This window comes from Sceloporus occidentalis, unplaced genomic scaffold (assembly GCF_023333645.1).
Source record: "Sceloporus occidentalis isolate IW3139 unplaced genomic scaffold, rSceOcc1.0.p SCAF_143, whole genome shotgun sequence".
NCBI classification, from domain to species: Eukaryota; Metazoa; Chordata; class Lepidosauria; order Squamata; family Phrynosomatidae; genus Sceloporus; species Sceloporus occidentalis.
Window position 1 is genome coordinate 2,065,441 of NW_028317123.1, and position 72,089 is coordinate 2,137,529.

General features: G+C 40.2%; 3 protein-coding genes across 4 annotated transcripts; 1 reads left to right on the forward strand and 2 right to left on the reverse strand.

The window, feature by feature from the left end:
* Positions 1-25,602: 25,602 nt before the first annotated feature.
* LOC149280964 (zinc finger protein 217-like) lies at positions 25,603-29,254 on the forward strand. The gene is made up of 4 exons (XM_089499924.1): positions 25,603-27,019; positions 27,293-27,421; positions 27,682-29,049; positions 29,190-29,254. The coding sequence occupies exons 1-4, from the start codon at positions 25,603-25,605 to the stop codon at positions 29,252-29,254; spliced, it is 2,979 nt and encodes a 992-aa protein (XP_089356050.1).
* A 4,696-nt stretch (positions 29,255-33,950) lies between these two features.
* LOC149280965 (alpha-tocopherol transfer protein-like) lies at positions 33,951-39,679 on the reverse strand. The gene is made up of 4 exons (XM_089499960.1): positions 39,244-39,679; positions 38,521-38,714; positions 34,862-34,972; positions 33,951-34,226 (listed from the first exon to the last, which is right to left on the reverse strand). The coding sequence occupies exons 1-4, from the start codon at positions 39,677-39,679 to the stop codon at positions 33,951-33,953; spliced, it is 1,017 nt and encodes a 338-aa protein (XP_089356086.1).
* A 6,973-nt stretch (positions 39,680-46,652) lies between these two features.
* Positions 46,653-60,775, reverse strand: LOC149280966 (hepatocyte nuclear factor 4-alpha). 2 transcript variants are annotated; one of them, XM_089499880.1, is made up of 10 exons: positions 60,661-60,775; positions 54,558-54,732; positions 52,780-52,874; positions 50,972-51,078; positions 49,633-49,788; positions 48,443-48,530; positions 48,178-48,330; positions 47,718-47,954; positions 47,104-47,229; positions 46,653-46,795 (listed from the first exon to the last, which is right to left on the reverse strand). In XM_089499880.1, exons 1-10 carry the CDS (start codon positions 60,773-60,775, stop codon positions 46,653-46,655), a joined length of 1,395 nt encoding a protein of 464 aa, XP_089356006.1. The 2 variants fall into 2 exon arrangements, with proteins under 2 accessions (XP_089356006.1, XP_089356005.1); XM_089499879.1 differs by having other exon boundaries at positions 46,653-46,798; positions 47,080-47,229.
* Between the last annotated feature and the right edge of the window lie 11,314 nt (positions 60,776-72,089).

A 72,089-nucleotide genomic window follows, 5' to 3' on the forward strand; every position in this document is an offset into this window, starting at 1 on the left:
TCAGACACATCGGATTGTAAACAGACAGCAAACATTTAGAAAGAAACCAAAATAATAAATAATCTGATCTTTAATGATATCCGGGGATATAATGTACAGGCGATTTCCCGAGCCCGTTACTGTGCCCTTCTAAAAACGATGTTAAATCCAACAATATACAGCTCATGTCATCTGCAGAAATATGTTAAACTATCTTATTATTCATAATTCATACACTGGATATTTGGACCTAACCATACAACAAAAGAGGATTTCCCACCATTTGCTCATTACTAGTATCAGATTCAATTATTCAAATTTATTGTAATTGGTTTTTTTTTTACCCCAGTGATAGTTTTTGCCCCATTCTATAATGTTTTCTGGCAGCTGTATATTAGCCATTTGTATTAGCTTTGTTATCTGTGCCCCAATACACTAGACAAACCTCTGACTCCCTATCATACTGCCTGCGGAAACAACAGAATAGCTCAGTCTCAACCACCCAGCTGGACACTCTGACTAACTAAAGTCTATGGAGGAACGGACTTCATTAGCATTGCCATAAAGCGTCAGCTCAGTGTGGTGTTTGAGTCAGGAAAGTCAATCAAAATATCACATGACCGACAGCAATAACCGCCTCCAGGTCTGCAGATAAAGGGAGTTTATTGGGACAAAAGGAGATAAAAAAAACAATTTCTCAATGCTGACCGACCTTACTGTATACAGCGCTGGGGGTTATTCCTGTATAAAATGCTGAAGGTTATTATTGTATACAGCGCTGGGAGTTATTACTGTATACAGCACAAGGGTTTATGCTCAAGGAAAAAAACTATTTTTTCGCTGGGACTTTCCCTTTAAAAGTTTAGGGAACAGCCTGTTTACACGCCAGCCCAAGCAGGGGTTGTTAGACCGTAACAGAGGTGTTTAAAGCTGATGTCGACATATCTCAAATATTCCTGAATGACGGCATTTCATTATAATGCAGATCATTAGCAAAAAGGTTCAATAAGCACTGAGTGTAAGTTAATAACCCCTTGATATATTTAGAAATGACTAGGAACATGGTACAATGTGACAGTCCTTTATTAACCATTTGTTAGCTATTAGCTGATAATGTGTTTTACTCAATGGAACCACCTTTCTCTCCTTGGAAGATGGGGCAAGAATGGAAGATGGAGGGCCCGATCGGTAACCCCATCTACAAGAAATCATAGTATCAGCAGCCATATGCCTATCAGCCGCATGTTTAAATTCCCTGGCAGCATTAACCTTTGCTGCTTCTGCTGAGAGGCTGTTCCCCTTATCTACCACCCTCTCAGAAGAAAAATTCTTACAATATATAACCTGACCCTCTAGTTTTAGATTATGACCTCTCGCTCCTATCTTTTTTCCTTTTTTAGCTGACAAAATTAGACCATTTCCTGTATTTAGAGTGTTTTGGGCTGGAAATAGCAGAGACATAATATAAAGAAAATAATACATAGCTGTCTTGGTCAGTTATGAACAAAAAAAATAAAACCTTTTAACGTGACAAAAGGTTAAAGCCCACAGGGATCTATTCGGAGCGGAGCAGGGAGAAGGCATGTGATGAGCCCCGGGCAACAGAGGACAAAATAAAATGCTTAATCAAACTTCTTTTCTCTCATTGTTATGTTCTAAAAAAAATAAAACACATCGGCAAAAAACATTTACGCCTAGCTAGTATGTTTTTTAACAAGGGTTAAATTCTTGCTGGTAAAAACATCAAATGTAATCTTTTTTTTTTTTTTTTGAGTTAATTAGCATATCAATAGAAAAGAGTTGGCTGCTTTGAAAGAAGGGGAAATAGTTTTGTTTTTTCTTTAAATTACAGCTTTGAAGGGTTCTGCCGGCATTCAAATAGTTAATGAAGCCGTATCACGGTGAAGATCTGAAGATACGAAGAGATCAGCTAAATGTATTGGCCGGTTTGGGACGCGCAGCGATCAAAAAGGATAAAAAAAAACAAAAAACTGAAAAAAAGTTCTAATATATAAAAGCTAAAGGCGTAAGTGTTGTTGTTGTTGTTGCGGGTTTCGGGAGATTAGAATCCACACCTTCATCGTATGAACAGGTTAGTTCTAGGAAATCAAAACCCCAAGTTATGCGCTTATGAAACAGAAAGTAACGCTACGCCGGTTTTTAAATTCCATTCCCTGTTCTCTTCGAACCTCAGAGGTCCATGCCCATGCTCCCAAGTGCTGACCCACTCGCCCACTTTTTCGGGGCAGCGGCGATGGCGGGCTGGTTAGGGAGATCCCCGATCACAAATTTGATCATGGTCTGTGCTTTTGCAACATAGAGCCCGATCCCAAATCCTACATGATATATTAAAACAGCAAGCTGTACTATGATGTCATATGCTGGTGTTCAATACATCTCAGAGATGGCTGGGCATGTAAGATAGGCTGGCGGTCCTGCCCCCACCCTAACTCTAACGAAGCCCCCAGCCCACCTCTAACGTGTCTCTGAATGTAGACCATACTGATAATAAAGCCCTATGACATCTCATTCACTGCTCTGAGTAATACTGAAAAATGACATCATCGTTCCCTGCTACAGATCCCCAATATATGTTGGATTTTTTTTTTTTTTTAAATATATAACATCAATATATGTTTTAGAAACATTAAGTAAAGGCCAAGCCATTTAATGCCATTTTAGCTTTTTTGTTAAAATTCCAAATTTGTTAAAATACAAATTTTAAAACGAAACATTGTATGCCTTCGTGATTTACAAAATTGGACATTTTTCATTTCGCCCCTGTGTAATTCATAATTCCAGTTACTTCTTTTACCCAGCGTGCCCGTTTTGTTATTGAAAATGTTTTAGATACATTGAAGAATTCTCACATTCTGTTGCAAAAAAAAACCCTCCAAAAACTGCAGGATATGTTCATTTTCTTTTTTTTTAACCACAGACGATGTCTTTAAGTTGTTGAGAAGCCGCCTTCTGAAAAATAGAGTTTCAAGCAGGAAGCTGACGGTTTTTGCCCGTTTTACTGTTTCCTATTGCACTGTATCAGGATGCCAAAATCAAAAATGTGCAATAAAATCCTAGAAGAAGACTTAAAGCAACATGAATATTAAGGAGAAAATGGATAGATAAGGTCTATCACCACATGCCGTAGGCTCAAATGGTGTAGTCATAGATCCCAAAAGCCCCCCATTGTTCTGGGACAACCCTACATGCAGTTGTGTATTCCGGCCTAGGGTTATAGATCCAGGAGGAAGGGAAACAGGGTGCCTATGGGCTTCTTGGGCAACCAGGCTGGCTCTAGTACTAGTGTTCAGCGGGCCGGTTGAAGGCTAGATAAATGATCTCCCCAGTTGGCCCACTAACACTATGGAGGACCGTGTCGAGTCAGCAAAGCCTTCAAAGCACACTTCAGGCTGGCGCTGTGCGTCCTTAAAAGGCAGGCAGCTGGGATATGACATCATATCCTGGCACTGGGCAGTAACGAAGGCAGTGTGGAGGGGGCACAACAGCTGGGATATGACATCATATCCCGGCACGGGGCAGTAGCAAAGGCAGCGTGAAGGGGGCAAATGGTGGGGTGTTCATGAGGGAACCATGTTCATAAAGAGCCCCCCGTCTGCATGCATAGTAAGTGCTCCCATTGATTTAATTCCTTGCAGTGATTGGCTGCTTCAAGCAGCCAATCAGTGCAGGGAATCGTCAGACCATGGAGGAGGTGGGGAGCTGTAGCTTCTCCCTAAGAGAAGTATTTATTTTTCTTTCTTTATCTTGTTTCTGAATGCACAATCCAAGCGGCTTGAAGATGACTTAGGACAAGTCGGAGTCTCGTGATCGTAAGGATAACTCTATATGACCTACATGGCCAAATGTGAAAAAAAAAATTTTGGGGTAAAAAAACTAAAAAAGACAGTTTGGGCAGAAACAAAACAAGAAATTAAAATTCTAATTTTAATTAAAAAAAAACAAAACATCCACCCATAACCATTTATACCCAAACCGAGAAGCTAAATGTATCAACTGAGGTGCCAAAGGTAAAGGGTTAAATATGCCAAAATTATGCATTCCTTGTAAAAGAAGTACTTCGCCGCAGCCCCCTGTTTGCCAATCAGGTAGCGGGGCAGAAATAACCAGCAGGCGATAGACAGAGAACTTGACGACTTCTCGATTTATAAGCCCTTTTGGTTTCCCTTTCCTGTGCTCTTTTTTTTTTTGTTCTTTTTTTTCTGCATGAAAAATTTTCCAAAAAGTCAGACTTGAGATAAGTTACTTTTTTTTTCACATAAAAAAAATAAAATAAATAAAAATTAGAATTTTTAAAGACTTTTTTTTGTTTGATATTGAGATGTGCAACTTTGGTGGTTCCCGAGTCACAGAAAAAATGTAATTTACCAGCGGAAACGGAGCGCAAGAGCCCATCTGCGGTTAAAACTCAAGCGGTACTTTGTCATCTGCCTTATAGCTTGATGCCTATAGTGTGCATGCTTACAGTCCTTCAATGTATTAACCACTTCAGCCGGCAGGTTATTCCACTTATCCACCAACCCACCAGTGAATTACCATTCATTCAATATCTCATATAAAACTAAGCCACATAGGATGTTAATACAGGGGGAGGTAGATAGGTGGAACAGTCTCCCAGCAGCAGTGGTAGAGGAAATTTAAACACACATGGGCTCTAGCTCCTAAATATAATATCTTTTATTTTCCAAATAGTTGGCTTGCTTGGGGTACTTTAATTTATACCCGAGGGTAAAAACAGTGATCATGTGATATTAGGAAGCGCAGAAATCCTGATACACAATGTTCTAATCCAGGATATTAGTAGCTGGATGCTTTACTAGCATTCTCTTTGATACTTAAAGACAACAATACACAATTACCTTTTTTTTAAGTAAGTAATCCATCGATACTCTTTAAAAAGGAGTAATTATGTTTTTTGGATGATTTAGAACTGTTTCACTGTCCCTCCCCCCCCCCCATCTCCACCATTTAGTGAAGAATGAATAGAGTCACAGACAAGATGGAGTTTCCTTTAATCTTTGGAGTCACGTGCAGAACAGCATGGAGTCCTCACTCACATGAATTCACTATAGTAAGTGGTCTAATGGGAGAGCCAATAATACCTTCCAAAGAGACAAAGATATGGACATTAAATACTTCCTTGCTTTCTAAATTATTGCATTAAAACATATATATATATATATGTTATATATAATACATATATATATATATACATCCATACTGTATACATACTATATTTATATATATACATAGTAACGTTACAATGTTGCAGGACATAGAAACATAGAATTTGCCAGCAGATAAAACCCATTCGGCCCCCGTATGGGTCGCCCATTTTTCCTGCTGTAAAGACCTTAATCAGTCTTAGATTCAGGAGCCGTCTGTCTATCCCATGCGTGTTTAAATCCCTTTCACTGTATTAGCCTCTACCGCTTCTGCTGAGAGACTGCTCCATTTATCTACCACCCTCTCAGTGGTAGAGTGTAATAAATTAAACACAAATGCATGTAATGGACCATAACTAAAGTTTTAATTACAGGATTTCTTCAAATGCAGAACACATATTTTAAAGGAGAAAAATACCTTTTCTGTCTAGTTATATAAATACATCAAATACATCTGTGTACACGGACCTGTCTCTTGTTCTGTAAAACGAATGTGTTCTTTCTGGATTTTTATCTCGTGAAAATATCAACCGATTTAATAAAAATTGAATTATGTTTCTAAATGCCCAAATTCTATTAGGTATCACACACAGGAGAGATGCAGAAGTCCCATGGCTCCATTGTGTCCCTAATTTTTCCCTAAAAAACAACTGAGAGATAACAATGATCACCCTTTATTGTTTCTTTTGAAATGGTAAAGTCCCCGGCCTCCTAAAGAATTGTTTCTTGGCCAAGAACCATTGTTCTATACTGGTTTTCTTCTCTGCAAACTGGGCACCAGTAAGCAAATTGTCAGGTAGCTTTCTGTCAAATCAATTAAGTTGTGTTATTAAGGAGTTAATCAGGTCAGACAAAGAGGGATCTGTTGCCGTTACTGAAAAATAAGATATTTGTGTTTGTTCTTTTACTAAGGGATTATTTTGAGCTTTTTTGAAACATTGTGTCTTCCCTATAAGCAAATGTCTCTTTCTGTTACAAAGTAACGCTCCCTGCAGTTAACTATTCAAAGGGCTCATTAGAATGTACGAAAGACAGATAAACACTTTAAAGAACGGGACGGTCGGGCTTTCATTCTCTATTGTGAAGATTCAACATTTTATTTTATAATTTCCTATTTTGGACACCCCTATGTCTCACAGATCCATAAATCATTACGTTAAAAACCAGATCACTTTGGTTAATTACAAAATACGTGAATAGATCACATAAAATAATTTGAATACTATTACTACCACTACTCCTAATAATAATAATAATAATAATAAAAACAGAAGATCGGCCCCATTCGGCCCTCGTCGAGTCGCCCGTTTCAAACCTTAATCAGTCGTTGGTCTCGTCTTAGATTCAGGAGCCATATGTCTTTCCCATGCATGTTTAAATTCTCTTACTGTATTAGCCTCTACCACTTCTGCTGGGAGGTGAGCCTGCTTATCTACAGCCCTCTCAGTAAAATAAAATGTATTTACATTCCCCTGAGCCTCTCACCTTCTAGTTTTAGATTCTGCCCTTTTGTAGCAAATTTTCTCCTCCTTTGAAATAAACTCCAACTCTTGCACTTTGTTATATCCCTTTATGGATTTAAATGCCTCCCTCCCAACCCTTCTCTCTCTCTCTCTCTCTTCTCTCCTCCAAGCCTGAAATATTTCGAGATCCCTCAGTCTTTCCTGATAATTTTTATTCTGCAAACCGTTCTCCATTTTAGTCGCCCTCCTCTGAACTCCATAATGTCAATATCCTTCTAAACATGGGGTCACCGGAATTGTACACAATACTCTAGGTGAGGTCTGAATAATAATAATAATAATAATAATAATAATAACAATGAGAATAATAATAATAATAATAATAATAACAATGAGAATAATAATAATAATAATAATAATAACAATGAGAATAATAATAATAATAACAATGAGAATAATAATAATAATAATAACAATGATAATAATAATAATAATAATAATAATAATAGTCTTAATTTGGCACATTCATATACTACATCGAAAAGTCAGGAATTTGGGAGTGTGTCCTGCCCTCTTTTTGGTGAAAAACTAAATAAACTATTAATTTCGTGGAAAATTTCAGGAAATGGACAACCTCAAAGCTCTTATCCACCACTACATGGACTACAAATAAAATATTTTTCTAAGGAAGCGATATTTTTTTTCTTGTAGAACTCATTCTTTACATAATTCCTTCATGTTTATCTGCGTATTATTTAATCTTTTTTTTCCTATTGCCTGTTGGTATGATTTTTGTCGTCAGTTTTATAATATATTGCAAATTAGATATTTAAATTCCAATAAACCTTGGGGTCCTGTGGTATAAGAGTCAATACAAGTTAATTAAAGAAACTTGGTTTAAACTCGTAATTTACATCAACACTTGGCTCACTTCCCCTTGCCCAAACATGTGAAGAACAGTAATCAAGATCCTGTTCTAACACCCCTCCCCCACTCTATTCTGCACTTAGACAATGAGTAGGACGACATGGGATAACAGAAAAAAAAAAGCTGGGTTAATGAGATGGAAAAAAAAATATACACATTATATGTAAATACAAATAAATACATTATTGACTCGATTATATAATTTATTAAGACTTATAAATTTTTTTTTTTTTAATTAAATTATCAAAAAAGTGAATTTTACAAATTAGAATATGTTTTGGAAGCAAAACAAAGCTTAATAAATTAAATAAATAATTATTTCTATAAAAATGTTACATACAACAACAGTGTGATGATTGCATTCTTACTAAAATGATAGATAAATGATTTATAAATATAATATCATGCATTTTTGGAGTGAAAAAAAAATCTCATGTTTTAGGTCTAATCAGGTTATTTTGTAACAAAAACTCCGAGATGTGCGTCAGGTGAGAATGTGTTTCTCCAAACAAAAAAATGTCAAACTGTCTTTGAAAAACACCTCCTATTAAAAATATTTACTAAGAAAATACTCTTTTTACTCGTCATAACCAACGTGTGCAGGTAGGACAATTTTGTGTAACACTTCTAGAATCTAGAATGGTTCCTGGCAGGAATGTTTAGCTTTTGAGAGCTTGGCGCGTGAGCTTACAATCTAAGGGGATAGTATGAGTCATTGAAAGAAAAGAAGGCTTATTTTTATCACTATTAGAAACTAGTGCATCACATAACAATTTGGACTTGGAGCTTACAATCTAGAAATAAAATGTACATGCATTGAACTATTGTGATATATTAAAGAACTGCTGGTGACTTTAGTACGAAACAAGGACTCTCAAATAGGGTTTAAATAGACATTTAATTATTTCATTTTAATGATTTCTACTTATATTATGAGCATTAAGAAGACCACTGCAGACTCTACATGCAGGGTACCCCCAAGATCCGGAAGGGGGGGGGCAAAAGGTGTCTGGGTACACAAAATGAACTCTTGGAGGATGGATACCTTAACATTTTGTGTTATGCCTCGTACCCATACAACTTTTGTAACAAATTATAAGAAAAACATTAGATTTTCAGTTTTAAGGTTGAACTCCCAGAAGCTGCTTTTACATTTTTTTTTATAATTAAATTTGGGTTTTTTTCATGGTATTTATAATATTATAATATCCCGTTATGCTCCCAAGCCCTAAAATAATTAGAATAATCTCCTTTTAGATAAAGAGCTAACACCTGGTTTCTTCACTTGAGTTACAATCTCTACCGAACCGCCTCATTAAATGCTGCTAACGTTAACCTAAATATATGTTCTATAACATTAAGAATTCTTTATTTTCAGCCTCTTAGGATTTAGTGATCGGGTAAATACTTGACAAACACTAAAAATGCCATATTTTTTAAAATGGTATTGATTCAGCAAAGTGTTAAATACATTTTGAATATTCCGTTGGGTAATGCGCCAGTATTGGCTGGAACGAAGACGGTTTTAATGTGAAAGGTTTAGATATTTGCATAATTGTGCAAAAAGCAGTCCTCAAGAACTAAAAGGAAGACGTTTAAAAACAGATGTTATTTGGGAACAATGGGAACCAGGAATCCTGATTCACTTTTCCCCGGGCGCTCTGGGGCTCGATTCACTTTGGCAGTTTGCTGCTGCCTTTTGAAAGGGTCTGGATGGTGGCCAGGAAGAGTGTGCGAGGCATTGAGAGCGTTACAGGTGGAGGATTAGGACAAAGAATAGCCAGTTGGTTTATAAAGATCAGCGTTGAGTTGTATCATAAGCCATTCAAAGCAGAGCTTGATGGTGATTTCATCGTAGAAGACAACATATCGGGCCAGGAGACCTCAGGGATTCAACCGAAAATGCACAATTATTATCTTTTATATTTATAGCGCCGACAACTTCCGCTTCTTATAGTCTATACGTTCAAAGGGTCTGACAGAACTAGAATTGATAGGCGAACCAATTCATTAGGTAAAGAGGGCTTGACACGTGACCTTACAATCTAGAGGAATGCTCCTAGTAATCTCATGAAAAATAAAATAAAATGCTAATACAGTCTAAAATTGCAACTGGGTCAAAAGCAGATATACATTGGGCGAAAAAATAACTATTTTGGTGCTGCATGATTAGGCAACAGCAAGCAATGGAATGGTTGCCTGTTGGATGTAATGCGGATGCACCAAATTGTCTCTTTATAACTAAGCCCTAAAGTTGGAGAAAATTACAAAAATAATTGTGCTTCCGGGCAGAGATTCCACGTCTAGTCATTTCATATGCATCGGGATATTTATGCTATTTGCTACAATGCGTGTAATATTTCGGGACAGCTTCATTCATAGACTCAAACCTGAATCATTCGTTGATCTCGTCTTAGATTCAGGATGCCATATGTCTATCCCATGCATGCTTAAATTCCTTCACTGCTACTTGCTTACCATCATCTCAGCCAAAGTTCCCGTAGGAGTTACTGCAAAAGGTCTCAAGTTTCACCCAGTTCCACTAACCCCCAGTGTAGGTTGAACAAGACTATGGACGATGATATACTAAACTATGACAGGGAGCAGGTGGGACATTAGGTTGCCGGGGTATATGTGCGCATGTTTACGCATCTTAGGCATTCCTTGGACGGGACTCACAGGCTAACGCGATGGAAAAACAAAATGTTGGCTTGATTGACATTTTCAACTTTGCGTCTTTGGTCTAGGAAGCCATTTTGAATCAATAATTTGTCTTGGGGTATGCACACCACTCATGCGATGCTCGACGGTAGCCCTGGTCCTGTACACAAGTGGATTTTAATACATCCGCAGAATAAGTCATACTGAACACAATATTACATGTTCTATTAGGATTGTTTGCTTTACAGCCTGCTGGTTTTTGGCGTTTAAAAATAAGTTATTCCGGCGAGCGAGATAAGATTTCCAAATTTAATTACACTGAGATATGAGGCATTCAACATGCAACGACCTATGACTGTACATAAATCGGCAGGGATGATTTTCTCAAATAAAAGGTACCAGGGTACCCAATTTTGTGCCATCGTCGGTCCTGGCATCTCACTCACTGATGTCCTATTCGTAGGATTTGAGGAGCACATGTAACGCTCCAGCTGTGTTAGAGGGAGAGACACTGATGTCCTCCAGTTGTAACCCTTGCCAGGCCGTCTATAAAAGCAACCAGATTGCCAGAAATCAACTAAGCTTACTTGAAACAAAACAACATATTTGGAGGGTTTCAATGTAAACAGTGCCACCCACTACAGTTCAAAAGTTTGGGGTCACTTAGACGTTTCTTTGTCTTTTAAATAAATGCAAATTTTGTCCACTGAGATAACATGAAACGGATCAGAAATCCAGCACAGCCGCTGTAAATGACTATTGTAGATGGAAATGGCATCTCTTCATAGGCGTACAGAGGCCCTTTATCACTCCCATCACTTCTTTATCACTCCCATCACTCGCTGATCCAAGTTTAAGTTTAAAAGGCTAATTGATTGTTATAAACCCTTTTTTGGAATTATGTTACAGCCAGAAATGTCCTTGTTTCCCATGAAAACAGCTCAGTGACCCCAAACTTTTGGAACGCTTAGGGTTCTTTTACTTCCAAAAAAGATTACTAAAATAAACCAAAAAAAACGTGTCTTGTATTCTGCTTTATCACTGCGTCATGATAAGGTGTCTAAGTTCTTTATGTTAATCAGCTCCAGCATTGGGACAAAAAGCCACAGAGTGAACACACCACCCGACCCCGACAGAAATCTGCATTGCAATTGATTCAGACTCAGTGGGTTTAGTTATTTTCTTGAACCTCCGACCTCATTGTACAATACAGGCCATCTCACCTACCCAATACGGGGGCAGGAACTCCAAACACACACACACATAGGAAGTCATCTACTATAGTACTATTACGGACTGAAAGAACGCCTGCACTTATATACTATTTTATTGTAAAAATCACAATTGTGAACAAATGGCACGTACAGATAAATATATGGGTTTAAAGTTGTGGTTTATGACTGGAAGAGGGATTTGCTAATATAGAATTAGATCAGCCCCATCTAGTCACACATTTTTCCTGCTGTAAAGACTGAAACCTTAATCAGTCGTTGGTCTCGTCTTAGATTCAGGAGCCCTACATCTATCCCATGCATTCCCTTACTGCATTACCCTCTTCCACTTCGGTTGTGAGGCTGTTCCACTTATCTACCACCCTCTCAGTAAAGTAAACCTTCCTTACATTGCATCTAATCCTCTGACCTTCTAGTTTTAGATTATGACCTCTAGTTCTAACATTTCTCCTCCTTTGAATTAAACGTCCCTCCTTTAATTATTTAAATGCTACTATCCCATCCTCTCTTCTCTCCCCCAAGCCGGACATATTGAGATCTCTCAATTTTTACCCTGCAAACTATATACAACAATCTATGAAGAATAAGATTTCTTCCAAAACGTAACCCCCTCCTAACAAAACTCTCAAAGGAGAAACAATCATCAATTACAAAACTGAGGATCCCAGGAACAAAGTTTAAATCTATTGATATGAGACACAATATGGGTTAACATTTAATAAATTGGTTAAAAACGTTAAAAACAATGTTTAGTAGACAAGCCCCAGAGCAGGAAGAACGGTGCGTCTGTAAGAGTTGAGGAAGAGAGTTGCAAATTTAACAGTGAAGCGAATTCTTGCTGCAGGGGGATGGGGGGGTAGTAATCTCACATGCATATTTACTGATCAAAGAGAATCTACAGCGCTAGATACCCCCTTGGTTATTTTACCACAAAGAACACCATTGTCTGTTGCGATGTTCTTACCCTGATTAAGTTTTTGGTAACAAGATTATTGTTTTGGAGAATACCGCAGAATATAACGATGTGCTGTATTTCTTGCTTTAAAAGAAATTAAATTGTCAGTCTGTTGTATATATATTTATATATAAATATATATATATATATATATATATATATCAATAAATAAATATATATATATCAATAAATAAATATATATATAAGACACAGAACTGATGATAAATGTAGGTTTGGTAACATTATATTTATGCTTTGTCAAGATAATATACATAAAGTCCACAGCTAATCTTAAACCTATTAGACAAGGATATGTTATTATTAAATGATATACTATATTAATTTACCTAATATATTGTAATTTATTGTAACCGTGCGAAATCAGGGCCCTCTCCTCCTTCTCTACCAATATGTGTTAAAGTTTGAAACGCTCTGTTAAATATTTTTTTCAGTGCCCTCCGTTGTAACAGTGCTGCTGGCGCTATATATAAAACATTTAATCATTGAACAAGGGGTTCATGTCTCCTTTATTGGTAAATACACGGCATTCATCCTTAGCCTAACCAAAAAAACACAAGTCTTGCGTAATACTTTTTGGATAGTTAATAACAACTTGTGCAGCTGGTGTTGCAGAACAGGATTTGTTTGGTGAGAGGGATGAAGGTGGGTGGGAAGGATTTGCTATTAAGACAATGACAGCCTTCCTAACTAAAGAAGAAATACCCATTGTACAGCGCTGCAGAATATGACGGCGCTATATAAAACAATAATAATAATAAATATAATGCAAGATTAAGTTAAAGACAGCTTGTTAAACAGACTTATGGCATGTGTGAATACCTCTAAATGTTTGCTTAATACATACAATTTATTATTATTATTATATTTATTTGTTTATTTATTTATTAACTGCTAACATATTATGCAGAGCAGTACCATTTAAAAATGGGGTGGTTAACCAACATATAACATAGATACGCTTACACGTGCATACAACAGGAGCTTACAATGTAGCCCCATGGCACTTTCAAAGAAAGTTTTCGACAAGAATGGTGGGCTTCTGGTTGCCCAGCTTCTATAGGGAGTTATATGGGTAACCGAGACAAAGAACCAACGGAATAATTCTCTATTATTGAATGTTTCTTTGAATCCAGACACTAGAGGTGTATATTTCGGCACGTGGTATATTTAAATATATAGATATACAGTATTCTCTGGTGCTATGAGTGGGCAAGCTGGGAATGTTAAGCGTTCCAGTTGTACGGCGAAGAATTCTGTATTGTGATGTTACTACATCTCTTTGTGTTCAGGTCACGGTGGGGGAGGGTTGCATGTGGGGTTGTTGTACTAGTGTATTCACACGATGACACAATTTTCATGACATGGAGAACTAGTTTAAGAGGAAGGACATCCTATGATGTGAGACAATGATTAAGAGTGGATACAATTCGCTACAATCTCACTACTTTGGGACTATCCCAAATTCAAATAATCGGCAACTGACGGAGAATAGTGATCTATTAGGTCATAATGTATCTTCACTAAGTCTTAGAGCCTACCTTGAAGGGGATTGATATTTCAACACCTTTATGTCTGTGATATGATATCATAGGCTTCTAAACAAATCACAAAATAATTATTTTTTTAATGAGTATTTTTTTTATATTTATTATATTTATTTTTTATATAACTTTTCAGGAAGAAGTACAAAAATAAAAAAATAGTGTTAAAAAATATATATTTTATTTTTTTTGGAGAAATGTACAAAAAAATAGATAAGAAATTATTGAAAGAGATATCTCCAAGATTTATATTTGCATACATCTGTAGCAGAATAGGTTTTCAGAAACTGTAACAACGGCTAACATTCTATTAACGTTTCTAGATGACTAGACTCTGGATGTTTATTTAGTGTAGGTGTTAGAGGTACATAAGCTCTGTGCCTTGATTCAAATTCTTTCGGCATATTGTTGCAGGACATATTGAACAAACAGAAACCGCAGATGGTGTGTCTGAATCCTGGCGAGATTTCAAGCCACCGCCTCGTTTGCCGTGGTCTGCTTTCCCAACCAAACTTCCAGTTGTCTGCTGATTGTCAAAATAGTTGTATTCTTCTCATGTTCTTGTAACCAAACAAAACTTTTGGTGGGCTGATCTGAGTTGAGATGTGCTGCTTTAGTGTCCGGGCAGCTACAGTCAATCTGCCCTTCTTAGAATAAAATCTAAAATCTAAATCCGTGATCGCTGATCTGGAAAGAAAAATAAAGTGAATCCAGCAAATTATGGATTCATTCGCAAAATACGTAATGGAATGAAGCATGGATAAAGTGGATAAATGAAGATGATATTCTTGCAAAGACTGGGAAAAACAAAGGGCAGCATGGTGGATTTAGGTGTATGTGCATATTTTTATTGGAATATTATATATATATATATATATATATATATATATATATATATATATATGTAATAAATATTATATGTAATAAATGTAAGTTTCACTTTGCCTATGTAACCCTAGTAATATTCTGTAGTTGAACTGCCACTCATAGAAACAGTTTAAAATGGTGGAATAAGAGCATATTTGTGTATATATATATATATATATAGTATTTATGAAACTTTGACCTTTGAAGCAATTATCAATAAATCAGATATCACATGCCCTGTGAGTGACAAATCTGTTTGAACAGGGCGCTCCTTACCTTTTGTTTCTGTTGGTCTAAATTGTTATGTCCTACATACTTATTATGTCCTGTTTACCCATTGTACAGCTCCCCAGAATATACAGTAATGGCGCTATATAAATAAAAAAATTATAATTATAAAGTCAGTATCCTGGTAACGTTGCAGGAACCTTCCTACAAATGCTTCCTTTCCGTTTAATATTTAATGGTAAAGATGGTATCATTTAATTGGTATGATATGTTTTGATAGCAGATGTTGTCGTCTTACTTAATTTCGGTATTTCTGCTTAACTAAGAAAAATAGCCATTTTATTATTAATTCTTTAGGGTGAAGGCGAGTTGAAAAATTTCGTGTCACAGAGGCGACGTTGCTCCGTACTCCTTTCTAGTGCAATCCAAAGACTTGGTATAAGTAAAGTGATGCTAGGGTACAGAAGAAATAGTTGTATTAGGATTAAATTATGCGTTTCTTACATTTAGAATAATATTCAAAATATAAAAAATTATATTTTTCTTATATTAAGACTTAAATTGGACATTTATATATATATATATATATATATATATATATACTGTATATATGTATATATATATATATATACGGTATATATATATATATATATATAGATTCCAAAAATAGTTACCGGCACTCCTGGCACTCCAGAATATATACACTATTACAGACTTCATATATTTAATTTTATTAAATATTTTTTATCAGTTTTATTTCTTTAGGTAATTCAAAGACACAAAATACATTGTATGTTTAAAATAGTATCTGCCATGCGGAATAGCAGTATGTTCGGAGCTTACCGTGACATGGTATTTAAATATTTATTTAAACTACCCTACCCTGTGAATGATTTTTTGTTTAGGAAAATCGACTGATAAAAAAGTATGTTGAAGCGCTGTCGCTTTGGATTCATTTAAATTTGTATTCTGTTTTTGCAGGAAAGTCTTATTTACCCCCATTGATTACTCCCTGCAGGGGTAGCAGACAGCTGCAAAGCAATGACCTACATGTTCTATACGGAAGCCTGCGTTCAATAGACGCTTCATTAGAAACTTTTGTTTAATCTCATATGTTTCTGCCATTAGATATTAGGTTTGAATAAGAAACTCAAAAATATTTCTAATTCTGTTCTTAGGAATTATGAATTTTGGGTCACTGTATTTTTTTGATATAGCAAATTGAACTCCCACTAAGCCTTTGCCGGAGCTCCTGGAAAGTACATAAGAGAAGCCCTGAAAGGACATGGTATTAAATTACAGCCCCTACCCCTCCTAGAGATGAACACTTTGCACTGAATTGAGATAATGAGTAACTGCCTACACCTCTCTCCGAGGCCGAGAACAAGAAATGATTCTAGATTCCGATTGACAAAACCCAAATACCAAAGACACGGGCGCCATACCCATTTAAATAAGATTAGGACTTATTTTAGTATGCAATAGATTTTCCTGTTTTGTATTCTGTTTTTTAAATCAATGATAGTTCATATCTCTTTTCTGCTCCTTTTAACTGAAACATAGAACAGGATTGGTCAATTATTATTCTTAGTTGTAGTAGTAAAATCCACTTTGGTGGTTTCCACAAATTAGTCTACCAAACATATTGCTAAGAAAGTAATGTACATATTTTTAGTTAGGGTTTTATATGTACCCTGTAGGCCAAGTTGATTGCCCTGGTGGGTTGGGGAATGTCGGGGATCCCCTGGGTGCTATAGTACTTTAGACATGTTCTGGTGACCCTTGGTTCTATATGGATGACCATGGGCTGCATGGCTGTAAATGTACAATTTTTATGGGATATTACGGTTTGGGTTTCCATACTGCATCCTGTTGTTTAGAGTGGACACACCTGGCCCCTTCTCAACACATGTATGGGGAATATTCACTAAGATGTGAATTCTGTAAGTCACTCACTTCAATACCCATTGTGAAAGGCCAATCTTGCATAGTTAAATAGGTGCAGCTATTTCCAAGAAATCGCCATTTTAATTATTCATTATACAGGGCTTTACCAGCCCTTCTTGCAGTGGTGCATTAAAGGAGCAGGAAGACTAAATGAGCAGTGATCCTGGTTGAGTTCTGCGCTGCACGTCTGAAGAATGGAGTAAGTTTTCCATCTGAGCTGGAGGAGAGCAGATCTGCCCAACTCTAACCATTCTTGGGAACTCACCAACTGGAGTGGAATTTATTCCTGCATACAAGAGAAAGTTATTTGAGTTGGTCCTTCAGAATCCATAGGTTAAAATTAAAGTCTTTAAAAACATACATGGAGTTTTACAGCAGGTAAGATTTTTTTTATTTTACAAGTTCTGAAAACCACCATGTAGACTTCTTCAGTCGAAACGTAATTTGAAAATGCTTTGCATGGCCTACTCTAACATAAAGTGCGTGGGCCTAAATCTTTGCCTCTTCAGTGACTCCAAATCTGTAATGATTTGGAAATCATATAAAAGACTGTGTTTTTTCCAAAATCAAGATGTCACTTTTCCCTGTCCTACATGATACATTTCCTTACACTGTATAACTATACCTGGGAACTCTCATGGGTTTTGCGCCGATCTCAGAGAATCTGAGTAAAGGGGCAGATTCTCAGGGCCACAGACTCTGGAGCTGACCCGTTTCTACACTGTCCTGATCATATATATAAGACTCTCCATTGGTGCTTTTGCTCCCAGAATGCAGGTGACTTAAGTGTATCTTTAATTAATGACAAGTCAAGGTTTCCATGTTGACCAGTTTTAGAGCCATTTGGGTGACACATGTGGCGGGTCACAACATAGAATCTTCATGATGGGCTATTAAAAGTTTAATATTTTAAGAGAGACTCTGGGGCAGCTCATTTAGAAAGTTCCCAGGTATGTATATAATTAAACCAAGTGTACTTGTTTGAAATATTTTACTGGTTAATGTCATCCCTGACATGTTTTCCCCGCTTTCTGTTACTTATTATTTTTTATTTTTTAGGTTGGCTTTGGAGCGATATACCTAAAATAGGGCAATGACATCGATGTACTGTAATATCTCTTTTTTTGTTTCGCAAGAAGCTACACTTTGTCATCTTTAGCTTTGACTAGTCTACCAAACGTTTAATAAAACAGATATGAAAAAATATTAAATAAATACATCCATATATTGTGTTAATCATAGAAGCAGTCATCTTAACTTCTTCTCTTACTGTCTGCGGTATTATTCTTCCCATTACGTTATCTTCCCTTATTTTAAAAAAAATTAAATAAAAAGGGATATAACAAAATGATGGGAAATTAGTTTTAATATTAAATAATATATTATAAATATAATAAAAATAAATAATACATTAATTAAAGTAAAGGATAATACTGGCTCTGCCACAGGTTGTCTCTGATCTCGTCTTACATGGGGGGTAACAAAAAGTCTCCCAAACAGCTTCCTGGTTTAACAGGCCGGTTTGCGCACGTGCGGTCAGAACACACAGGACTGAACTCTTTGGCTAGTTCTCTTTGTTTGTCTAGAGATGTTCAATGCTGACTCACTTCTTTCTGCACCAAAAACAATGTTGGGGGGGTAGAATGTAATATGTTTTCAAAACAAAAAAAGGTGACGTTTTCAAGAAATAACACCTTTTCTGGGCGGGGCTTTTAATTATATCAATTTACACGGTAAAAAAATGTTTTTAATATATATATTTTTTATTATTATTATTTGTTTTTTCATTTTTTATTTTTTTTTTACACCCCTTATATGGGTATGCGGTGGGAGGAGTCAATTTAAGTGGGGTTTGTATTTGTACGATCTCTGTGATTACTGCTCCCCGTTAAATTATTTCTCATTAAAACACTGATTGTTGTTGACCACAACCTGAGCTCATGTCACTGAAAAAGATCTCATAATAAGGGTTTTTTTTTCCGAACAATATAAGTATAATACAAATCAAGCCAAAAAAAAATACAAAAAATAAATTAAAAAACAAAAACAAACCACCCCCCATCTGTTTGGACAACAGATAGACTTGTCGTTCAGCTTCACTCACAAATCAAAATCAATACCTTCTCTTGGGCCATCATATAAAAAATACATAGAGCCACAAAGACCATCTGGAGAAGAGACCTGTGAGGTCCAAAAAGATTATGCGACTCTACATCTTTTTCCAAGTTGACCCAGTAGAAGGTATTACCTTCAACGACAGACTCCATTTACGCTTTAAAATATGAAAATAAATAGAAAGTAGGTAAGAGTAGAGTGTCGTCCTTCAGTTGGCCGTGGCTTAAAAATCACCAAGGGTTTTAATCTAGGCCTAACGGCCATATTTCATAATCTGCCTCTATAAATGTTCTATCAAGGAAGAACAATAACGTTTTACTGGTTGAAGGACAAAGTGTTTTGAAACAAGGTGTGGACTTTATGCTTTGTTTTTCGGCCCAGAAATAAAAATTATAGGTTGATTTGGCTTCATAAAATTCTATCTCCGCTGCCAAAAGTGATTTCTGAGAACGTCAGATTTTGTAAAGATACGCATTTTAAAGACAATTTAATACGAAATAAAACAATTGCAATGCATTGGTACTGACCTTTTTCAATGGCCTATGAAGAATGGTTGATATATAATTAACAAAAAAATTTAATTCTTAATAATTATTTTAAAATGTTAATCTATGCCCGGAATGCTGACTACACCAGAGTGAAATGATTAAATTTTGCAACATTTATTCATAAATCTAGTCTACAGATGTGATGTTTAGGGTAAATATCCCTTTTAAAATATGTTATTTTTAAAAAAAAAAACTACAATTTATAAATAATCTAACTCTTTGTGATACCGGGGTAAAAAAAATGAAGTGTAATTCAGTAAATGAAGAATTCTCAGAATTAAATAAATTCATCGAGGCCCCACTTAATCAAAATTGATATACCATGGAATATAGGTGTCTGACAGAGGAATATTGAGGTAATCTTTGATTTTTGTATTATTTTCTTTTATTTTTGCAGTCCACACATGTTCTATGAGTTCATACAGTACATATGGGTTTATTTAAAGAGACACAACACCTAAAGTCTTCCTCCGTCTCACAAAAACACAACAACGATGACAAGATGCCATACAATTGTGTCTGTTTTAGGTGGACAACATCGGCCATTTTTATTCCAGGATACATATAGAGTGCTTATAGGATGGGCTAATTTCATAATAACAATAAATAATAATAATAATAATAATAAATGAAGTGCTGCATGAAGTATAAGAGAGTAACTGATTGCCTTGAGTGAGTTTTTACAGATTCCACACTCCTTTAGAATGTATTATTTATTGATTTATGGCGCCATCCTATTCCGCAGTGCTGTATGTGTGGAATATACATTTCTAAGCCCTAATTTGTATATAAAAATAATATATAACATATAACAACAGTCCTGGACTGTTGTACATGTGCCTGTAACGCTACCACCTTGTTTATCTCTCAAGAATAACTATTATTTTTTCCCGCACGCTCCCTCAAGGCCGGGAATGCAACCTGTTGTCAAGGTAAAATAATTAGGCGGCCAGCTTGCATGCATGTGCTTTAGAAACAACATGAAATTCCTTTCAAGAAGACATATTTGAAACTGAAAACAATGAAAATGTTTTTTGTTCATTTGTTTATTGTTATGATTATTATTATTATCACTGTTATTATTATTTGTAAATATGCCAAATCCCTTAACTCCGAATTTGCTTTGCTACGATTTTTTATTATGGCATATGCTATATTTTTCAATGTTTTTTTGTGATTAAAATTCTATAAATGTCCGAATTTCTTTGGATGTGGGAACTTCAGGTGAGCTCACGTGACCCGCATCTCTTCCCGCGCCTAGTAACCAACACAACAACAAAGCCAATAAGGGCCAACGGTCGGTGTGCGAGGACGAGCCTGCGCCGCGCGTACTCGTCGTTTCGGAGACTTTAAAAGAGAAACGAGTGAAGCGTTTACTCTCTTCACGCATGCGCCTCGGAGGCCTCCCGAGTCCTGAACAGGGTGAGAAGGCAGCAACCGGCAGCTGCTGCTGTGTCAGAAAATAATGATACATGAGGAAAAATAAACGCACTGATTATAATAAACAAGTAGGGGCAATAAACACGCAGGGCGGGCATATTTGGGCGTTTATTAATAGTGGCCACAGGGGAGAGGGGGTAATTAATGGCCCTGAGGTAGATAACTACCCCACAAACACCTTTGTATGTAAACGTGATTAATAAGTATCGGAAAGTGTATAGAGGGCATGGGGGTGCGCAACCACACACAAAATGGCGCCATACCTTAACTATATAAATGCTACTATATATACACACAATGATACACTAATATTAACTATAGAACACACATATTCAATGTATTTATTATAGACACACCTACTTCATATAATATAAACACAATATATTAGATACACAACTTTAATATACACACATTTCATATATTACACATGTTTAAAAGACTATACTACTATACACACATATATTACACATTTAATACACTATACACATACATATATCATATATTTAATACACTACACTGACATATATATTACACATTTTTAATACACTGTACTACTATACACACATACATTACACATTTAATACACTATAAACATATATATCATATATTTAATACACTACACACACATATATATTACACATATTTAATACACTATACTACTATACACACATATATATCACACATATGTAATACACTTTGCTACTATACACATATATATATATATATTACACATATTTAATACACTATACTACTATACACATATATATATCTCACATTTTTAATACACTATACACACATATATTACACATTTAATACAATATACCATTCCATATATTACACACACACATACCATACTACTACGCACAGATGTCATATATTACACAAATCTGATACAATATACTATACACACACTTCATATATTACACATATCTGATACAACATACTATAGACACATTTCATATATTACACATGTACCACGGAGTTGCTATAAAACTGAGAATAGGTCCAGAAGATAAATTCTCCAATAGTTTGTGGTTAATTGGTGTGAAGTAATTGTGGTAATAGTGAGATACAATTTATCTATTTTATATATATATATATATATATATATTATAGTGGGGCTTAACAAAAACACCATTTACTAATAGATAATGTTATAGGATTATATATATATTATATGTGTGTATGGTGCCAAGTTATTAAGCTATCACTGCTACGTTTGCTGATAATGAGTAATAATAATGAGTTCTTGGCTCTAGTAACTGTGATCATGCACCGACTTGTTACACTGAGCTGGGGTGGCTAATACTGTGCCAATCACCTGTAACCTGTTTTGGAACCCACTCAGGTAGTGGACACAGGGGGCTGCCACCCGGGTAAGGGTGGAGGGGGGCTAATGGAGATACATTGTAACAGAGAGAGAAGAAGAGTGGGCGGGGCTTGGCTAGAGGGACACGATAAAAAGAGAGGATGAGAGCCTCACACCCAGGAAGTGCTTTCCCAAAATGACTAGAAGAAGAATAAGAGGCAGCAGGTACAGCGGCCAGAGGTAGCCCCAGCTCCAAGGTAATATGCCCCCCCCCTGGCTGGGGTTAACCCCTTAATAGCCAGGCACCTTGCCAAGAGCCACTGCCTCCTGTTCTAAGAGAGGATGGGGAGCCGCTTATCCCACACGTACTCACACTTCTAAGATCATTTAACTTTGTCATTAGGATCTATATCTAAATTCTGCCAATACATTTATCTAATATATATATATTTATATAGCCACATATTGGCTTCTTAAATGATTACATTTATTATTATTTTTCGTATAGCTGATCCCATTTAAAGTGTAGTTCTCGTGGAATAGATCACGCTGGGCTGAGCTACTGCCCTTCCAGGGGTCTTGATGAGTAAGGTGGGGGGGGGATGGGGGAGGAAGAATAAGTAGTTCGGGCAGAATGCAATGGCGAAAGTTTCTCTTTGTAGCTTTATTTCTCTGGTCTTGTTTGGTCATAGTGATACAATGTTATAATCTCTTATACTTTGTGTATAGTTTGTATTCAATAACAAACATTGGAAGTACTGCATATTTATTGTGCTTATTTCTAATATAATATATTATACATTTTAGCTATTTAGGTATGTATATTAAACAACTGTGTGTGTAATATATATATTGGCTTGGCTCCCACTGAGACCTTGCTGTCCAGCAGTAATGGGGGTTCTTCTGTGTCCTTTGGAAGAGCAACAGGAAGCCACCATCACTGTAAGCAGACTTTTAGCGGCGTCTGTAATTACTAGGTGATTATGCAAGTGCTGGAGTCTTCTTCAAGGATGAATGAAATGGCTGATTAACCCGGTGAGGGCTCTGGTTATTGTGGCTTATTTTTTCTCTCTCTAATATGGCTTGTTTTGCCCCAGATCCCCCCACTCCCTGGCTGATGAAGGTATGGGGGGGTGGTAGTTACTTGGCTTTATTTAATGACCTTGAAGTATTCAGTTTGTCATCAAGTAGGAAGCAGCTTCTCAGTGTATAAAAGTAAAGAGAAAAAGGAAGTGTCATGTACACAGAAGCCAGATCTAGAAAAACATATCCTCCCGCAGCTGCTCCTAAAAGATTCCTCACTAGCTTTATTTTTCTGTTATTTGTTTTGTGTTTTTTTTTTTTGTTTTTTTTTTTATTTGGATTGACCTAGACCGGCAACTGTTGCGGGTATAATACAAGCTACATTATTGTAACCGGGACAATGCTGACTAATTTTTTTTGTGTTTCCCCAAGATGCCTAAATTCTAAGCTTTGTGGTGCCATCATATAATGTGTTTTAGAACCCAGGTCACTCGTTTTCCCGCAACCCACCCTGAACCTGCTCCTTTATATTGTATCCCACATGTTTCAGAACCTGTGAATTCATTCTTCTTCCTCCAGGACCTTTTGGCAGCGAATGGGTTAAAATATTCCCCCTTAATGCAGGCAAGTGTGTGCAGCAGGAATCGGTTACACTCTTCTGCAATATGTCTGCCAGGCTTGCTATCTAATACCTCCAGAGGACATGCACAGCATCAGGCTGCCTTCTTTCACATAGTGTGTGCTGGCCCGCATTCATACATCCAGCCAGATCAATCACACAATCAAACAGACTTTTTGTGTGTTTTGGGTGGTGTTGGTGGGTGGGGGTCGTTTTGTAGCTGTTGTTTTCTCCAGCAGTGAGAAGACTTGTTCTTACTCCTGTTAGGACTCAGGAGTAGATGCCCATTTGACTCTAAAATATTTAAAACACTCTATTTAAAGGGGGGGGGGAGGGAAGAGTTCTGCTAGTAAACAATGGGGAGTCATACAATATAAAGTGATCCAATTATGTAGCAAAAAAAAAAATCACAGGATTAGCCCAAGGGAGGGGGGTAGATTGAACTGATATTTAACAGTTGGCAAATAGTTGCCTAAAACACATGGAAGAGACATTTACCTCTTACAGTACAAAGAGTAATATACTGAGAAAAGACTCTCCAAATTCTTTTACTGTTTGATATATATATCAAATAGTATCTTAATAGCATATTCCTTTCAGAAGTACATTTTAGGAAACTCAGCAGCCAATGTGCGACCCTTAGACTCCTGATTCTGTTTTGCAATCTCCTTGAGGACTATGGGGGTTTTCTTATCTGCTGTGATGTGGATTGCACCTTCTATGGAGACCTTGCCTATTTGCAATTCTATAGCATGTTTTTTTTTTTGTCCTTTTGTAAGGCACTGACACACACACCTTGGCTTTATATAGAATAGCAGCAGTGAGATGACTGCTATAGTTCTTTATAATTGTATTTCGTATAGTGATACTGTTACACGGGCAGCTGATTGCTTCTGTGTCCTGGTGTTTGGAAGGGTGTTGGTATAGTCTCTCCTTCCCCAAATGTTTTGGATGTTTGGTATTTCCTGTCCTTACTTCCTTGTTAATTCTTCCACTACTTTGTCTTGGGGTTTAATGTTGTAATAATGTGGGTTAGTAACTGTATCTACTTTTTTAGATTTACCTTTTCATCATGAGTCTCTGAAATATGTTGCTTGGGCCATTTCTTAAGACTCGTTGATCATGGGTTCCACAAAGATTGCCTTACAATTGAGATGTTTTTGAAACTAGTTTTCAGCTTAAAATACAATGTGTGTATGTAACACTTTTCTATCCTTTTATTATTTTAGTGATGGACCTTTTGGGTTTCCCATGACGATGCGCAAATTCAGTCCTATTTACATCTGAAGGAAACGTGTGCATTGTTCAGGGGTTCTTCTCTCATCCATTATAACAAAGGATACATACCAATGTCTTCACAGAATTGACAAATGAAGAATTGACAGCTAATCTTTTCTGGAAGGAAACTACAAGCAGTACTTGAGATCTACAGTGGCATTCACATGTATGTGTCTTTAATTGCCCACAGCTTTCCTTATGTTCCTAAGGAACTTCTAACTAAAAAGTTGGCCCGGAACAGTGGAATTCTAAATCTGGCAGCAACCATGCCAGTTCAATCAATTTCCGATGGTTCTGATGTCTTGGGTACTGGCTTTAATTCCCAAATGGAAAGTTCTCATTCATCATTGGCACTCCAGCCTGCAAACACCCTTTCCAATGCAGCGTTGCATGAAAAATGTTTAATGCAGACAGAGGGGGACATGCTGTTCGATTGCATGTTTTGTGACAAAACCTATACCTTTCATGAAGAACTTGGGAAACATGTCTTGGTCCAACACAGGCCAATACTGTGTGAGCCAGCCGTTCTTCGTGTGGAGGCAGAGTACCTCAGTCCCCAAGATAAACGCAGGAAAAGTGGAGAGCTTTCAAAAAACGATGAACTTGATGAAGCTGAACATAGACTAGGCTTTGACTGTGAAGTATGTGGCCAGACCTTTAATGATTCTTCAGATGTGGAAGGTCACATGAAGAAGCACAAAGATTCGTTCACGTACTCTTGTGATATCTGTGGACGGAGATTCAAGGAGTCATGGTTTCTGAAGAACCACAAGAGAACACACAGTACAAAGTCTGGAGGCAAAAACAAGCAACTGATAATCAGCGAGATGCCTATGACCATAAATGAAGTGGTATTGGAGCAAGTGGACAAAAATGTCCTGTGTCCTTACAAGCTGTGTGTGGTTTGTGGATTCTTTTTCCCCAATAAAAAATGCTTAATGGAGCACAGTAAGATACATCTGAAGGAATCTACCTCATCTGAAAATGGCTTAAATGAGCTGCCACCTCCAACAAATAATTCTGTTCAATCTGAGGCTAGCGAAAATGCAAAAGGAGATGCTTCAAAAGAAGCCTTAATGAGGATGTTAAACTTACAACCTAGATCTGCAGGACCAAAGAATGCTGATCCATCTAGAAGATGGATTGGGGCCTTAGATCCATTCAACACCTACCAAGCCTGGCAACTGGCTACCAAAGGTAAAATTGCACTCGCCCATGGTAGAGTTAAAGAACCTTCACATGAAGTAAACTTTCATATAGATCCATGTTCGGACAAGGACAAACCCAGTAAACTTTGGAAAGCGGGAAAGGTTAGTCGTGCTGGAAGCACCCATCAGACCAAGAGTGAGGTCTGCGAAGGACACACGACTTCCCAGGATGGCCAACATGTACATCTGCAAAATGAAGCCAACGATGTGCCTTATGTAGACGACAAAGACAAGCCAACATTTTGTGACGATTGTGGGAAAACGTTCAAGACCTACCACCAGCTTGTGTTACATTCACGAGCGCACAGAAAAGAGAGGAGCGATTCCGAATGTTCCGCAATGAGCGGAGAAGTCCTCTTGTCTAAGGTAGCCTCGCCGGATATCGCCAGCAATTTGGAAGACGCTGATGCTATGAAAATGCATGATGATTCAGAGGATGGGTCAGAAGATCCTGGAGGCGATCCTACACAGATTGGTAAGAGATTAAGCCTTGAGTAATCACCACTGAAGTTATAATTAGTTTATATAGATGTGGGCTGTTCCTTCTGACCTTTTAAAGTAAACTAGGCTATGTTTCTACAATTGTTAAAATAATCCTGTTTTGTTAGGTACTTCTGCCCTCTAGTGGTAGAATTGTGTGTATACAATTTTTATTTTTACTTTGTGTTCTTGCAGTTCTAAAATTGTACCATCCTTTTACTCGGACAGGGTACAAGTGACTTATTTCTTTTACTGCTTTTTCTTTCAGATGATAAAAATGAAGACGATCTAGAAAGGGGGAAAGCAAAAGGCCTCTCTGTATCTCGGAACTGCAGTTATTGTGGCAAGAGTTTCCGCTCAAATTATTACCTCAATATTCATCTCAGGACTCACACAGGTAAATAAGCAAGACAGACGTGGCAGCCCCCTCCTTATTTAAATTAAATACCAAACCCAAACGGATGGGGGTTTTATTGGTTTTGCCACAGCAATTCCTTTTGAAGATGTTATTTTGGTAACTCCTCTTTGTTGTCAATCCTTGCAACAGATAGTAAGTAGGAGTATTACCAATACACTGTCCCAATAATATTTTGTTTTTTAATATATAGATTGGGGGGTTTAAAAGCTTTTTAGGATAATAAGTGTATTCTTTTGCAGGTGAAAAGCCATACAAATGTCAGTTGTGTGACTATGCCGCAGCACAGAAGACTTCGTTAAGATACCATCTGGAGAGACATCATAAATTTAAACCAGGAGATTCCAACGCCATGGTGAAAAGCATCAGCAAAACCGTACAACTCGCTCAACAATCTGGCGAACATGCGTCTCTTACTTCCAACCAAACAGAAACAAAACCTCTGAAAAAGCTTGAGACAAATTCTAAAGAGGAGAGCCCACCATTAAAACTGAAACGTGTTTCTTCTTCGCGTAACAAGTTTGCGAACGCAGCTCAGTCTCCAGAAACTGAAGAAGCCGACGTTGATGGATACCCAATCTTTCCAAACGACTCCAATGTGAAAGAGCTACCTCCTTCCCAATCTGTGACCAAAGACAATGTGCCTGTTGATATGGAAGTTGACCGAGAAAGCCATACCACCATGGATGAAAGCTTTGCCGAGCAGGGTCATTTTGAAATCACTCCTATGTTGGCCGAGGAGTTGGTCCTATTAAACTTGTGTTTAAAATCGCATAAGGGCCTTTCAGCACCTCTGGATACCAATGCCTTGCTTTTTAAGACCTGCCCTTATTGTACTTTCAAAACCTTGCACCCAGAAGTGCTGGAAATTCATCAGAAATTGACTCACAAACCTAATCTTGTCGAGAAGAACGGCGGCAAACTCAAATCTGTGCTAAATGCCATTAAAAAGAGGCGTACCGGCTGCCCTCCTGCACTTAACGGAATGGACATTTCTCCTGCACCTTGCAGTGGTCTTAAAGCCAAAGCTCCTCTAACGCAACCAAAAACCCTCAACAATGAAAAGGTGAAACGGGCAGCTTTTTTGCCTGCGAAAGCCGTGCCCTTGGATCAAGAGAATGCAATGCTTGCACATAAACACAATGGGGCTTTTCTGAACAATTACACGTATGTGCAACCTGACTTGCAAGGAATTTCTCACCTGCTTGAAAGGATGCAACAGCCTGAACCATGTAGGTCTTCTTGGAATGCGCCAACTACCAGCAGGGGGAATAATACCGCTGCAACTACAGAATACGCCTATCAGACGTCCCAGGCCTGGCCTGGCGCTCAAAATCTGTTTGCCAGACCCCTGAACTCAAATCACGAGCCGTGCCCAAAGAAGGCCAAGTTCAATATTACGACAAAGGATGACATGTTCAAAAAACCGCTTCCACTTGGGCATACTGGAATGTTTCCACAAGATATGGCAGCGGCAACTGGAAGCTCATTGCTACCTAACAAGGTCTATAACACCTGTGAAGCTGGTTCTTCAAAAGCAATGAAGCCTCCTGTCCAAAGCACTGCTAGATTTGGATGTGTTAATCCGGGATCTACCTCCGCCACCGACGGTAAGCCACAGAAATGCGCCAATACACTCATTTATGGTTTTTTATTTGAATGAAAACGACCATTAAGCTCAGTCTGTAGAGTGTCTCATGTGCATACCTTTCCAAATTTTATTGTTTAACTCTGTTTTTACTACCTCTAGGAAGAAGTCCACCATACCGTCGTGTATCCAAGAGAAGCTTGACACCAAATGATAAACGTGTGTGAAGGATACCCTTTGTTTAAAAAGGGTAAGCAAAGATTTGCTGTTCTCTGAGCCACTGTAGCGTGAGTGAGTGTGGGATCGAGTATTGTATAAAAGAGAAGTGGAGCGATGCTATCCAGCTGCGAGAGCCTGTCTCCAAAAGAAAGAGTTTGTAAACTTTGCCCTGGCTTTCTGAAAATAACAATCGTGCAAAGCGCATGGATGGAGGTCATTCTAACAATCATATTGACCCGTTCCAACCCCGCAGGACTCGAAGAACTCATGTGGACGATCACACAAGCTCTTCATCTGAACATACCTGTGAAACCTGCTATTACCTGGAAACACTAAAACAAATTTCTGTTATATGCAAAGTTGTATAAAATTGCTAAACTACAGTTGACTTTTTTTTTTTATTATTATTGTACGGTATGTATATATGCATAGTTTGAGAGATATATTTTCTTTTCTGGAAATGACCAAACATCAGGGGAACAAAATATTTTATACATTTGTAGCCCTGGCTATATTTACACTTTATATTTACACTTTTTTTTTTTTTTTTTTTATATTTATATATATATTTTTTTTTTTTTGTAAAGGGAATTGTAATCAGAATTAATTTTTCATTCCCTGTTTGGGCGAAGTTGTACCTGAATGTAAGAATAAAATGTGAATTCGGATATAAATGTGAAATGATTATGCGCTGCCGCCCCAGCTGGAATTATTGTATGTAACGGTGCATGCGTATAGATAGATCTATTTATCTCAGGTATGTCCTGTAAAGTAAAACCTGCAGGTTTAAATTTGTAAATGGTGGAAAAGTTACCTTTTCAAGAATACCCCAGTCCATCAGAACCCCCCCCCCCCCATTGTTAATATTTTGCCAATGAATGATTTCCTTTTAATACATCAAATTCTTCCAAGAGGCGACTGTTCGATAGAGAAAAACATCTTGGGTTCTGTGTAGTCTTAAGACCCCACATGTATTTGGGGTTCTGTCCAACCACAGCTCCAACTGAAAGGTAGTCTATTTAGTACTTCTTTTTTTTTTTTCTCTTTTCTTTAAGTAGGACTAGGAACGGACTTTCTCTAATGCCTACATTTGGGACATTTTTCTTTTTCTCTCTACTCTTTAGTATCAATTTGTTGCGTTGCGCTTCTGAACTTGTTGAAACTAAACTAATCTTGTGCTGTTATCTGGTAAATATCTGCCCTTTTTCCACTTTGTCACATTATGGAGAGAATTTGATTTATTTAATAGGTGTCGGCATTACATTTTTCTGGTGTACATCCAAAGCTTCCCTCCCTAAATTGAAACTTTTGATCTGCTGTTGGTAAACCTGCATATACTGATTTTGTCTGTCAATATAACCCCCTTTTTATGGTTTTGCACTTTTTTTTTTTTGAAAAGTACTTTTACAATTTTCAGGCTGTAACTTTCGCACCTTTTTAAAATACCAGCAAAAATGAGCCCGTTTAGGTCTTTCAGTATTAATTATACAGGTACTACTGATTATCCCCCTCCCTTATATTGACACCTTCATGTTTTATTTATTTCATTCCATTTTGTTCATTTCAGTTACAAATCACATTTATTGTGTATACCATTATGCATATTGATTTGTAAAATGTGTTCATGGTGCTGTGTACATCCCCCCCCCCCCCCCTTTCATCTTCCAGAACACAGGAATGTTAATGTTTAAAAATAAAAGTCATAAAAAATGGCTTGTCTTGTTAAATCCATTATCAGACTAGTGAATGCTTTAAAATGTGCCCATTAACTTTAGCATCCAAACCACTGTATCGCCATACAATCTACCTTCCAGCAGAGGTGGTAGAGGCTATTACAGCGAGGGCATTTAAACATGCATGGGATAGACATACGGCTCCTGAATCTAAGACGAGACCAACGACTGATTAAGGTATAAGTCTTTACAGCAGGAAAAACAGGCAGACTAGATGGGGGCCGAATGGGGCTGATCTGCCAGCTAATTCTATATTTTGAACACCGCTACAATTCTGAATATTTGTGTCCCCTGGATATTTAGCCAGGCTATTTAATATAACAAAAAAAACTATTTACAAGAAAAGTTTTAGAGACATTTTATTGACCCATGCATACAAATAAACATTTAAAATCAAATCCCACATTTGTTTATAAAATGCTAATGGATATACCAGATAGAAAAATAAACTTTATTTCAGCACAAAAGTTTAAATTGAGGTTCTATAGTTTTGTATTTTAGACAATAGGAACAAGAAAAAGAAAACTGGTTCCTGACCAGATTTCACCTTCCAGGAACAAAACCGAATCTGTGCAGTAAACTTGGCCGCGATTGAACACTTTTGTGTATTATATTTGTGACATCTTGGCCCACGTTGTTTATAAAACAAAAGAATGTTTAATCAGTGCAAAAATAAGTGACATTGCTCACCTGCAAAGTCCCACCTTGGTGAATAAGTCTGGCATATGAATTGTGGGATTGAGATCATGCTTATAGATCAGAGAGAAATTGTAACCAATGAATTATAGAAAGGAAAAAAAAACCCCAAACATTTTAATCTTGCACATAAAACCTATGCAGAACAGCGCCAAAATGTGTCAACTGCCAGGATTTCTGGGTATCCCTGCCTGAAAGTGATTAAAACAAACTTGCCAGCATTGGGATATACAGAAATATATATATTTGACCTATACAGTACCCAAGCGTGCTGTGGGCGTGCGCGGTGCGCTGTGGGCGTGTGTGCTGTGAGTGTGTGCGGTGTGCTCTGGGGGCGTGTGCTGTAAGTGTGCGTGGTGTGCTGTGAGTGTGTGCGCTGTGCTCTGGGGGCGTGTGCGCTGTAAGTGTGTGCGGTGTGCTGTGGGTGTGTGCTGTAAGTGTGCGTGGTGCGCTGTGTGTGTGGTGCGCTGTGGGCGTGTGCTGTAAGTGTGCGTGGTGCGCTGTGTGTGCGGTGCGCTGTGGGCGTGTGCTGTAAGTGTGCGTGGTGCGCTGTGTGTGCGGTGCGCTGTGGGCGTGTGCTGTAAGTGTGCGTGGTGCGCTGTGTGTGCGGTGCGCTGTAAGTGTGTGCGGTGTGCTGTGGGCGTGTGCGGTGTGCTGTGGGCGTGTGCGTGGTGCGCTGTGTGTGCGGTGTGCTGTGGGCGTGTGCGTGGTGCGCTGTGTGTGCGGTGCGCTGTGTGTGCGGTGTGCTGTGGGCGTGTGCGGTGTGCAGTGGGCGTGTGCGTGGTGCGCTGTGTGTGCGGTGCGCTGTAAGTGTGTGCGGTGTGCTGTGGGCGTGTGCGTGGTGCGCTGTGTGTGCGGTGCGCTGTGTGTGCGTGGTGCGCTGTGTGTGCGGTGTGCTGTGGGCGTGTGCGTGGTGCGCTGTGTGTGCGGTGTGCTGTGGGGTGTGCTGTGGGCGTGTGCTGCGGGGGTGTGCTGTAAGTGTGCGCGGTGTGCTGCGGGGGTGTGCTGTAAGTGTGCGCGGTGTGCACCGGCCGGATATACAGAGCACTGAAGGCTCCCGACGTTTTGAAAGGCAACACCTAACGCTTTGCCGTTTAATCGCACGTCACATGGCGACGTGACACATTAAAGTAACGCGAGTATGAATTTAGATCCGTGTTCATGTTTATTTGGCCCCCGTGTAACAGATGCCAAGGCACGTAGCCCACAGAAAGAAAATGTGCCGTCAGCCCATCTGGCGTTTAAGAAAGGCTTCCACCAATAAAAATGTCAACAAAAAATATTAAATGTACAAATAAAAAAAAATCTCCAACGTCATGGAAACGGCTTTAAAGCACAAGATTTTCACCTTACTGAAAAGAATTCCCTTTAACGGTTGAGCCGACTGACCAGCCCTGGCTGGGTTTCAAGAAGAAAAGGCAGATCACCTCCTATCCTAGGCCGCGAGATGCTTAGTTATACTGCAGGGGGTCTACAAAACCACACAGAAGTTATCACAACAGTACAGACCCAAAATAAAACATGGATACAATCTCCATTATGTCATAAAATGTTATATCTGTTTGCAGTGAGGTTGTGGATGGTAGCTGTACTAAGAGCAGACATAACACCTTCTCAGCTTCCACATCCAGCAGCACCCGGAGGTTGGAGGGTCTCCTGCCCCTAGTGGACCAAGTCCTTATTACACCTCACTAAATCAAGTACTTATCTGCGGACGGACACGCTGGGAAGGTAAAAACCAACGCATCATTTCCATCTTAATGTGCGACATAAACCGACACGTACCGCGCATGCACGACCGAGCCAGACTCGCAAGTCCTTCCAGACGCACGCAGGGACCCAAAGACAGAAGTGGAGGATATCTGTATCTGTTGCCGGCCCCCGCTCCTGGCTTCTTGCCATAATTTGGTCCTTCCTTTACCATCTCAACGAAAAAAAGGTTGCAACCGAGGTCTATTCCATCATAAAGAGACTTTTAGGCTTCTGGAATATACACGCTTTACAGTTTCGATGTACAGCTGGGTGATTTGTATCAGTTAATTGGGTTTCCACGAGGATGAAGTAATTCTACTTGTAACTTAATTTCTATTAAAGGAACCCGGGACACAGATTATAATTATATGACCCCCCCCAAAAAAAAAATATGGAAAGCTTTTCTGATATTCAGCTACAGCCAAGTTAATGTAACAAATACAACCACTGACGACAAAATGCTGTGTGTGTGTGTGTGATATATATATTATATACAAACACACATACTGAGATGAGATACTATTCAGTAACAATACAGCTGGGATTTAACCCCTCGTGCGGACTCCTCACACTGAAAGTCATCAAACTCCCCATCATTAACTGGGAAGCCTTGCAGGGATCCCACGACTGGATCGCCACCTTTGTAAAAGCTCTCTGCAAAGCCTTCTTCGGAGTTTAATAGCATCTGGCTCCACGCGGACGTGTCCAGCTTTCCGGCGGTTCCTCCGTACTGCTCTGGAAGAATGTCCTTTGGTATATTTTCATGGAGGGAGTTTAAGTCCGAGCCGTGGAGGAAGAACTGGAAGCATAAGAACATAATGCAGGGGGGCTGAGAAGACAGGTGGTGGGGGAAGGTTCATTCCTACACAGCATTCATTCATACACTTCCGCATGCAGACAGTAATGTGCAAAATGTGGCTCTTGTGCAAAATGTTTCAAAAATCGGTCTTATCACTATAGCAACCACAGTAATGTTCCTGCTCTGCAGATGGTTCTTTTGATCGCTATGGTGATAAAACCACGTTTGCATCAGACCCAGTTTTTATACATATCCCTACTGTCTCTGTGTAAACCTTCTCGATGTCGGCTAAACAGAGCTAAACAACAAATCAGGTTGCCTATGAGGTCAAAACATATTCAGAAATTATTTAGCACATATAACTACGTGATATGTTTCGTTCATGATGAAGTATAACAGCTAAATTTAAATTTAATGCAGTTTATCCCATTGACCGAGGCAAATCGTGAAATCGAAATAACATGGAATCCGTAGTTTGGTAAATTAACACAAACAATATATGTTTTTAATGAAGAATTAAATTCTGATTTTATCTCAGACGTGACGGGTCTCATTGGGATGTCGAAGTTCATACAAAAACCAGATTATACTGAATACCGAACATAATCAATACAATAAGAAAACAAAAATCTTACCCTCTTTACTATTTTCTCCTTCAGAAACGGCTTCAGGATAGCAAAAATACCTTTAAATATTCTCGGTTCATTTATTACATTGACAGCCTTTATCCTGATGGGGAAACCATCCTATTTCACAAGAAAAAAAAAAAACTTTAACATCAGGTTTCCAGAAACCAGAAAGAAATGTGTACTCGAGAATAGGGCTGCAACTAACGATTATTTTAATAATCGATTAGTTGGCCGATTATTTTTTCTATTAATCGGATAAAAAAAAAATGGTTTTAATACAAAGTTATTAGTGAATATTAATTCATATGTTAACTATTTTTCATATTTAATAAAAACTATGAGAAAAAAGCCTTGTTTATATTTTCTTTTATTTACCAAACTGCCCCCAGTTATGCACATCTGACCCCCAGCTTCCCACTCTGGCATATAGGAGGTAAGATTGTAAGCTTGCGAGCAGGGCTCTCTCCACCAAATGTATCGGTTTGTCTTAGTCTGTCAATTCTTGTCTTGTCATATCCCTTGAATTTATGTATTGTATTAAGCGCTGCGTAAACTGTTGGCGCTATATAAATAAAGGATAATAATAATAATAATAATATAAGGCATATCTGGGGGCAGAGATTCCACTGTGCCCCCTGATATGCCACTTTGCCCCCGATATGTCTTATACTCCTTATATGCCAGTGATATGCAACTAAGCCCCCTGATATACCTTTTACCCCCAGATATGTCTTATGCCCCCCTGATATGCCCAATATCGATATGCCCTATACCCCCTATATGCCACTGTGTCCCCTGATATGCCTTATAACTTCCAATATGCCACTTGTCCCCATTTATGCCTTATACCTCCCTATATGCCACTGTGCACCCCAATATGCCACTCCGCCCCCCATAAATGCCCTGCACCACTCTGAAATTCATTATACTCCCTGATTCACCACTCTGCCTCCCCAGATATGCCATTCTGAAATTCATTATACTCCCCCATACACCACTCTACCTCCCCCTATACACCACTCTAACTCCCCCAGATATGCCACTCTGCCTCCCTGAAATTCATTAAACACCCATACACCACTATAACTCACCCATACACCACTCTGCCTCTCTCCCCGACTCCCATACACCACCCTGCCTCTCTCCCCAACTCCCATACACCACCCTGCCTCTCTCCCCCACTCCCATACACCACTCTGCCCCCCCATACACCACTCTGCCTCTCTCCCTCCTCCCCCCCTCCCATACACCACTCTGCCTCTCTCCTCGACTCCCATACACCACCCTGCCTCTCTCCCCCACTCCCATACACCACTCTTCCCCCCCATACACCACTCTGCCTCTCTCCCTCCTCCCATACACCACTCTGCCCCCCCTCCCATACACCACTCTGCCCCCCCTCCCATACACCACTCTGCCTCCCCCCTCCCATACACCACTCTGCCTCTCTCCCTCCCCCCCCTCCCATACACCACTCTGCCTCTCTCCCTCCTCCCCCTCCCATACACCACTCTGCCTCTCTCCCTCCTCCCATACACCACTCTGCCTCTCCCCCCCCATTTCACCACTCGGCCTCTCTCCCTCCCCCCCTCCCATACACCACTCTGCCTCTCTCCCTCCTCCCCCTCCCATACACCACTCTGCCTCTCTCCCTCCCCCTCCCATACACCACTCTGCCTCTCTCCCTCCCCCTCCCATACACCACTCTGCCTCTCTCCCTCCCCCCCATACACCACTCTGCCTCTCTCCCTCCCCCCCCTCCCATACACCACTCTGCCTCTCTCCCTCCCCCTCCCATACACCACTCTGCCTCTCTCCCTCCCCCTCCCATACACCACTCTGCCTCTCTCTCCCCCCCTCCCATACACCACTCTGCCTCTCTCTCTCCCCCCCCTCCCATACACCACTCTGCCTCTCTCTCTCCCCCCCCCTCCCATACACCACTCTGCCTCTCTCTCTCCCCCCCCTCCCATACACCACTCTGCCTCCTGTCAGCAACGGAGGTTCACAAGACACCAGGGAGTCGGGTAGAGAGGCAGAGTGGTGTATGGGAGGGGGGGGGGAGGTAGATTGGTGTATGGGAGGGTGGCTCCCATACACCACTCTGCCTCCTCCCCCTCCCATACGCCACTCTGCCTCTCTCCCGACTCCCTGGTGTTTTGTGAACCTCCATTGCTGACAGGCACTTTCACCGGAGCTGGTAGGAGCTATGCAGATCTATTGTACTTCCGCACTGAAGTGCAGCGGAAGTGAAGGAGTAACAGAGGATGTCTGCGCACATCGCGCAGACCCCCACCAGCTGACAGAGAGGATGATCCTCTGCAGGAGACCTCGATTCTCTGTCAGCCTCCGTTACTCCCCTTCACTTCCGCTGGGGCTTCTACATCATGTGATGCTGGCGCTGCATCGTAGGAGCCCCAGTGGAAGTGGAGGGGAGAGGCGGAAGTTGTCTGTGCGCATCACACGGACACCCACCGGCTGACAGTGAGGGGAATCCAGGTCCCCTGCAGCGTTGCGGGGGATCTGGATTCTAGTGTTATAATCCGATCTCTGTTTGAGGTCGGATTATATAAGGAGAGGAGTTTTTCAGAGCATTTGCTCAGAAAAAAAACTTTTTATAATCGATAAAAATCGATTCGACTAATTGATAATGAAAATCGTCAACGATTTTCATTATCGATTATTATTATTATTATGGATATTATGCAGCCCTACTCGAGAACTAAAATAGACGGTGGTTGGGGCCGTTACTATTTTAGACACAGGAAGAGGACCTTGCGAGCCCTGGACAAAAGGTTCTGACTATATACCGTATTGTCCTGATTATATGCTGCACCTTTTGCCCCCAAATTTAAAGAATTGTGGTTTAGATATTTAGGATGGTGAGCAGTGCGTTTTTACCTCTCCTTTAGTGTCTCAGAGGCAGCTTCTCTTGGCTCTTGTTCTTCTGTCTTCGTCCACTTCTCCCTGATATCAGTTCCATTATCCAAGTACTTCCTCGAAAGGGCGGAGCATCTGCACACATTGGAGGAACGTGGAACCCTTTTGCGGAAGTGCTCCAAGAGGCCAGAATATTGCAGATTCACAGACAAAGAGAAACGTTTCTTCGCCTCTCGTTCTACACAAACCTGTGTGCATTGTTCTTCCCTCTTGGGAGTACTTCCGCAAAAAAGGGCGGAGCCACAGGGCACACCACGGAGACAGCCTCTCCCCAACTTCCCCAATCGGGGGAGAGGGTGTGCGCGAAGGCTCCACCCTTTTGAGGAAGCGCTCCGAGAGGCCTGGTCAGCGGAGATGATACAAGGGTTTTCCAAAAACGAAGGGAGAACAAGAAAACGAAGCAAGAGAAGAAGCTGAGACGCAGGAAAGGAGACATGGACGCGGAATCAGTCGGCAGAGAAGTTAGGGAGACATTTAGAGAGCATGAGAAAGGGTGAGTGCGAGAGGAAATCCTGTTCTACCCTTCTACAAATGTGTATTTTTTTTAAAATACATTTTCTTTAAAACGGCGCAAGCGCGGCCTATGATTAGGACAATACGGCGTACACCCCCCCAAAGACCTGGCAACTACAAGCAGAAAGATGTTAGAAGGTAGGTTTATGCCAGGACTTTAGCTCATGACCCACCACCGTTACAAAAATCGAAGAAATCCAAGTTTTCCATACCTGAAGAATTCCAATAACTTTTTTGGCAATAAACGGTCCAAAATGAGATGCTTGCGACAAGCCAACCTGATTATAATCTGCAAGGATTACAATCCCATTAACCTGAGTTTCCTCGGACTCGATTAGTTTTTCCAAAGAGAGGTACATGGCACGGATATTCTCAGTAATTGGGTAGTCCCTGGGGTTCCACTGACCTGATATTAAAGAATACTAGATGTCAACAGTAAAAAGACAATAACTTTAAAAAAAACAAAAAACATATAATAAGGAAAAAGTATCATATAACTGAGCTGTTTTCATAAAATAATTATTAAATTTTGCATAAAATATCTCATCTAAAAGAAATGAATCTGGTTTTCCCCGCAGAGAACCATTGGCATCACTTTTTATCATTGTCATTGGGTTTGCAGGTGACATGAAACTACTTGTATTTTGTACAGTTATGGGGATATATTGCGAGGATTGGGAAAAATAAAAATATTGTATTTTCATGGACTAAAATTTCAAAGCTCTAACTTTAATGGTGATTTTTCAAAGTTTTAAGCTTTTTTATCAAGACATAAAAAAAGGATGACTCCTTACTTACCCTTAAATTACATAAAATAGGTAATTTTATATAAACTTCCGTATTGAAAAACATACGACTATATAAAAAGGAAACCAAAACATCAGTACACGTTCCTTCCGCCCTATAACTTGTAGTGGTTACAAAGAGTTGCCTACCAGGGCGAATGCAAACAATGCGACGGCCTTCTCTATCTGTCTGTGGAAGGACGGTTAAAAACCCAGCCTCCAGCACGGGCTTGACGGCCGACGGCCTCAGGTCGTTAAAAACCTCAGGCCAGCTTTTCCGGCAGCTGTAATAATTCACCAGGAGCTGCAGCGCCCGGTCGTAATCAAATTTTCTCGCTCTCAGGAAGCGTAGAAGGAATGAATCATCGACTCGGGTCCTTAAGTTGGGGTAGTCCTTCCATACCATGTCCCTCAGAGCTTGGACATCACGTAGTCTCCATTCTGGCTTCTCTTGAAGTTCTTCTCTGGCTTTGAGGAGCAGCTCAGGGGTCAAAGTGCAGACGTAGCTGTGCCGGGGAGCGGAGTTTTCATCCAATGGAGAAGACACAGATGAACTTGCTACTGATGTCTCATTGTCTTCTGCCATTGAGTAAAGGACAGCTATCAAAAAAAAAAAAATAAAGAAAAGAAAAGGAGAAAAGTAAGTTTTCTGTTTGACATCAACAGAGCAACAAACCACCAGGAGAATATTCTGCTCAGTGAACTGCGACACGTAGGGTTTACAAAAGTGACAGCCCCTTATTACAGAGCACCTGCCGAGCACGACAGCCACGTGACAGCTATTAGATCATGAACACCATCTATACGCTGTGCTCTGAGCTTGAAAAACCAAGAAGGAATCGAGTACCTAAAAGAAAACGTTCTTATTGGCCGCCTTGAGATCCTACCAGAGATGGAGCAGAAATCAACAGCCGGCCATAACCACATAACTCAGGCTGAGATCAATAGCATTTTCTTCAACAATAATGTCACCATTGATGACGCACACATTATAATTAACCCCGCCGCCGCCCTCCAGTGCAGGAATCCAGAGAAAATAGAAATAAAAGATTAAAATAAATGGTAAAGAAGTTAAAAGTATGAAATGCGGGTTTCAGTCCGGGGGGGGGGGGCGGGACAGCAAAGCGTATGTGATACTTTTAACTTCTTTACAATTTATTTTTGTTACATCAATCATTAATGACTATAGAACGAGCAGAAGGATGAGGTCATAATCTGCTGCATAGGTAATGACGGAATCAGGAAACGTCGCAGAAACACAAGGCAGCGGTTACAGCGAAAGACACTTCCTGTGCTGCAGGATGCAGGATATCACGCGTGCGATACAACCGTCTATCCCAGTAAATACATTCACCAAGGAGCACGAGCCATCCAATAACATCATTCCTGTAGCTGCTGAAATATTTATACGCATTCAGACACACATATATATTTATACAAACATACATATACATTATATATACCATATTATATACACACACATTATAAATATAAACACATCCAACACATTATCCATACGCATATTCTACACGTTATCCATACACATATTATTCACCTTATCCATACACATGTATTATACACATATACATACCAATATATATACACACATATGATACATATACACACCCAGCCATATATAGGGGGCCAGGTGCCCATACAGACCTCCTGCTGGCTTTCGCTCACACCCGGGCCGCACACTTCCCGCTGACAGAACCTGTCCAGCTGTCACTGCACGACATACGCAGACCAAACCACCTCACCTGCAACAAAGGCGGGGGTGTGCCGGCCGCTGCGACCGCTCTATCCTATAGCATTGGCTGGAATGGGTCACCTCTCCGAACACCCTGAGGCCCTTCCTGCCCAGGCTTCACCTGCGCGTAGATCCGATTGGTCCCCGTCGGTCACGTGCTCGCGCTCCCGATTACCACCCACCTGGACGGCGATGCTTGGCAAAAAAAAAAGCTGAAGAATGTGCGAGGGGGACGCGCTTGGTGCACGTCAGTGTGCGTGCGCGCGCCCCGCATTACATGTGCTGATGCTGAGAAAGGCCAGCAGAGGGCGCTCCATACTTAGGCATACATTACGGGAGACAGTCCTTGTCTGCGAGACAAGTCTCCCTGCCTCTCTATTATACCGTTCTATTTTTAGGCCCTCAGAATGGCTGAAATAATACTGCATGCAATAGTTGCCAACAGTCCTGATTGTGGTTTGGGAGTTTATCACAGGTCTCCAGCTTTGCACAATGTGACCTTTCCTGCAAAATTGGCATTGCGTATGTACAAAAGGGGTCCCACCATGTGTTACAGGACTGCTTACTATGTTTCCCCTGAGCCATGACGTATGCACCATTTATTCCAAGGAGTCCGCCTATGACTGAGTCAGATCAATGGATCATAAAAATCAACAGTCACGTGACTTGCCAAGTCAAAAGGGCCATGATCCCCTAAGCTACCTGCCGACCGGCCCTCAAACACCAACCTAAGAACAAAATAACTTGATTGAAACCTGAGATATACGCCTCACATTAACCATGTCCATGATACAAGCCACTGGCTGAGTGCACAGGCTGAAGAGGTTGGGGTCCCTCATTAAGCCAGGTTGGGGTTGGCATGAAGGTGCCCAAGGTTGGCCCATAACAAGTGGGAAGACCAGGCCAGGGGGTACGTGACTCGCTTTGATGTAGCATCACGCACCACCCATGAAATAAAGCAGTGCTATGGTGTAACCCTCCAACTCATCAAGTTCTTCTCTCTTTCACATGCCCGTAGTGCCCAGTTTGGGCATTCCACGTGCACAGTTGGCAGTGGACCTGCAAACCAGGAGCCAAGTCACAGCCAGCAATTTGTACACAAGTCCCATCAACGAGAACTGCCCTTGATCCTGACTAAATCTGGACTACTGGCATCTATGACTTCATTCGGGAATCAAACCCGTGTTGAGGAAGTGATGTCACTGACACAGAAACCCCTCGGACCTTTGGTTTGATCCCCCTTTGGCATCAATGTTCTCGATACGACTTTTTGACACACAGAAGGCTATGACGCAGAAAGACGGTCCTGTGATTTGTTAAAGATCTAACCTCATGCCGGTTAATATTTATTTTATCCCAACGCTGTCAGAAAATTAACGGAATATTCTCTCGGTCAATAATTTATCGACACCCAAGTCTCTGAATCAGCACAATAACCGCAGCACAGCATGTCCTCGTGTCGCTAATACATCGGCTTCACGCCGAGTGAATAAAATGCCACGTTTTTGGCAAAGTTCATACTGCTGGTGACAAAAAGGACATGTCTTGTGTAGCCAGCGTTCCTTGTGCAAATCGACAAAAATGTCACCTTTTCTGCCCAAAAATAAGGATTTGTAAAATTAGAAGATTGCGGTATTGCTTGTGTAGCCGTGGTTGGCTCCATTAGAATGTAGATGGAAAGCAGTATGTTGTCTGTGGCGGCTGCGGGGTTAATCTCGGAGGACCAGGCTCTCATCCCCGTGGGTTGTTAGGCCGTTAGCCGATTTGGTGAGTTCCCCCGAGGCTGAGTTTCTGGGTTCATCTGGCCCCTGAATACAAATTTTTACTCTTTGGCCAAAGATCAAGACAGTTGGGGTACTATCTATATGATGAATTAGGGTTTGGGGTTGAAATTTAAGGTGAAGAAGAACAAAGCTAACTCGTAGGATGGGGCATGTGTGGATATGCTGCACATGTTGCATGTAATACCTACCAAGTGTACCGGTTTCATCCCCAACATTTCAAGAGACTAAAAATGGACACTTTTGTTTTAAGGGGGTGGTTAGAGACATGGCTCAGGGCAGAAGTTTACAGAGTTTCCAATGCCGACTCGGCGAATGCTGCAGACGGGAGGTCCGACCCTCGACCTCTTGCACGGCAACTGCCCCTATTGATTTTAATGGGAACACTTTCCTGCCACCGATGTATGTTGGAGTAAAATATTGTATTTCATTTGCCCCGTTTAATTTATAAAGCCGTTTCCTGCTGTTTCTATATGCATTACCGCGGCTTTTAGGGCTGTAGAACCCTGCGATCCCCTCATACCCAGCAAACATTCTGAGCTCCTAGAAAAAAGGGGCATCAGGGGAGGAAAGAGGGGCATCGGGGGGAGGAAAGAGGGGCATCATGGGATTGGCGCTCATAGAGCTTGCCGCTGTCTGCATGCGCAGTGGTTTATCATTTCTTAATACGTGGTATTAGATATCTCTGGTGGATTGTGGTAATTATCCTTGACATGGTTGCACGTCCTGGCACTCGCTGCTGTATCAGCACTGCCACGTTGTAACTTCTTTCTTCAGCAACGACCCACAATGCAGTTTTTACGACCGCTTGCATGTCCGATGGCTGTTTATAACACGCTATACGGGCTATTAACAGATATTCCCCGCAGGCTGTAAAGATAAAATGGCTGTTTTTCTTCTTACACGATGCAGAAGGACCTTCGGCTGCGTCTGCTGTTTATTTAAACGCCCACACAATCTAATATCTAGATTAACTCCGTCCGATTCATCGCTCCAGAGCCAGGGTTTTATTGTGAAGATAGCAAAGGAGTAGAAGCATTGAGGAGACCGCCGGCGGGCGTTCCGAGCCCAGCTTTATGTATCATCTTGGAAACCAGTTGGGTTCGCGACTCAAGAACTGGAGTCGGATACCCCTAAAAAGAGAGACAGCATGTGATGGAAACATCTAAATATTTAAAGGGATTTTAAGTACAGGAGAGACATTTATTTCAAAGGAGGAGAAATGTTAGAACAAGAGACCATAATCTAAAAATAGAGGGTTGGAGGCTTTGGTGGAATGGAAGTTTTTAGATACTGGAACAGCGTCCCAGTAGAAGTTGTAGGGGTTAATAAAATAAGGAAATTTAAACATGCATTGGGTGGGGGTATGGTTATCTGAATCTAAGAAGAGACCAACAACCATGGCAGAAGCTCGGTGGGGTTGGCCCTTCACAATATATAGTGAAGTCAACTCTCCTGCATGGAAGAAGCAGATAAGACCTGTTCGCCCCCCCGTCCAGTCTGGCCATATTTCTTGCTCAAAAGAATCAAACCTTAATCAGTCGTTGGTCTCGTCTTAGATTCAGGAGCCGTATGTCTATCCCACGCATGTTTAATACCCTCACTGTATTACCCTCTACCTCTTCTGCGATATTATTATATATATTATAATATATTATTATATAAAATATATTATATTATTATATATAATATATTATATATTTATATAATATTATATAGTAAATGTACAGATGTTTCAGTGCTTAGAACCCTTAACGTGTCGCTATCCACGTAGCCCAAGAGTAGAGAACATGACACACACACGCATGTTAAAAAAAAACATTGTATTTAATTACTTCTAACAAACCGTATTAGCCGCGCGTTCGTAATTTTCCCCATTCAAAGATGGCTTCTACCAAAAATTATGAAAATACGCATACAACGTACAAATATTTAGCTTTCACCAATACGGCCGACAAAAAACAGATTTGCAAAAAGTAATCAAGAAATAAGAAATTTTCTTACAAAAGGCCGTTAATCATTTTGGTAAAATTTAGTTTGATTCGCAATAATAAATCAGTGTTATTTACAACAATAATTTACAAAATGTATTCATTGGAAAAAAAAAATAAATTACAGGAAATATTAAGTTTCTATTTACATGCGCATCATACGTGGCGTTTATATCATGGCAGTGGTATACACTTTCCTTTTGTTTGGATAATACCAGTAGCTGAAAGAAAGTGGATTTCATTTACGGACACGGAATAACATCAACCTATCGGTGCCTGCGTTTCTGTCACATGACAATTAAGTGTCCTCGGGGAAAAAAAATATGAACGAGGAAGCATTTTATTTCTGAGAAGGGTTCAGTGCCTCCAGCGATACTGGGAATGATGTCACTAACGTGACAATTAGTAAATTCAACAAAGTAGGTAGAACATAACCTTGAAGAGATGATGTCATCCCAAATGTAATACTCAATGATCAGGAATCCAAACCAATGGAACCTCATTGAGGGTTTGGTGGTATCTGTAGGAGCTTTCATCAGATGTTCCTATGGGTTTAGGTAGATTGATGATTTTATGGTTAGGACCTGAAGAAGGAGCTGACATGGAGCTAGAAAGGGACAAAATAATTAGACTCTCAGCAGAAACAAGGACTGAAGATCAGACGTTTAACTATGGACCCTGATCTAAGAAAAGTCAACGTCTCTATGGCATCTTTAGGTAGAAATGCAAGCGCCTACGCCAAAAAAGCTGGAGTTGGTTGGATCTCTCAATGACTATGGCTGCCCCGTGAATTCATTAAAAATGAATCTACAAAACATCGAAAACAATATGGAGCAAATACAGAAAACGGATGCCCTTCTGCCACGGTAATGAGCTTAACCTCTTCATTCCGGTACTATGTCAGTGTCACATGTTAATACATATCAGAGATGTCGATGAACAGAGAAGTAAAAAGTAAATTTACCCAAATACATTGTGGCACATTGATAGTTCTAATACACACACATTGCACAATTTATGTTTACCCCGAATATCATTTTCAAATTGAGGATTGAGCATAAGCGTTGACTCCGCAGGTGCAGCTTTAATAACATAAAGTCTCTTTGTATGCAATTAAAAGAAATGCTAATGATGTCATCATAACTGAAATTTTGACGCCAGAGGCTCTGCATTACTCATTGCAAGATCTTGGGGATGCATTTTTTTCTTAATATCCTTGGCTTTGGGGGAAGCTTGCTCAGCTTGTACATTGGAAAGGTTTCTTTGGGTTTTCCAAGCTACCTCTTCTTCTTTCTTGTAGCTGCTACGAACATGGCCACATTCAAGCCAAGTATGGTGATCTTTGTCTTAATATTGCCTCCTCTTTGCTACTAAATGCGAAGGTTCATGAGAAGGTCCATCGGTCCACCAAGTGCATCTAAAAATCAGTCTTTAGGACTTTAGCAGACAGATACGGCAGGCTCGTCCTTCAAAACTATCATTTGTGGAAATAAGTCATCATTTCAAATCAGTTTCAGCAATTCTCCGCGGTCGTAGCGTCAAGAACAGTCGCCGACCAGATGGAACCCAAGAGAGGATCTTCAATTTCCAGGTCCATGTCCTCATGGGAGGTTCCACCTGCCCACATCTCCTCTACTATATAATCACTACTTAATTTGAATTCACATCGAAAACTATTAAGCTCAATTTAAATATTACGAGGCAACTTAGAAGCAAAGTCTTCAAAAAGAAAAAAAGTAGAAAAAAAAATCCAAAAATATTACTTCAGCTTAAAAAAAATATCACTTATAGTAAGAGCGAATGAACCCTTTGCTGTCCAATGAAACCTATTTTTGGATGATGTATAAAATATATACACACAACCCTTACATTGCAAACGTAAAAAAAGGAAATTAAAGGGTTTCTTTTCCTGTTACGCTTCTCACAGCTATAAATTAAATAGTCCCTTCATTTTTTTTAATGGTATATTTAGCCACGGCAGTGAGTCCGTTATTATATATAGTCTACGATTTTTGGGTTTTTTTGTTAGTTTTTTCTTTACATAACTTCCTGTTTGGTGATGGTGGGTTGCGGGATGGAGGTTGGCTGTTTAGATACAGTGGCGATTGCTCCATGTACAATTTTGTATTGTTCTGCCCCGGAACCGGCTGGCGGGGACGGCTGAGGTGTTTCCGGTGTGGCTGGTGAAGAAAAAAAACCCAAAAAATTATTATTATTCGGACTGTTGCTGTGCTACTTAATATACAACTTTAGTGGTTTCATTAAGACAATATGGGAGACCTAGTAAGAGGGCAGGGAGTGTTCTTCTGCTGCAATGGCAACTTTTAGTTGGATAAATCTTTAAAATTCTTCTTTTCTTCCAAGGTTCTTTTATCTGTTTTTCTTTAATAACTCTGACTCCTGGGATATTAAGTATTTTTACCAAATATATTTAATCTTTACTAAATCCTTAGTAACCCTACATTAAGTTGAAAAGGAGGATACGCACACATCTGTCCATTGTGGAGCTGGGTTGGCAGGCTGTTGTTGGCTACAATGACGTTTGTTGCCAGGTGGTCTTGGACCAGATGAGGGTGTAGCGGGTGATGAGCGTGAGGTGCTTCATTCGTTGATCCTGGAATAAAAAAACAGGCATTTTTTTTTACTGTATTCATCTGTTTCGATCTAGATTTTATTATATCTGGTTATCTCCCAAGGGTTCTAGGTACAACATCTGGTTGCCACTGGTCTGGGGTTGTGAGCGAACCGATATAACCCTACCCACACATTGCCTTGTCCACCCACTCTCAATCCGCACTGCTACCATCCATAGAACTATTTTAACCAAGAATAATTAGTTCCTGATCACATCTATGCAAGTGAAAGATTTTGACCATTTTCACCAGTAATGTCCATTCATAGTTCCATTGGCCGTACGTAGTTCTACATTGTTGTAGTCTATTTGCATATGGGGCTGTATGGCAAGGCCACATAGGGGTGAAGCCACAAATCCGGAGTCGCCTTCTACTCCATCCCATAAACAAAATGTAAGTAGAAGATATTTTGGGTAGAAAGAACCCGTTGACCATTGTTTATGTCTTCTCCAGTTTCTTTCCTACTGACCTCCAAGAAGCATCTCCTGCAGCAGGTTGTCAATCTTGGCCATCCCGAAAAGCTTGACAAACTGGATCTGCTCTATCATCTGCCAGGTAATACTCTGCAAGGTGGGGAGCAGGAGAAGAAGCTCCCCAAATCTCCCTCGGGAGTCATACTGTCTGTCGTTGATATAATCTTCCAGGCTGACCTGAACCTGGTACCTCATCCTTTTGATTTTGGTCGGGTCGCTCAATCCTTTGGCATCTTCACACGAGAAGGAAATATTTTAAAAAATGTTTCAATGTCACCGATATTTGATCCATTCTCCAAAAAAATAATACTATACTACATTGACCAGCATTATGGTACAACAGAAATGATCGATAAACATGGCCACCAGGACTTTTTTCCATTTCCAATTTTTTTTAATACATTTATCGGCTCCGAGAATTCAGATTGCAGAAATTAAATTCAAAATGATACGTACCAGGGTCAAAAAATATTATGGCTTTCAAACACGCATACTCGTTGTCATCGATTTGAAGTTCTTGGAATGGAAGAACCAGCTCGTCTAGAATTCTGACGGCTACTCGGCCAACTTCTAGCTCGGGACAGTTTCGTGGCACCAAGCGATCGTTCCCTGTCCAGGATAAGAAGAGTTTATGAGTTGAAGGTTATAGCCCCATGTTTCAAGGACAAATTACACGGGGGCCCGTCGTCAAATAAAACACCAGATTTAATGATATATTTACCAAGCAACAAGAGGTCTTTATAAATCATGGATCTTTTGGCAGCTCCGAGAAGTAAGTGCTCCCCCGCGTGCGCCCGTAATAACGCCACCTGGAACAAGAAAACCAGAAATAGTATTTTTTAACTTGTAGTCTTGAAGGTATTTAACTTTTACGAGATGTACTGGCATTGAGAGAGCACCAAGGTTGCCTTTATTGTGATTGGGTCACTTGGACCCCTTGGAAATCGATGGGACCTGAACAGCTGACCCTTTTTGCCATAGATTAAAGGCGCTGTTCCACTTGGGCTAAATTTTTGTGAGCGCACTGGCGTCTCAACCAAATTGGCCTTAGCAGAGCATAAAGCCAACACGGCAGCTTTTCAGAAGCTTCAGTGTGTATCATGTGACATTGAAAGATTCCCTGAAAAATTATGAATGAATGAGGCAAAAGTTTATTATTTTGGGGGAGGGTCGGGACATTCAAAAGTATTGGGAATGATAATGTTCATTTAGATGCAAAAGAAAGCCAAATTAGTAGGTAGAACAGAATCTTTTAGGAGGCCGATGAACTTGGTCCTCTTGGTGAAGTTTGTATAGTATGAATAAGCATCAGAATACGCGGAACGTGGAATGATTTTATGATTTTTGGTTCTAGACACTACAAGGCCCCAAGCTAATTAGTTATAATAAGCAGTATGTAGTGGACTACGATGCCCGTTCTATGTTTCTTATAGAGTTTTATTCTTATAGGATTTTATGAGCCATTTAAGCTGGGTCTTGGAAGATTGTAACATCTAGAACATCTGTTGTCCTGTTCCAGGCGCCCGGCGCGTTATGTAGTTACACGTGTCGCTGCCTCAGCTCGGTTAACCATTCATTCTATCTCCCGTTACACGTCACAGGTTTTGGAACACACAGAGGTTAAAAATGTGACAGATTAACTGCTAAAAACCAGCAGTTTTAATCATTTGTCCATAAAAAAATCCATTTAAAGTCTATGTGCTGCAGGTTAGCCTAATCTAGAAGTGGGAAAAATCCTGCGCTCCAGCTGTGGTTGGATCTCATCTCCCATTAAACTCAGCCAGACCCTGGCTTTAGGTAGGTGAGGTATATGGGCTTACGGGTAACGCACGTTTCTGGAGAATCCCGTCTTAAACCATTTTTTTTTACAATAAACTATTTTTGTTCGTTATTAATGAATTTTGAGCCCACCTGGTCATCTAATGGAAGCTCACAGAAAGCGGGGATGTATTTGGCCCACTCCACCAGAACCAGGAGCTGCTGCTTCATTGAATCGCACACGTCGCTGATATTTGCAATTTTCTTCCCTCTGATATCTGTGTTCAACACGGACACGGATGACGTTATCTGCCAAAAAAATATCACAGAATTATTCATCACATCCGAGCGGAGCGAGTCATTTCGAGACACGAAAAAGTGTCTCTCCCTCAAGTTATTACTGTATACAGCGCTGGGGGGTTATTACTGTATACAGCGCTGGGGGGTTATTATTACTGTATACCGCACTGGGGGGTTATTACTGTATACAGCACTGGGGGTTATATTACTGTATACAGCGCAGGGGGGTTATTACTGTATACAGCACTGGGGGTTATTACTGTATACAGCGCTTGGGGGTTATTACTGTATACAGCGCTGGGGGTTATATTACTGTATACAGCGCTGGGTGTTATATTACTGTATACAGCGCTGGGGGTTATTACTGTATACAGCGCTGGGGTTTAGGCTGAAGGAGATAAATATATTATCCATGGGACCCCCCTTTAAAGCAGAACTTCCAGTGTAACTGCTCGGCTGTGCGTCCGCTCTGGCATCGTGTTCTGCCAAGAGCCGCACGACTTGTCTGCTTGAAATGCCCTGCACTGTTTCCTCTCTGCTTGCCTTCTCTGCTCATCTAACCAAATCTTAAATAAACAACCCAAAAAAAACCCAACTATTACAGCGCAGATTTCCTCGCTGAGGTTACGTACATTATTGGGAGAATCCTACTTTTTGATACAGAAGTGAAAAAATAAAATAAAATCTTTAAAAAAATGTAATATTTAAACTTTTTCAAGCCTTCTAATCTGTATGAAGCGTGCCTCACCCGGGATATAAAGCGTGGAACCAAATATTCTGGCAGAGTAGTGTAGAGATGGGAAAAGTTATTTATTTAGCTTTGAAGTACTCTTTTAAGATTTTAATTAATGCGTTTGCTGCGATAGAGCTTTTCTACAGAGGGCAATGGTTTGTTGGCATGCTGTCTAAATTAATAAGGAAAAATTTAACAGATTTGGGTAAAAACTGAGATATTGAAATTCACACATTCAAAAGATTCCTGCCCTGAAGTTCTCTCCCTTCTCCTTCCCTCACCCTTACAAAGGTTGCCTCATCCAATCAACAACAATCAACAACTTAACCATGGGGGACATATAACTTAATGGGGAGGAATAACCATGCAGAACTTGAGAACAGGAAGTTAAGATGAATTGAAATGGCATACGCAACAATATACTAACAGAGTCCAGGCACCTTGGCAAACTTCTCCTACCTGCTGTGACAGTACTTCAGCTTGGATTAACACATTAATAGATGGTAAACTGCTGTCTTCATAACTCGATCGTCTTGTGCTGATTCTGTCTCGTTCATTCTGTACAGCTGTAACGGTGGAGAGATAAAACGGGGTTAAAAAATGGAATAATTTAGAAAATTAGAAAAGTGGCATTTGTATAAAGTAAGTGGTGAAGACCACGAAACACAGAGAAGACCAAGAAACAGTACGAGAACTCTGATGGCCGTTGGAGAAGAGGAAGAGTGGAAATGGATGAGTGGTCTCCCGCGTGGTGAGACCCCCATTAATAATAACAGAAGACGCTCAGAAGGGTCTGGCTGCCCTTTTAGCATCTGCTTGGGCATGGTGGACATTGTCTTCAACTTGGAATCATTTAGAAAATGGTGGCATTGACATAAAGTTGGTGGTAAAGACCCAAAACCTAAAACAGTAAGAGAATTATGTGACCATAGGACGAGGAAATGGATAGGCAGTCATCCACATGGTGAGACCTCCATTAAAAAAAACAGAAGACCACCCTGCGGCCGCCTTTTTAGTGTCTACTAAAAGGGTGGACATTGTGGTCGAATCTCATAGCATTGAATAAACATTGACTTTACTTGTTATTGCAGGGAACCCGGGGTTAGCTGAGGAAATAATGCGATTACCAAATAATTTGTGGTAATAAAACAATAAGGGCTTGGGTTTAACCCTTCGACGACTCTTTAGTAGGAGTCGGCCTTGTAGGTTTGGTTTTCAAAATGTAAATCTCGCACTGATAACCGAGTATGACTAAGCAGAGCGGAGACTAGAAAGGCAAAAAAACTAAATTTCTGTAGTCAGCAACGCTGTAAAGGGAGCTTAACCCAAGGTTACGGGAGCGTTTATCAGTAAATTCGCTGAGTTCAGACACGGCATGATGTTTTCCAATGTTTATTCAGAATTAGCTGGTCATGGACCTAATGTGAAATTGATTGAATATTAACAGACACCAGTAAGGCATCTAGAAAAACATAACGAGATTCATCCAGGTAATCCTTAACAAGGAACCGTGCATCAGAGTGCTGGCTAATGGGATTCATTTATCAGCGGAAAAGTGGAGCGCTTCTGGAGCAAAGTGAACCGATTCGGAAGGGAACGTTCCCTCACTTCATGGTGGTTGTGCCAAATTTCAACGATTAGCAAAAAAAACAATATGCAATGACAGTGTCAACAGGTGTGTTACATGGCATGAAACAACAGGCGCACTCGGGATATATGTGGGGAGGTGACACAGGTGTATCATGGTCATGAGCCAAGGTGGGATGCATCAGGAGGTCCAAGTGGTCAAAGAAGTGGCTGGACCTGGAGCAGAATCTTCCTTCCCAAACTATTCCCAACAGTCCCTGAACTGGCTGTGGATGAGTCCTGGATTTTACCCCTCTCTGTTCCCAACATTTGGTGGCCCCTGGTATCCCATGTCAAGCATCCTTAATAGCGCCCTCTGTCTGTGTGGATGTGTGTAGTCCATGAAGCACTAAGTAATAAGAAATGGTTCTTCTAGAGATCCCAGCAAATGGGCATTGCCAGAAAATGTGAAGGAATGTCCCCTCTAGTACAAGGCCGTAAGGGGGTAACTTATAATCCTCATTAACTGAATTTTCCCACAAAATTTCACATGGCGCATGTGTTTGATAAAATGCTTTTTAAATCACGCTTTTTTAGCCCGTCTTTCTCAGTTCTTGCGTTAATCAAACAGATCTGGAGTTAACGGCCAATAAAGTAATTCAGGTGTTGCGAGGGGAAAAAAAAACACATTCCAACCTCACCTTCTTTTTTCATTCCAGCTCGGAAACATTTCTTCAGCCGGCAGTAACGACACTGATTCCTTTTGTCTTTGTCTACTATACACTGTCTGCTAAACCTGAAACAAGAGAAGAATATATCCATTATCCCAAGATATTCTCCGTCCACAGTCCTCAACTCCTCGGGTCTCTGGATTCTTGGCTTCTAGGAAATTTTTGAAACTGTTAATTTTATTTAATTATTATTTAATTACGCTACACCTCTTCCCTTTGGTTCCTACATGTCTTACAATTTCACTTTGCCCTCATTAAAGCCCAACCTTACAGATCATCACAGAATTCCCAGGTCTTAGACGAAGATCTATCTTCTGAGGAGTCACTTGGGTTCTTAAATTAGAAGAACAAAGTAGTTGTCAGGTATTTAAAGGCCACCAACCACCTAAAGTCAAATAACGCCTCATCTGTGTCTCTACCTTAGCTGGAAAAAAAATGAGTTATGACATCACAACCCTACACTGTGAGGGGGTAGATGGCAATGGGACACGAGCAAGGAGGTTATATCTCACAACCTGGAGAAGCTTAGATCTTTCTGGATTGGGCTGACCTTTGTAGCTGAAACCCAAGGGATTTCCACCATAAATGACCCCCTGGACACGTTGCATAAGATCCTCAAGAGACTCTTGAGATATTTTGGCATTGACAACAAAAATATATAAAGAAGATTTGTTGTTTTAAATGCTAAGCACCAAAGTCTACATTTGCTCATCTGCCACCCTACGGAGAGGTCTTGCTGTGGAGCACCATCAATCAGGGACAAGCTAAAGGTTCTGCAGTAACCACGTTACTTGGATATTAAAATGAAAATATATTGTATTAAGGGTTGACCGTCTCTGATTTTCTGAAGCCTGAAAGGTTTTCAATGATTTGCTGGCCGCGGGTTGGATGATAGCTTACGCCGTTGTTCTCTTGTTTACCCTTTTCGGTTTTTTATGATGAGGACAGAGAAGAATAGATTTTATTACTCGACTAACAATCTGTATTTTATTTCCGAACCCACAGATGAATCTCAATATTTGCTCAGAGTCTGAAATGTTGGAAGGGTTTAAAGAAAGTTTACCTCTGGCTTCACGGGACTTCATCATAAAAAAGGCGGCTTTAATAAACCAGCGGTTTTTATATTTAAAAAAAAATCACACAAAGCAAACATTTTCTTAAAACGTAAATCAGAAAATGTCCTGGTTCTAAAATACAAAATGAGTTAAAAATATTTATTCAAAAAGCCACATACCCAATGCAGTGGCCAACGTTTCTACCCCAACGGGGTCTTCATCAGGGCAGAAACCACAAACATAGCAGGGTAATGATTTCTAGCTTGATAAGGGACCCAGTTAGGGTTAAAATATAGTTAATTTTATCAACCATACTGTTAAAAAACAATATGCTCGTTTTGCAAAGAAAAATAGATACAGCCCATGAAAAAAATGAAGTCTTTAGTCAAAGTTGATACGTTTTTTGGGCCAATATAGAAAAAATGTAAAGTTCTATAAGCTTTACGGGACCTCGGAGGTCTCTTGTTCAGATGGAATGTGAAGATTTGAGAACGTACATGGTTTTCTTCCCCAGAAACACCTGAAATTAATTACTTTTAAAAACCTCTATCGATGACTGATCTGCCATCCCACATTTCCCGTTATATTTCATAAAATTTGCTCATTATCATTATTTTCTCTTTCATCCAGCATTTTCTCTTTTTGCCCGTTTAACTCTTTCAGTTATTATCCTTTGTCCTTAACTCTTCTTACCTGCACGAGTACATGTGATTTTTTCGAACGCTCCTCCGGAAGAATCCTTTGCAGCCATCACAGCTGGAGGCTCCGTAGTGTTTGCCCGTAGCTCGGTCGCCACATATGGCGCACAAGGAGTTAATTCCAATGCTGTTGGTCGCGTTGAGGTTTGTCACTTCCGACGGGGACGTATCTGTGAATGACACAACGCGCATGTTCAGCAAAAAGCATTTCCATTGCTACGTAACACCGGTAAGCGATGATTAATATGATATATTTTATATATATTTATTATTCATTATTATTTCATATTTAATAAAAATAAATATTTCAAAAGAATTCCTGAAAAGAAGAGAAGGTATCGCAGGAACAGGTTTGGATATGTGTAAAGTTTTAAAAAAATATATGATTTTGTTACCATAGCAACCAATGGAAGGAATATTCTGTTGGTTGCTGTGACAACAAGACCAGTCTTCAGCATTTGCATCAGTTTGCTTTTTTTGTTCCTCGTGAGCAATTGTATGGATGCTCATGTGGATTATCTTGAAGCATAACTGCCAAGTGTCCTGGTTTTCACTGGAAAGTGCCAATTATGGTGGACTTGACCTCGTTACCACGTGTACCAGCCGTGGGGATCATGGGCCAGAAGTGGAAATCCTCTGACCTCCTCTGACCAGCCCGAAAGAGGTGAAAAGGCAACGATGGTCTGTGCTGTTGCCCCTGCATGTCCAAAACAAGACTATACCTGGGCCAACTGGGCTTTGCCCGGAGACTCCGGCAGAGCCGCCGCTTCCCTGGGTCTCCGGGTGACCCCGGGGAAACTCCAGGCACTCCCCGCCTACTCCCCCTCCAACAATAAGTGTGCCCTGCTACGCCACCGGGACCGCCCACTGACATCACCGGGACCACCTCCAACCTTAGCGGGACCTCCCACCAACATCTTGAAAAAAGGGGGATCCGGGCAGCAGAAGCTAGAAAGTTCCCAGACATGACGATCGCCAGCAGCTGGGAAGGCGGCCCTGTCGGTTGCCCCAGTTGAGTGCCCGTTTTATCTCATTATGGCAGCTGCTGGTATATCACTGTATATCACTGTATATCATTCTATATCACTGTACCAATAACTTAATAACTGCAGCACCCGGAGAATGTAAAGCGAATGAATGTCTTTATGACCCAGCGAGCGTTACCTTTATAACCATTCCGTATTTTTATGGCCTCTGAATCACCAGAAATAGCTCACCGCGCCTAAATCTGCCTCTCTGCCGCAGCCGCTTCTTTATACATCAACATCCAACGCATACAAATAATATATTACATGCCGTGAAATACTGGAAGGAAGCTGCATACCTCCCAAGTGTCTCTATTATGGAGAGTCAGTCCCTCCTTCGTTACCCAAATCCCTGATTTTTTTTCATCCCCTGATGCCCCTCTTTTGTAGGGGCTCCGAATGTTTGCCGGGTATGAGGGTATCACAGGGTTCTACAGCCCCAATAATGTGTATAGTATATTAAATCCCTTTATGTATTTAAATGCTTCTATCATATCCTCTCTTCTCTCCTCCAAGCCGGACATTTCTGACGTTATGATGTCACAGGAAATTAGTCTAAAAGAAAATATCCACGGGTAATTTGAGCAACGGTGATCAGATGTTCAAGATGGACCTTATAGTCCAACCATCATCAGCAGCTGCTTAGGGTCTCTACTTATCTATGGGGGCCGCTTCACCGCAAAACATTTTAAGTTTAGGACCCCTAAAAACCCAAGATCTACCCCCAAAAGTTGACTTTTTTTAGCATTAAACCAGCCAACGGGCGTTCATTCCCCGAATCTGCAAAGAGCTGTATGTTTGAGTGTGTGTATAGTTCGTCTCCGAGCGGCTCTCTGTATGTGTTTACCAACTCACTTAGACGATTTTATGGACGTTTCAAGGCTGCGGATAAGCGACCCAGCTATGTATCAACTTCTCAGCTCCGCCAAACAACCATGCCTTTAACCCATTGCGTGCCAAGAAAATTCTGTGTGTTTTGGGATGAGATTTTTATTTATGTAGTTATTTTATTTTTTATTTTATTATTTTTGTACCGTAACGTAAATGTTTTACGTTTTTCAATTATTTATTTGCCAAAATATTTATTTTTGTTGTATAATAAAAAATAAATAAATACAAATGTTTTGATAATAAATAATACTAATAAAATAATCAAAAGAAGAGGAATTAAAAAAAAAAAAAAGATATATAATTTGTGCTATTAAATACAACCTTTGCAGTTCCAGCTAGTTAAAGGCTTTTTTACTTACAACATACCTCCCTACAGTCCTAGTTTTCACAGGACAGTCACGCTGCCCCGCTCAGTGGCCCAGAGAGCTGTAAAATCAGTAGCGGTCTGTGTGGTTGCAACAAATTGTCTACAAGTTGATATTAGGGTCCTGACAACTAGGGGCATTTCCAGTCCCGGGAACAGCCATAAGGCTCAGTTATAAAGCAGGTCCAGGGGAGCATCCCCCACCCCCCACCCTGCCAAAAAAAGCCAAGGGGGCCGATTGCTCTCTTCGGCCATCAAGGGCATCCAGTGTGCCATTGCTCAAAGAGGTGGTTATAAGGGAGATCTCTGATCCCCCCCCCCCCCACAGACACACACACTGGCCTGCTACGGAGACTGCATAAATAAAGCATATAACGGATCCAGCCAGGGTCTAAATGCTGCTTTAAGACCTTGCCACTCCCATACTGTCTCGCAGAAAAACACACCAAAACAGATTAAAAACATACATTAGTGACTTTTTTTTTTGCAATATGTTTTGTTTTTATATCGTTTTATCTGTTTGTTAATGTATGAAGCACATTAGCAATCTCTGTATACATATTTACCCCATTTGTGCAGAACGATTTCATCTTATCTTAGTGCTTTAGATGATAAACCTAAAGCTCTTATCTCACGGCTTTATGGCAAACAGCAGAATATCTAGGTCTAAATCCTCTTAATCAATGAATTCTTTAGAACAAACATTTAAAATGGAATTATTCAGCTCTCTGCTGCACAATGGAGTTTGTGAGCCTCTGAAACCAGCATATTAAACAATAGAAAATGGGAATTTCCCTTAAATTTCTAAAGCGTATGAAACAAATACCCCGAAGGGCACATTAACCCCAATCCATGTTTTTATCTTTAAAGTTGGGTTATATAATGTATTCATTGTGTATGCCCCTCCCCCTTTTAGATTGTAAGCTTTTGTGAACAAGACATGTATAATTTCTGCACAATTTGTTGTTAAGATATAATAACATAAATAATATAATAATATATTATAATCAAACTATATTTCGGTTATTTTTACTGATCGTGTCCGCAGATGTTTAAAACCCGGTTACTTAATACTTTAATACTTAAGATGCTACGTATTAAAAAAAACTATTCTATTCTCACTCTATTACCCTCTACCACTTCTACTGGGAGGCTGTTCCACTCAACTACCACCCTCTCAGTAAAGGAATTTTACATACCAGGCTTTTTAACTACTGCTTTGTTTGATAACTCCTGCAAAAACATTGATGAGTGTGAAAATGGAAATTCACGTCCATCATGATGTCATAATACACATGATGACAGCCGCAGTGCAAACTACTGTTCTAAGGTTTGGGGTCACTGAGCTGTTTTCATGGAAAACAAGGACGTTTCTGGCTGTAACATAATTTGAAAAAGGGTTTTTTAACAAATAATTAGTCTTTTAAACTTAAACTTGGATCAGGGAACACAACGTGCCATTGGAACGCAGGAGTGATGGGAGTGATAAAGGGCCGTTGGAACACAGGAGTGATGGGAGTGATAAAGGGCCATTGGAACACAGGAGTGATGGGAGTGATAAAGGGCCATTGGTACACAGAAGTGATGGGAGTGATAAAGGGCCGTTGGAACACAGGAGTGATGGGAGTGATAAAGGGCCATTGGAACATAGGAGTGATAGGAGTGATGGGAGTGATAAAGGGCCTCTGCACACCCATGAAGAGATTCCATTAAAAATCAGCCATTTCCAGCTAAAATAGTCATTTGCAACATTAACTCTGTCTGAGCTGGATTTCTGATCCATTTCATGTTATTTTAATGGACAAAATATACTTTTCTTTCAAAAACAAGGAAATTCCTAAGCGACCCTAAATTTGAAGGGTGGGGTATGTGTTGGTGGAAACAGGGTCTTTTTCAGTTACAAGAATTACTATTAACAGACAAGGTGCCTCTGGCCATATATATAATATACTGTATATAGAATCACTACCCTTTGAGTCGCTGACTTGTTTGTGCACCTAATTCCCCCAATGCCACCATGCAAGATTAACCCCTTGTGACCTCACTTTTCAAACAGTGCCTTATCTGCTTCTCTGAAGTCCAAACAAGTTTTCTATTTGCAATTGCCTATAAACAAGGTTCCGCCATCTAGTGTTCATGAAGGAAACTGCAACAAGTCTGTGATTTATGATTTTTCCATGTCAAGCTACAAAGTGTTAAAAACAGCTCTATAAACCAGTGTGCGTGAATACTGAAATACCAAGCGCGTGAATGAACACTTCTAATGCCGTTACAATGTTACTGCTAAATACTAATAAACTATTTGCCAGTCATTTGTGTATCAAGTATATATACGATCCAGATGTTATATAAACCGTCCTTGTATAAGAAGGCTGTGCCTTATGTCACACGAAATCTGAACATGTTTATTGTTCTATTGTGTTTTCCCATAATGCTTTGCTTTATGAGCCTCCCCAGAATTCAAATCTCCAAGGCACGTTCATTCAAGCCAGCGATTTTCAAATATTTTGCCAACCGGGATCTGCTCGGAAAGCATTATACAAGCTCTATTGGGTAATTAATGACATTTTTAATTAATTAATGACACTTGCATGACATCATTACAAGGGTACTTGTATGAATGTTTGAGGTCATACACTTATGCCTCCCAGCTGTCTTGCTTTGCACGGGCCAGTCCCGATTTTGCCACTTTATTCCGCTGTCTCACCGGGTTCCGCTTTTCGGGCCAGGTAGAGCTAGGTGGGACAGCGGGATTCTGGACTGCACTCACGTGGTCCTTAACGCTGACACTCTACCTCCTAATCTCCGTCCTTCAGAAATGTCACCATATTAAATAACTATTTAGTAGCACCCTGTGTAGCAAGAAATATGTCTGATTTGATCTATACATTCCCTAAAAGACATCACACAAGTGTCACTGGGAGAGATTGTACCTGCGACCGCTGGGACGTAAGCTTGGTTGGTATCCCTTAATTCATCCTGACTCCCTCTTTACTATTTCTATGTCTTCTCTCACCCCTCTATATAATTAATACAAGCTAACGACTCACTAAACAGGGCCCAAAATGGCTTGAAACCCCGGTTTGGTTTTTAGTACAATCAGATAAACCAATGCGCTGTAAAGAGCCATGCCAATGAGACTCCCTAAAGAGTTATTACCGCTCTCCATTAGCGAATATACCCTATTTATAATGCAATAACTTCCAACTAGCATAGTGTCAAAGGAGGGTTTTATAATAATATATCATAGTTATATAATAATAATAATAGTAATAGTAATAATAATAGAATAACATTTTTAAAATCTAGAGAAGTAAAATATACATATATATATATATATATATTGCTATACACATACACTCATAAGCAAAATAGGCATTGAAAAGTATCACGTAAGCATAAAGGGTATGATTATAATTTATAATATAATAATATATATATTATAACATAATAATAAATATAATATATATAAAATAAATATTAGAAATATATATAATATATATTCTGTCTGTCAAAATGTTAAGATATTAAACAAATAAATAATTTCGGGCAGAAATGTGAGACCAATTAAGATATTGGCTAAGCCAAAACCATTTCCTGATTTAGAGCTCAGCTATTGGTTCAGAGACATAACGTCAAGTTATTGCCCTGCGTCATTGTGTATCGGATGTACTACGGGCAGGAGTATTTGTACTAAGAACATACGGTCTCCCCTAGCTGAGTAAAAAAAATAATATAAAAAAACATTTCCCATTTCTCCCAAACTTTTACCCAATAAACAATTATATAAAAATTAGAAATCATTTTTTTTTTCTTACCATTCCCAATAGACAAAACTTGCATGTTTTCAAATTCTAAGGTGGTGTATGCAGGATCTAAAGCCTCGGTATAATCTGCCATATCCATGTCTATCAGAGCTTTAGACAGTCTCATTATAGTCTAAGAATCAGCGGCTGACTTCCAGCGGGTCCCCCGAGACTGCACCGCATCGACTCCGGTCTCCTATCTCACCAATGCTCTTAATTTGCAATGGAGAGCCTGCGAAGGGATGAGGCCTATAGCTTAAGGTGGAGTCCCCGGGGGTTAATGTTTAATCACCCCACCTCTCCATGCACACCGTATAACCCAGCCCTCCTTTTCAGATAGTGTCTCTCTCTACTTTACCACTTTTATTGTTTCATTGACTCGTCAAGTTACAAATAGCACTTCAGAGGTGAAGCTATCTGTGCCACCAAGTGTCCCGTTTTTGGTGGCCTTGGTCCCCGCTTTCCATTAGTCCCGTCAAACCCTCTTAACTCCAACGACAAACGACATTCCAAAAGTGGCTTGAATTTTTGCCATTAAAAGGTATTTATGGCATTGAAAAAAAAATCCCTCTTACTCTTAAAAGTAAGATCAGCGATACAAAATTTAATAAAGAAAATATATTTTTTAGAATATTTTTTTTTATTCATTTTATTTTAGGGAAAATAAATTATATATTGATGAAAATTCTTTTATTTTTAGTTTATCAAATAAAGCATTCAATTTCTTCTCCTTTGTCTATAATTTTGTGTAATTATATAAATGTCACCAGATTTTTTTGTTTGTTTGTTTATGACCCCCCCCGATAATTATCCACCAAAAGTAAAGCAAGATCGCCTGCCGAAAAAACATTAACACAGCATGTGGGCTGTAAATGAACCTAATATACAGATTTCCCAGCTATAAAAGGGTTAATATTTCCAGGGGTCTCCGCGTTAGCTAATTTAGAAGTTTCAAAACACTCAAGTATTTCACAACTGTTTTCGTAACTCTGCGTTTTAACGTTTAATGTTTGGTGTCAGCGGGGGGAGGGGGTTATATTTATATTGGGGGGCCATAACAATCAAAATGCTTTTATCCTAAACCCACCACGACTAATGTGCCGTGGCAGGAGGTGGCAGCAATGATAGGGTGCATGTGGGAGGCCTATGGGGACCTGAGTTTCTTGCCCTCGGATTTGGAATTGTTGAATGGGGAAAGTTACCAGACCGACAGGTGGAAGTATTTGCCCCTCAGAAGGCAGAATCTTATATGCCAGATGTCAACAAGTATCCAAACAAACCTTCCAAGAACCCAGGTTAAGAGCTTTAGGACCATCTTTACGACCCAAGTTCCTTCTCTATGGGCTCAGAATGTTTGCTGGGCATGAGGGTATCAGAGGGTTCTAGAGTAGGGCCAGATTGTAGGACAATTACGACCAATGGGCTTTTTTTGACATTTACGACATTCCCTTTGTTGTGACATCACTTCCTGTTGCCTTATGTGATCACAGGCTCCGTTACGCTCTCTAACACTCCAGTTTCCTTCCTGAGATCGTGGGAGGGTAGAATTTAAAACCCACTTCTTGTTGAGACCCTCAGCTATTGACCAGGCCGTGATAGATCACCTGGCATACTGGATAAACAACTGGGCAAATGGTATGATCCATAACCACAGACCAGAAAACATATCAACAGAGCACATAGGCCTATACAACAGGGGGCTTGGGTGCTGTATGTTTTTTTAGTATGGACGGTTCTAAGCAATACTTGGGCTGTTTTCCCCGTTGCGGTTGGCTTAGGGTTGGAGAGGAGTTAACTGAGTTCTTTACCTGAATCCCACAATCCTCTTGTCAAAGAGCCAATAAAGATAAGGGTGTGATTATCATTATTGTGACAGGGGTTGGGGGCGAGGTGGATACACAAAACATTTCACATTAAAAGGCCTCTTGCCATTCAGGGAATTCAGTTTTTACAGAAAAAAATTATTACGTGTCTGTTCCTTTAAGGAATGCACGTGGCATACACTTTCTGTAACTCGGAGGCTCCATGCCTACGGTGTTGGCACGGCCAGTCTAACCACTCGTAGCGTGTTCATCAACGAGCTTATTCGTAATACTTTCAGATATCCCACAAATGCATATGGGCCGACAATACATATAACAAGGACTCACAATGAGAAAGGAGAACATCTTTAGGACTGGGCTGGTAACATTCATCCCAAGGGCAGCTTCTGCCAAGTGGCCCAGTAAAAAAGTGCCCAAGACCCATTTCACAGTCTTAATGAGTCTAATCCTGTCCATGTAGAAAGGCAATCCAATGAGCACAGAAAGGATTCAGTGATAATGGAAAGTCACCTAAAGTACTTCTTACTGATCCTCCAGGATGTGACCCATAGTGCAAGAGCAGCCTAATGGGCTATGCCCCCACTCCCATTCTTAAGACCCACTAAGCATCAAGGTACAGGTCCACCATGTCTACACACATGCTTCTATGAGAAGACAAAGAATAGCTGAATTTCTTTATTAATAACAATGTACTTATTTGTATGTATAACAAATTCTAATTTGGAAAACACCACAAATTTCCATTTTATTAGCCAGATAATACCTAAAATACCTAAACGGCCCTAAAATACTTTTCTTCTTGTGTACATAGCACAAAAAGCATACTTCTCACTATCAAGATCCACATTCACCACCCGCCTCATATAACATGCAGAACTATGTGCAATTACTTAGTTATTACTCAGAAGTTTATTAAAATTAAATTAAAATCTTTATTCTCCTTATTTTAAGATTTACTTTTAATTCTCAAAAAATGTCAAGTTTTTTGTTTTTTTTTTGCTCTAAATTCTCACCGTAATTACTGCTTAGTTGAGAAAGCCCCTTTTAAATCTAAATAAATGAATACACGAATACCCTGGTTTTGATCCCTCGTTAAGCAAGTTAATAGACCAGAAATGTTATCTGTGTGGAAACAACAGGATTTCTAATTAAGGCCAGTTGTAGTGTGGATAAGTCAACCATTATCTCTTTCATCCACTGTCCTTTAACACCATTCATAGACACATATCAGTGTTCACACAGATACAGGTGTGTATATAACGCTAATCCGAAATATTCTGGATCACCAGGGTAATAAGGCAGACCCACGTTGGTCCAAATCAGAACCAAGTTGGCTCAAAAGATTTTTTACTATAAAGAATCTAATTGATTAAATTGTTGAGTGCTAGAGGGGAACATACTATAAACTTTCCAATGAAGTCTGAAACTGTTTCTTAAATATTTCATTTTCTGGTTATTCAAGACCTCAGAACCTGGGAATAATTAATTCCAAGCTTCCAACCTCCCTTCCAACACAAATGGAGCCACACAGACCGCACAACTAAATGAGGGTAGTCTGAAGGTTGACCTACATGAAGACGCTGGTAAACCCAATGTATGGACAAATGGATGTGGGAGAGTTCCATGAAATCATTCTAATTTTAGAGGTACATAGTAAATATTTATGTGACTATAGAGTTGGGTCTTGCAGCGGATTCTCTTCTGGTGGGGTAACAGGGTAAGTGCCTCCAACATCACCGACCAGCAAGGAGAAGAAGTCACTGGTTTGGGCAGGTAAGGTATAAAGACTAGTTGGGTGTGGGAAGACAGCATAAATGAGCCCCACATGTCCAAACTGTATCGATCGGCAAGAAGACAAGCCTCCACCTCCATGACCCAGCTTGGATAAAGGTGGGCGAAAACCTCCAACCCATTTTTAAAAAGTAAGGTCTTCTGCTCTCTCTAGAAGACACATGTGTCTGTGCAGAGCTTCCAAAGCCATTTGCAACATGATATCCATGTCACAGGAGCCATGATGTTTCAGGGGACAGAGTCATTCTACAATCAGCCAGCGTCAATTGGCAGTTTGTGGCTGTTTCCTTAGAAGTTACCCCAAATGTTATCACGAATGGAGGTGAAATTGTGAGGTTTTCACATAACCAACAAAGAAGAAGTTGCTTCTCGTAGCACATTTCAGTTTCACTCTCTCTACAGTTCCCAAGTTCCCCATTTTTTGGTAGTCACATGTTATGCCTCAAAACCTCCTTCTACATCACATCACTCTTCAAACCGTGATTTATTTCCACCGTGGTTGAAAAGAACAACCTCTGTTACCCCCACCGTACTGTGTCATCTGTGGATTTCAAAGGACTTTATCAGGAGAGATTAGGATAAAATGTGTTCTGCTGACAAAACTGTTTGCTGCCTGTTGGGGTTTAACCAGCAGAATAAATAGTTTGGGAGCAATTTTTTTAAAGATGAGACAATAAATATTAGAATTAATCAGAAATCAATGGTCATTAAACTATTTTGAAAATGTCTTGATAACTTTTGACTTCCAAGTGGGCTTTTTAGGCAATATTTTCAATAACACATTTTCCCTTATTATCTGACATTATATAAATCATATGATCACCCAACGTTGATGTCGATATGTCTCTCCCTGACACACCAAACCATATTTACTATATGTGAGAAAACTGAGACTTGACCCCAGAGTATGGACACTTAGAATATCAAAAGGAAGCATCCTATTGTACTTAGAGGCAGGTTGGCAGGGAGAGACAGGTTGGTCCCAATTCTCCAAAATGGGGTGACCAGCTTGTGGAGCGCCCAACGGTTAATTTACCTTTGGTGCTGCCCTAAGCCTGACCCAGGACACCACACCCAGCAGCTCACTCCACAGCCGCCATCTTAACTACAGGCTATGGACGCTGCGCCTAGTGTAAATTGGCCCCGTAAATTGCCTATTGAGAAGCAGCTCCTAGTTGGCCTAGGCCAGAATACATCACTGGTAGCGCTGTAGTAGCATGGCAGCTCAAGCCATGCCCAAGCTGGTGAGATGACAGGTTCCGTTCCAGTGAGTGTCTGGTGTTAGAGTGAGTGTGTGTTTAGAATGTACTAATCAATATATAAGGAAGTGTGCTAGTGTTTCTAGTGTGTCATTGTGTTAGAGCTGCCAGCCCTCCCTGATTGTAACATAAAGGAAGAGTTGTAGTGTTAGTAGTCAAAATAACCAAAAAGTTGGTTGGATTTTGAAATATCACACATTGTTAGTTATGCTTCCTATAAATTCTTCTAAATTGATTTTTACGATAGATAAAACATGGTCACCGGCTATCAGCCCCCGTGGTAGGTGGAATCCACGGGGAAAATAAGGATCCTGGGATAACGAACGGAATACGATTCTGTGGAGGCACAACAAGAAACACAAATGCAACAAGAAGGTTATTTATGAAGAATACATGTTTAAATTCTTGGAAAGAGGAGGAGTCCCGATGTTTATGACTTGATAGAAGCATTAGCAGGGGGTATAAAAAGACTTGGGTTATCTGAAAACAGCTTATTACTCCGTCAGCACCTTATCGCTCACTTATAAAACAGATAGTTGGCTTATAGCATTTCTTTAAGCAAAATACCATGCGGAGGACCTTCCACTTCATTAAAGATTGAGTTCTCTTTGCTGAACAGTTTTAAATAACATGTTTATTTAATATCACATTATAACTTAGAACGCTATTTCCCATCATGCACTTGCACCCCTTTTCCCGATTGGCTGATCATCTTTATAGTCACCTGTAGTCTATGGGCCGGCCAAGTCTTATGTTGCAGGTCAACTTTTAGATGACTTGACCCAAGAGCGTTTGCCAGCACTCAACAAACCAAACTCAGATGAGTTTGGTTTATTGAGTTCGGTTTATTTGGTTATACAATTTGCATAGCGTTTAAAATTGGTCTATTCGCTAAAAAGGAATGTCTGTCGAGACGATTGACACAGAATCAAATGTCAGCTTTTTGAGCCCCCTTGTTGAGATTTTACCACATTGTTATTGAGACGTGTTAAGTTCCTTTTGGGCTGTGTCACGTTGTATCGTTGTGTTGCTGAATTGCGTTGACTGTTGTGACGGCAGTAAAGTTATCTCAACTGCTATTTTTCTCAAAAAGAATGCATAGACCACTTTTTGGGTGGACTGTCGGACTATATATATATATTTAATGTGAAAATAGCAGAGGTTGTTTATATAAATTAATGCAAAAAGGTATTTTTCTCGCCTGAACCTGAAGATGTTTGACGAAGTTTAGGTCAGGGCTCTGTGCGGGGCGGTCAGATTATGAAGGGATATACCAAGACATTTGGGACAATGCTACACTTCCAACATTTTGGACAATGCTATGCTTGGGGAAGAGCCTTTTGTATTCCAGCATGACTGCGCTCCAGCGCACAAAGCAAGCTCCATAAAGACATGGTTGGATGAGTTTGGGGTGGAAGAACATGACCGGCCACACAGAGCCCTGACCTCCACCGCATCGAACAACTTTGGGATGAACAAGAATGGAGATGGAGAGCCAGGCATCTAGTCCAACATCAGTGTCTGACCTCACAAATACTCTACTGGATGAATGGGCTAAAATTCCCATAGAAACTCCCCAAAATCCTGTGGAAAGCCTTCCCAGAAGAGTAGAAGCCGTTATAGCTGCAAAGGGGGGCCAACTACATATTAATGTCTATGTATTTAGAATGTGATGTCATCAAAGTCCCTGTTGGTGTAATGACCAGGTGTCCCAACACTTTTGTCCATATAGTGTATCATGGTATCCCCATTGTATTTGCCCTTTTGCTGTGAATGGGGTTTGTTCAGATCTCCCTAAGCATGCTTTGAAAACACTCCCATTGATTGGCTGTGATTGCCTGCTTCAAGCAGGAATCGTCCGCCCACGGAGGAGGAGGAGAGTTGCAGCTGCAGGGCTGCAGCATCTTCCGCAGGTGAAGTGCTTTATTTTTGTTCATTTTCAAACAATGCCTATTGAATGACTCACAGAGGGTTAGGGTCACTCACAGAGTTACGCATTCCTCTTTTATGGGGTCAGGGACAGTAAACGAAAGTGAAAATCATTCCTATGAAATTTTCAAAAAATCTATTAAATTTAAAAAAAAATCTTATTAACTATTTCTAAGCAGGTTTACTATTTCCTGTACCATCCCTTTAAGAAAATTCTTCTGCAGCGGAATACAATTGTGTTTGTTCCACGTACAGATGTAATTTGTGATAGTGAGATAAGATACTCATTGTCTTAGGGAATATAAAAGACAATAATAAGATCATTTGACATATTTTTACATGTCACTGGGTTTCTTGGAATAACAGTAACCAATGGCGACCGGAGAGCTATCTTGCCCTGTTTCTTATTGATAGCAATAACCCGACTTAAGATAAGTATTAGTTAGGGATATTGTAAAACACGTATGTATTCTGTTTCGGTTTAAGCGCAGACATGGCTTTCACGCATAGAACGTTGCCGAGCCGAGTATATCAGTCGTGACACACAATGGGTTACGATTTATCTTTTAACGAGATACTTTAACTAAAGGTGAAGGGTTCAGCTTTTGGGAACATTTCAGACAGGTAATCATTAAAGGCACTGACATGTAAGGCAGGAATTTGTAAAGCTTGCACTTTAAAACTGCAATTACACTCCGAACTAAGGCATGCGCAGCAATATAACACGGGGCTACCATTCCTTTGATGATTATTATGGCATTATACGGGGTGTGTAGTAAACAGTAACATATATATATATATATTGTAAAAAATAATTATAATAATTACTCCCTGGCATAGATTTACAGATGGCTTAGACTTAAGTAGGGGTCAGTCTCTTTTTGGGCCCCAAATTCCCATACCCCTCTTTCCTCCCATGATGCCCCTCTTTCCTCCCCTGATGCCCCTCTTTCCTCCCCTGATGCCCCTCTTTCCTCCCATGATGCCACTCTTTCCTCCTCTGATGTCCCTCTTTCCTCCCATGATGCCCCTCTTTCCTCCCATGATGACCCTCTTTCCTCCCATGATGCCCCTCTTTCCTCCCCTGATGGCCCTCTTTCCTCCCCTGATGCCCCTCTTTCCTCCCATGATGCCCCTCTTTCCTCCCCTGATGTCCCTCTTTCCTCCCATGATGCCCCTCTTTCCTCCCATGATGACCCTCTTTCCTCCCCTGATGGCCCTCTTTCCTCCCCTGATGCCCCTCTTTCTTCCCATGATGCCCCTCTTTCCTCCCATGATGCCCCTCTTTCCTCCCCTGATGTCCCTCTTTCCTCCCATGATGACCCTCTTTCCTCCCCTGATGCCCCTCTTTCCTCCCATGATGCCCCTCTTTCCTCCCATGATGCCCCTCTTTCCTCCCATGATGACCCTCTTTCCTCCCCTGATGGCCCTCTTTCCTCCCCTGACGCCCCTCTTTCTTCCCATGATGCCCCTCTTTCCTCCCATGATGCCCCTCTTTCCTCCCCTGATGTCCCTCTTTCCTCCCATGATGCCCCTCTTTCCTCCCATGATGCCCCTCTTTTCTAGGAGCTCAGAATGTTTGCTGGGTATGAGGGTAACTATAGGGGTCGCAGATACTGTATGTATCTGGGTTTGAAGGAGCGGTGAGAGGTAAGAGGGGGCAGGAGGTGGGATATACCGAATGTATATGTGTTTGCATATATAAAAACATATATGTATATATGTATATGTATGGATGTGTAGTCGTGTGTGTGTGAGCATGCATGTGTGCGTCGCTAATGTTGTGGACACTCGCTATTGTTAATGGGGAAGTCAGCAGGCATTCAGGGCTTTCAGAACGCCGCTCCCACGACCCGGAGTCTACATGTTGAGGTTTTTCCTTAGCCAGAGATCCTGAATGTTCTACCTTGATTCATCCTAGAATAAATCAGGACATCCGGCTCCATATCTTTGCAGATGGCGCAAGAGACTCTATGTAGTCCTTCGTCAGGTTGACCGTCTACGTTCCTCATTCAGAAGACAGGTTTCAAAAAACATGCATCCAGAGGCAGATTCTCCATAAATCAGCCAATGAATCTGCCTCTGTTCAGATATAAATAAATATATAATATTTCACTTAATGAAATGCTCACGAATCACACATTTCACTTGCTTTATAAAACTTTACAGTGATTCTGAGAATAGCACCGAGATAATATTTACGCTCTTTACACTCTGATAGTTTATCTCTCAATTGCTGAGCAGATATCTGGAAGTCACATGGACCGTTTACTCCTCTCATATCAGCATGTTTTCATAATAACTCGATATCAGTCATGGTAACACCACCAATTTTATATTGGCTAATTTCAATATTAATTACCAAAGTAAGGTTTAGAGGATTAACGCCTGGCATCACAATGGGCTTTACCTTGGGTGACCTTCACTTTTGTTAACTCTTCACTCTACTCTCGGGAAAGTTGTCTGGCGTTTATAGATATTCCATGGCCAAGCGCGAAAAATTCTAAACTTCTCACCACTGCCGTAACTGAATTACGCTCCCACTCGATATAAGTAATCTGGATTGTTTTTCGTCGGGGAAAAATATTTTTTTTAGATAGATTTTATTGTTTTTACTCTGAGTCCAAAATATATGTTTCCAAGGATGCCTTACTGAAGAGATCAAGGTCTATATATATGAATTCAATATGCATTAAGTTCTACTGGATACTAAGGTCATGAAATTAATTTGAGAATTTGGTGTTAATGCAGGTATTTTATACCTGTAATAAATCAATGTTTTCTTTGTTCTAAATATATAAGTTTACATTAGGTATAAGCATACCTGGGAACTCTCTGGGGTTTGACCCGGAGATTGCCCGGTGAAGCACTGCTTCTCCGGGTCAAGACCCAAATCCTCCGGGTCTTGACAGGCCCCGCTCCCCACTCATTTTCCATTTAAATGGGGGTGTTTCCCGCCGCCGTCAGCAGGACCTCCCCCTGACGTTAGGGGGACCTCCCACCGACGTCACGGGACCACCCGCTGATGTCAGTGGGCAGTCCTGGCCGCGTCCCGCAAGGGAAGGCCCAGAAGTTCTCAGGTATGGGTATAAGTGAAACGTGAGTGACAGGAACATGTGTTGGAACCACGAGACACAACTACTAGAGGGTCTCTCTTGTATGATATAGTAGGTACATGAGATCTATAGAGATTGCCACCGCTACCTCTACCTCCACCCTCCCAGTCCTCTGCTCTCTCCTCCATCATCAAGAAGAAGAACCTACAGCACCCAACTTCCATCGTCCTGTTATTACCACTTAATTTTGGTTGTTTTGTAAAATTAGAATCTGCAAAGTGTACAAATCAATGGATCCCATCAAGTGAAGGTTTTATAGGAAAACTTCTCATTTACATATCTGCCGGTATACATTATAATGCTATTTTGGTAAACTATCATCTTTACCAGAACATCGCTATACCTTTATATACATTAGAATCTAACATCTAATTTTTTTTCACTTTTACAAACAGAAGTGAAAAATTAGACATTTATACTGAATCGGCTTACATTTTGACACAGCGGGCTTGTGGATTATAGGAGTGCGTTGACCTTGCAAATGTTTACTTATGTTCCTGACAGTGAGGTATTCGTGAACAGGGCATGATTGGATTTGGCAAAAGGGAAATTTATTCATCAACCTTCTCGGTTTTTTTTTTTCTTCCAAGTGTTTTTTTTTTTATTGTGGCAATTAAATTATAAATAGTGTTTTTTATCAACTAAAAAGTCCTTCAAAAAAAAATCAGACAACTGAATGTACGAGTACATTTCCTGCTCCACTTTTCATTAACACTGTGAAATGTTTTACGAGATGAGATATAAGGGATGATTCTGTTGCATGTAATATTCAATGTAAAAATCATCCCCCCGTCACTAGATGGTCCTTAAACGGCCCTTCTTGAGACCTTTGTCCCATCAGGATTAGGGTGACCAAGTACCAACACCATTGATGGTCTACCATGGTCAATGGGTTTTGTGTCCATGTTGGTATATATCTCACTTTTCTTATTCCCGACACTTCCCTAGGAACTCAAGGCACCAAGTTGGGCATCCGAACCTGTTTACCAATAAGGGAACCTGTAGAGTGCACCTTAAGGAAGATCTCTCTGCTACCCTGTTACACCACCAAAGATCGAAGCTCCTGGGCTCCTCAAGCCGCGCGACAAAGATATCAGCTCTGAACAACTTGGTACAGCTTTAGATCAAGACTATGAAACCAAATAGTTATGACCTGTTTCTTATATTAAACCCGTGTCGAATGTAGGATCTTAATTGGTTCCTCACTGTGGCCTCAACTGCTTCTAATCTCTGTCTTCCACAACGAGAACATCATATTTCCACCGACTAATGAAAACAGCGCTTCAGCCTTTCCTGCCAAATTTCCACCTTTCTTGAAATCTTCGCTGAGACCTCTACCCAAAGTTAAAGTCACCTTACGTGAGCCGTGTTTTCATCTTCACGCATCCCACCTAATGCTAGAGTTTCACCAATCTTACACAAGAGCAATGACCGAGTGAGACATCGGGCATGCACAGTTATTATTACATAGGACACTGAACAGGTCCTAAATTGTCTGAATTACCCCAACCAAACAAGGCTAC

What these genes read in the sequence shown, in the direction of transcription:
- LOC149280964 (XM_089499924.1), top strand. Translation starts at nt 25,603, where the DNA reads ATGCCAGTTCAATCAATTTCCGATGGTTCTGATGTCTTGGGTACTGGC. An exon ending in AGGCGATCCTACACAGATTG is followed by an intron (nt 27,020 to 27,292) that starts GTAAGAGATTAA and finishes TTTTTCTTTCAG; the next exon opens with ATGATAAAAATGAAGACGAT. An exon ending in TCATCTCAGGACTCACACAG is followed by an intron (nt 27,422 to 27,681) that starts GTAAATAAGCAA and finishes ATTCTTTTGCAG; the next exon opens with GTGAAAAGCCATACAAATGT.
- LOC149280965 (XM_089499960.1), bottom strand. Translation starts at nt 39,679, where the DNA reads ATGGCAGAAGACAATGAGACATCAGTAGCAAGTTCATCTGTGTCTTCT. An exon ending in CATTGTTTGCATTCGCCCTG is followed by an intron (nt 38,715 to 39,243) that starts GTAGGCAACTCT and finishes CTTTAATATCAG; the next exon opens with GTCAGTGGAACCCCAGGGAC. An exon ending in AGGAGAAAATAGTAAAGAGG is followed by an intron (nt 34,227 to 34,861) that starts GTAAGATTTTTG and finishes TTATGCTTCCAG; the next exon opens with TTCTTCCTCCACGGCTCGGA.
- LOC149280966 (XM_089499879.1), bottom strand. Translation starts at nt 60,775, where the DNA reads ATGAGACTGTCTAAAGCTCTGATAGACATGGATATGGCAGATTATACC. An exon ending in AATCACATGTACTCGTGCAG is followed by an intron (nt 52,875 to 54,557) that starts GTAAGAAGAGTT and finishes CTCTTGTTTCAG; the next exon opens with GTTTAGCAGACAGTGTATAG. An exon ending in AGCTTCCATTAGATGACCAG is followed by an intron (nt 48,531 to 49,632) that starts GTGGGCTCAAAA and finishes TTCTTGTTCCAG; the next exon opens with GTGGCGTTATTACGGGCGCA.